Consider the following 72089-nt stretch of genomic DNA (forward strand, 5'->3'; position numbering starts at 1 on the left):
AAGAGTGAGAGATAAAGATATATAGAGGAAGGGAGAGAAGGAAAGATATAGATCTAGATATAAATAGTGAGATAGAGTTATAGAGATAGAGATATAAGAAGATATAGAGGGGTGGGGAGAGAGAGAGAGAGAGAGAGAGAGAGAGAGAGAGAGTAAATTTTTACCACAACATCCTTATATTGGAATGTATTGCATTCACTATACTAATCAAATCAATTGACAACACAAATTGGTGGTACATGTTTAAGGAGAGATGTGCAAGATGATTACTATGTCTAAAGTTGTTGGATCATTATTCATTGGTTATTTTTGCTATTATATTTTTTACGTACTTTTTTTCACTAATTGTTTTCTACTTGTCAAGACATTGATATATTTGTCAATGTTATGTCTGTACCACTCTTTTTGCAAACAAATCATAGTTAATAGGAGAATACAAGTAAGCATATTTGATTGATGTTGAAAAAGATTAAGTTTATTGATCTTGATAAGGCCATTTCTTTTAGTGCTCGACATAAAATATATAAACGAAATTTGAAATCCACTACTTATCTATGTGGAACACATGATAGTTCAACCGAGATAGGCTTCCTTGCAAGAATTAAGTGACAATGCCACCCAAATTTCATTGCAATCATGTGAAAAGGTCTTAATTCAATATCAAACATTGTCAAATAGACATCCAAAATGATGGATAGATAATGTGGTGTAAAGTCTATCTGCTTTCAAATTAGAAGAGACAAAGAGAGATGAAGGGAATAAGAATGATTAAATTAAAATTTTAATAACATTTATTTATTATTTGTAATTTCATTAAAAAACATATATTATTAAAATTAATTTCACACTTCAATCTTAATTCAAAATTCAAATATAACAAAATTTAATAATATTAAAAAAATTATTAATAAAAATAATAATAATAAAGATTTATTTTATTAAATTAGTATTTTTTAAATTAAATTAAATTGAAAATTTAGATCTAAATTAAAAATTAAAATTAAATAAATTAAATACAAAATTAAAATATATCAAAATCTAAATATTAATAAATAATAATTTAAACAATAATTATAAATAATAAATTTATTACATTGATAAATAAAAAGTAAAACTAATTTTTGAAGTTAATAATAAATAAAAAAATAAAATTATATAAAATTCAAATCATACATGAAAACTAAATTAACATTATAATAAAAAGGTGAAAAACTATTCAACGTGCTTGTTAGTAATTTGTAAATAGGGGGAATCACACTTTGGATTTGACTTTGTTTTGATGACGGGAAGAAATGCATTTTTCCTTTGATCCATTACGCTTCTGCTTGAAAAATGCGAATAGACATCAAAGTAAAAGAACTGGCGAAAAAAGATCCTATGACTGTAGACAACATTCACACGCATGTAGGTAATGCATATTTCAAGGAAACGTAAACGAGAAGATAGACGGTCAGGCACAGCAAGTTGCCAGCAGCAAACCAAAAATATGACAAGATATTACTGTTAGGCATAGCAAGTTGCCAGCGGTGAACCAAAAATATGACAAGATCCAATGGTCCAAAATACTGTGATCGTCTTGCATCCTTATGTTATGTTATGGACCCTTAGATTGTAAAATCAATTCTTTCATTTCAAATAAAGAAACGCCTTCGACATAATTAATTAAATTAAAAATCAAAATACATCTAATATCAAGACCACTTAACATTTCTAGGGCTAGTAATACACTCTTGTACTATCATAACTATTCTATTTCTAATTGTTGTCATGTAATGGTTGGTGCTCATGATTCCCTTGAATCAAACAGAAGTTTAATAGATGATAGTCCAACATCATTGGATCTCTTTGTTTTGGCTCAACATACTCCTTCAATTGAACATCATATTTCAAACAAATCATTAGAAATAGATTCAACAAGGCAATGGACTTTCCCTTTAACTATTTTCAATAGATAAACAATTATGAAAATTTTGTTCAATGAAATGTCATTAAACACGTGCAACTTGGATTCAATGCAATATAAAAATACAAAAATATAACGATGAATTCTTGATGCAATGCAAGACAAGGTTCATTATACATAAGAGAACACCTCCAAACATAACCCATCCAAATTTTTGATATTTACTAAAGAAATAGAGTTGAGTTCCTTGAATGTTGATGGATAATATTTTATAATATTATATATTCCGAAGACATTGATCTTTTCTTTAATTATTATTTTTAAATAGATTATTTTATTATATTTAAAGACACTCCTTTTTAACTTTTACAATCTCCCTATGAATCTTTGTGTTCTATACCTAATTTAGAACCCCTTTTAACTTTATGTTCCTTATCAAACAAGGCATTTACTATAAAGAAATTTAGTTTTCTTTCTTAAATTCAACTACTTCGATGTTCATAAATACCATATTTATTTTGTGGGGTCATTCTAAAAAAGAAAATTATTGTGAAGAGAGCGGATTGTCAATTATAATATCTTCTAGATATTTAGGAATTTGTGGCTTCACAAGACTTGTTATTTATATTATTCTATTAATTTTTTTAATTTTACACTATAAAAGGTGCTAATGTTGGCAACATCTGCACTTTTACATGCACAATCATATTTTGAGACCTTTTTATTGAAAGGTTCTTAAGGTGCAAATGGAGTAATTTATTGGAATGGAGATATCCTAATTTATATGTATGAACATAATGTTAATATAATATAGAGAAAATTTAATTGTATTAATATTTGTCTAGTTTCTTTTTATAAAAATTCATTTTATATAAAATCTAAACATATTTTACAAGAAAATTTAATTATTTTACAAAGTAGATACTATTATATTTCTATATTTCTTTAGAGTTTATATTTTTCTTGAGTTTAATTTTAAAATAGTTTCCAATGTGATTCATAATATTATAATATATTTTATTAAAATAAAAATATCTATTTTATATATTATATGATTGTTTTTAAGATATTAACTTTATAGATATCATTTTTTACGATATTAAATCTCTAATTTTTTTATCATTAATTTATTACATAATTTCTGATTCCATTAATAATTATATAATTTTTTATATAAAAACAAGATTTCAATAATAATATTATCAAGAGAGAATTTCTGGATTCGATTGTGTGAAAGATTTTTGCATCAACGTTTCGGATCACACTCCGTGATCCATCATCAGGATGAAGAGAGTCAAATGATGGATCACAGAGTGTGATCCGAAACGTTGATGCAAAAATCTTTCACACAATTGAATCCAGAAATTCTCTCTTGATTATATGATGGATTGTGGAAATCTTTTAGAACTGAATAATAATATTATTATATGTTATATAAAAAACAAAGATTTCAATTCTACATAATCAAATTGTTTTTATAAGAAAATTTATTTTTAATTAAACAATGTACTTTTTAAACTTCATTTTGTAATTTATTTAATCAAATGCAACCAATAATCTTTCCAGTGTAATTATTTTATCCTATTGAAATGCAATCAATATCATTCAGTCGATACACTTCCATAATAAAATCCAAATCACAACCCTAAATCCAAACTTTTTTTAATCTTTCCCATATGCAATTTTTTTCAAACAATATACTTACACTATAAAATCCAAAAAAACAAAAAAACACCTCCAATGCCAATTCTCCTTATTACATATACATAATCAATGCATCAAACCAAAAGGCTGCAGAAAATGCTACCATCGCAGTAAAATAGAATATGTAACCCCATTTTGTCACATAATCATACACCCCGTTCATGATCTGTGAAAAACATAAAGCTCTTTAAATATCTTAAGATTATTAGTACTTGTCGTTAGGCTAGTACTATTGCAATCGGTTGCACCCATTTTTCATTAACTCATTATTATTCAATTATTTCTCCACCAATTATATCAAAGAATTTTTTCTTTTGATGTTTATTTTTTATTTTTTAAATAGTTAGATGCATGATTTTTAAGTTTTCAATTTATAGAAATTGTTTTTCTTCAATCTAATTGGCTCAAATAATTTGCATCTTATTACCGGATTTCTCGGATCCACTTTCTAAATGAGTTTTTTTAGGCAAATTTTTAGGTCATTAGAATAATATTTAGTATGTTTTAGTTTTCTTTTCAAATTATTTTGAATTATGTAAATCTTTAAATTTTTTAGATCTTTATTTTTGTTATCCTCATGCAATTTGATAATATAAAAATTTCATAAATTTGATATATGCTACTACCATGACAAATAAATTTTTCCTTTATTATTGAAACTATAAAACTAATTATAATACCAATTGAATAATTAAAAAAATAGAATCTCTAGCATTCAATAAGATTACACATATTTATAGATATTATAGTTAAGATTAAATGAATTAACTTAAAAAATAATTTAAAACTAAGTCAAGTTACATAATCTATACATAATATTTTGCCTATCAGTAATGCTCATTGAACCCAAACCTTACACAAAACCAAACTAAATATTAATCCCGACCCATAACCAAATTTAACCCTAATCCAAAACAAAATTAACCCACAACCAAATTTAACAATAACCCTAACCCTAACCTTATACAAAATTGATTCCCAACGTTAAATATAATTAAACATAATTAAACAATAAACCTAATTCAATTGGAACCATTATTAAAGTAGGATTAATGTGTTAATACCAAGCCTAACTCTAATTTTATATGAAATCCTAACCATAACAATAAAATGAATTGAGCTGTAACTATAAATGAAATTGAACACTAGATCTAACCTAAACCAAATTGAAACTTAACCAAAATTGTAGCTTTTAACCCTAACCATAGTTGAATTCTAATTCTAATTACTTAATAATGTTATTTAAACTCCAACCCTTAATCTTTAATGCAAATTTTATTAGGGTTCAATTTGGTTTAGTTTAATTTAATTTATCTAGATTTTCTTTAGTGTTCAATTCGATTTATTAAAATTTTATTTTAAGGACTATAAATGTTTCTTTATTTAATTTCTTCTGAATTATGCCTGTGGATGCTACTAGCACACACACACACGCACGTATATATATATATATATATATATATATATATATATATATATATATATATATATATATATATATATATATATATATATATATATATATGTATATATATACATATATATATGTGTATATATACATATGTATATGTATATATATACATATGTATATGTGTATATATACATATGTATATATGTATATATACATATGTATATATGTATATATACATATGTATATATGTATATATACATATGTATATATGTATATATACATATGTATATATGTATATATACATATGTATATATGTATATATACATATGTATATATATATATGTCTGTGTGTGTGTGTATACATATATATACATACTTATATGTATATATCTATATATGTATATGTATATATACATATCTATGTACACACACACACATGTATTAATTTATGTATATATGTCCCAAATTGTTTTATTTAATATTGTGCAATTTAAAGATGTAATGTGATTTTAAAATTTAAAATAGATTAGATCATTCATAATCTAGTATGAGGAAATATAATATGCTTTTTACTCCTGCAAATGATATGAAATTCAATATTCTTTTGGGTTTGTCAATGCTGATAAAATTTTGAGTGCAAGTAATGCAGGATGAGGTGAAGGAGGTCGAAGGCGAGAACACAAATCAAGTAGAATTGCTTTTAACTGAACAACTTCGATAGAAAAGGGAATCTTTCACACACCACATTAGGATTTATAATTTGCATCTTGAAAATGTGGATGATTTAAATGACCTTATTTGAGTGTTTGTTCAAATTGAAATGATGAATTTGGAATAAGTAGTAGATTGATTTAAATAATTATACATGTGTATTGATTGTATGATGTGAGTGGCGATTGAATTGAATTTAAGTTGCATGAGTAATGGTGAAATATTAAGCTTTATGGTTAAAATAGATAAAATGTGTAGATGATTCGAAAATGAATATCAACCCTAGATTTTTATGTCCTTCTTGTTCAGGTATGTAAATGTATGAAAAGAGTACTTACGAGTTTAAATTTTGTAAATTGAATAATAGTCTAATATATATATATATATATATATATATATATATATATATATATGAGAAATTTATTCAATCATATACATATATCAATAACCAATTATCGTGAAATTTGAATTCGTCAAATGTTTTGTCTATTCATACGAAATTTGTCTAATAATAATTTGATCATCTATTTGTAAATATTGAATATGTATGTATTAAATTAAATTAGGAAATGAAAATCCAATATATATATTTCTTTATCAAAGAAAAGGTTTATTAAAGAATATATTAAAAACAAAGTTTAATGTTTAATGAAAAGTCATTTATAAATTATAAAACATACCATATTATAAATATAATATTAAACATAATAATATAAGATGGCGGGTTGAAAAAGGTGGTCAACCGTTTGAAGCAAATGGAAGAGCCGCCTTGGTCGGTGTGTAAACAGACTCCTCCACCCACAATAGCCGCTTTGGTCGGTTTGATAACAGTCTCCCTCCATCCACGGTGGCCGCTATCAAAGCATTAACGCAGGTCAAATGCGGTGGGAGGCAAAAAGGTAAGATGTTTAAGGTAGGTGTAGCTTAAGGGAGATACTAGCGACTACCACTACTCCCATTTGAAACATAAACAACATGTAAAACACTCCCACGACTTGGCATGCAACATCACTCTGCGGTGGATAAGCTGAAGTCGACAGATTTCATGCAACAATCAAGCTCCAACTGAAACGGTTGGAAGCTTTAAACAATAAGACTCGAACTTGCCACAAAACAAGGATGGTATTTAATCCATAAGACTGCGTGGAGAATATAGTTACAACCACATGACAATAGAAATAATGGAATAGTAAATAAGACCCAGAGGATAGTAGCAAACATAGCCAAGATTAGAATAAATAGACGTATGCACACACTCATTCATTTCATTCTTTCTCACACGAGATTAGAAGAGTGATAATTTCTTGAAGGGAGAGTAAGAATAGTTCGATAGAGAGTTAGAATAGTTTGATAGAAAGGAAGAATAGTTTGATAGAGAAGAAGAATAGTTTGATAGAGAGGAAGAATAGTTGGATAATATCGTAGAGATTGAGCGATAGAAAGATAGTTCGATAGAGACAAGATTAGTTGGAGAGAAAGAGAGACTTGCGATCAAGGTGTGGAATCATTGATGAAGAACGACAAGGTCAAAAGCTTACAATCCACTCTAAGTTTCCAAGAGGTCAGAATCCTTTGTTTATGTTTTATTTTATTTGTTAAATTTGGTATAAAATGTGTAGAAATGGAAGTTTAGATAATAGATATGTACGTCCAAATGGGTATCAATTATTAATATCGTATTTGAAATGCTTTATAAACCATTGTGGAATAGAAGAAAAGAATTCAGAGAAAAGATGTTGTTAATATCGTATTTTGCACAAAAATAATTAGTTTAAATTCTATTTTTAGAATGTGTTTGCGTACTTTTGTTTACATATGAGATTAATTTCATACATGTTTAACACCTTCTATTATATGTACTTTATTTTGGTCAAAAGATTGATTTTTAAGATTATTGCTTATAAAAGTTTAGCGTTTTTATGAAAGATTGTCTTCGAAAGATATATTAGAAAAGTAATGGTTAGTAAGCAACAAAAATGATATCTCTATTTTTGTTTTAAAAGAAAGATTGTATTTTCAAAAGAATTTGTGTTTGAGGGAATCAAGCTAGGGTTAAGCTTGAGTTGGAAAAATTTACCTTTCGGGACGGGTGCCGAATGTGGATGCTTTAGGGAGAATAGTTGCTTTTTTCCAACTATTATTTTGCTGTGCATGGCATATACTCGGTCGAGTTATTGTTTGAATTATCCATAGAAAAAGATGGAAATTCCTTATTTATACTCTTTACCACATCCTAGTATGATAGCGAAAGCTTGTTTCTTAGAATGAACTAGGAAAAATGAAAATGCATATATTATCTAGGCATGCACTAGATTTCCTCTTGCTTTTGAATTCTTTGGTTAAACCAATTCGTGCAGGGTCGGGTATTCTTGATTGACCAAGAATTCCAGGGAAGCGTAAGCTTCAAGGTTGGGCAGAAAAAGCGCCTGATTCTTGTTCTCGTCTGCGTTTGAAAGACAGAAGGAAGCAATGCAGACTAAAGATCGACGGATGCATCTTTTTGTATGTTCTTAAGGCAATTTGGAAGCCTAAGTAGAAAATAAGAACTTCTTTATATTGGATATTGTATTATTCATGTGCGTTATTATGATACATTCGATGTTTGCTTATATCTTGTATAAAATATGCTTAGAGATTGAAATTTTAAGTTTATTTATGAATAAAGCGTAGTTTAGGGTTAGAATTGACGTCTTTACATTTTGGTATCAGAGCCAGGTTTATAGCACTAGGACCTATATGAGTCAGTTCACTAAGATAAATCTGGATATTAATAGCTTTATGTTTTACAGAAATGGTTCATACCAAGCAGACAGCCCGAAAGTCGGTAGCAGGATATGCCCATTACCTGAGGGTTAAAAAGGATCCTCAATCACCTGTTAAGCCGGTTTTGGATGATGCTCCTTTTGAAGCAAAACCAGTCCCAGAAAAGAGTATTGTAATAGGAAAGGACCCTACAGAATGCAATATTGAGAAGAATATCCCTGAAAAAGAAAAAGAGGCTGAGTTGGAATATTCACCTATCAGGCCAATAGTGATCAGTTCTGAGGAATCTGAGGGCTATACCCCTCTAAGTGAGACTGAATCGGAAGGATATACCCCATTAAGTCCAAATGACTCGGAAGAATCCACTCCCCTGACTCCTCTCGATGAGTGATGTAACGTGTTACAACACTTCAATAAAATGTCTTTCCTTCTATTACCGAATAAGGATGTAATCCCTTCTACTATAAAATAAAGATGTCTTCTATTGTATTTTGAGTTAAAAATTGTGTATTCCTTAATGATATCTATATATACTTTGAACCTAACTTATATAGTAAATGGGAAAGAAGTAGAATGGAATTATTTGATATTGTTATATTTTAAATTTATATTGTTTTTCTTAATTATTCAATAGGAGTATTAAACTCTCTAGTTGCTTATAAGGCTATAATTTAGGGAATATTATAAAAGTTACAAAAGACTTAACATAGCAAATATGTCTCTTATCGCTAAGAATTATCAATATCTCCCTGTTACAGAATTAATATCTAGAAATGGCCTCAAGAACCACAAGGGCGGGGTCAAGTAATGGGAACGAAAGGTTCGATCAAATTCTTGATCTGCTCAATCAACAAAGTGCAAGGATGAATGATCTCGAACAAGAGGTTCGAAGGGTCGGAGAAGTCCGACAGGAAGCCCCAAGGGTTGAGGAGCAACCCGACAACCAAGCCAGAATAGAAGAAGAGCTGGCAAAGGATTTGAAAAGGATAGCCTTGCCAAAGTTTGATGGAAAAACAATTGGCGATGGTGCAGAGGCTTGGGTAATTGAAATGGAGAAATATTTTGGTCTCCGCAACAAGTCAAATGAAACCAAGGCAGTTTGGGTTGCTTATCAGTTGTCTAGTGAAGCTGCTACTTGGTGGGACAATGAAAAGTCAGAAAGGAAACTACAACCAAGAGAGATCACTTGGGATTTGTTTTTACAATCCTTCAGGAAAAGGTGGCTTCCACAATAATTCTTCGACAAAAAGATGACAGAATTTCAAAACCTTACTCAAGGTAGTATGTCGGTAACACAGTACTGGGAGAAATTTACTAATCTCCTTAAGTATGTTCCGCAATACCAGATGGATGAAAGGTTCCGCATTCGGAAGTTCATTTTGGGATTAAGAACCCATATAGGAGTGGAGGTGGACATCCATAATCCATTAACCATGGTGGAGGTATTTGAAAAGGTGACTAAGCAAGAGCAGAAGTTATAGCAGTTGGGGAACCTCCGAAAGAATGAGAACAATCAACTGAATTCTGGGAATATAAATTTCCAAAGGAATCACAATAGCAACAATCGACAGATAAGAAATCTTAAGAGGGGACCCAACACCCAGGAAAAAGGAAGAGCAAATCAGTATGGAAATAAGAAAGCAAACTATAACACCAATGCTCGACAAAACATGGACAGAGGAAGGTCAGGTGGCCATCCTGGTCCTAGGGATGGGTGTTATAATTGTGGAGGGAGTCATTACGCCTCCAATTGTCCACAACGTACCTCAACATAGAGAGGATCATATCAGCAAGGAGCCCCTCAACATCAGATTCACGCTGCTGTCGACAATCGTCAAGCTGATTTCCAAGCCACACCTATCCAGATCACGGGTAAGCTTTTTGGACAATCAGTTTCTATTTTAATAGATACGGGAGCTATTGAATGTTTTATTGATCCACAAGTAGTTTCTAGAATATTTGTTAAACCTGGTTATATTTCAAATTCATGGATGGTTCAGTATGGAAATCGAGCAGAAAAGAGGGTAGATACTTGTCTATTTTGCAGTGAATTAGAACTTCCTAGTTTCCAAACCCAAGTTAACCTTTATGTTGCACCACTAGGATCATATGATGTGATCTTAGGTATTAATTGGTTGACTGAACATAAAGCCATAGTGAACTGTGAAGATAAGGTCATTAGTTGCATGGATGATTTTGGGAATTCTGTTGAAATTTTCGGATCTCAAAGTCCTCTTGAATTGAGATACATTTCGGCAATGCAACTCAAGAAGGCCCAAAGAAAAGGATGTTCCATCATTTCCGTCATGGTTAATGATTTGAATAATGTAGAGAAAAGTCCTACAGATTATCCTGTCCTTGCAGAGTTTCTAGATGTCTTTCTAGAAGATCTTACCAAGTTACCACCTAAGAGAGAGTTCGATTTTTCTATAGAACTCTTACCTGGAACAGAGCCGCAATCTAAGGCTCCATATAGAATGACAATTACAGAACTGTATGAGCTTAAGGCTCAATTGCAAGAATTGCTTAGGTAAGGTTTTATTAGACCAAGCGTATCCCTGTGGGGTGCACCAGTGATCTTTGTAAAGAAGAAAGATGGTACTTTGAGGTTATGCATTGATTATAGGATGTTGAATAAAGTAACCATTAAAAACAAATATCCTCTACCAAGGATAGATGAATTATTTGATCAAATGAAAGGTGCATCTGTATTCTCCAAGATCGATCTTCGATCCAGATATCATCAGTTAAGGATTAAGGATGAAGATATTCCTAAAACTGCATTTCGAACAAGGTATGGGCACTATGAATTCACAGTTGTACCATTTGGTTTAACTAATGCCCCAACAGCATTCATGAACCTCATGAATAGTATTTTCAGAGAATACTTGGATGACTTTGTTTTAATCTTCATTGATGACATATTGATCTATTCTAAGAATGAAGAAGAACATAAGAAGCACCTGAGGATAGTTTTGCAACGATTGAGAGATCGTAAACTTTATGGGAAATTCTCTAAGTGTGCCTTCTTTCAGGAAAAGGTGCAATACTTAGGTCATGTCATATCCGCCGAAGGAATTTCAGTTGATCCTGCAAAGATAGAAGCAATAGTAGATTGGCCTATGCCTCAGAATGTTTCAGAAGTTCGAAGTTTTATGGGACTTGCAGGATATTATAGAAAATATGTGGAAGGATTTTCCAGGATAGCGGCACCAATTACCTCACTTCAGAAAAAGGAGAAAATGTTTGAATGGACTGAGAAATGCGAGGAATCATTTCAACTCCTGAAGCAGAAATTGACAACAGCACCAGTATTAACAATACCAAATCCCAACGAACATTTTGTAGTAATTACAGATGCCTCGGGTGAAGGTGTGGGAGCAGTATTGATGCAAGAAGGAAAGGTGGTTGCATATGAATCGTGAAAGCTAAAGAAATATGAGATGAATTATGCTCCGCATGATTTAGAACTACTAGCTATTGTGCATGCATTACAAATGTGGAGGCATTACCTTTTAGGGAAGCCTTTTGAGCTTAAAACAGATCATTTAGGATTAAAGTATATTTTTACACAACCTAACCTAAATGCAAGACAAAGAAGGTGGCTTGAATTTCTAAGTGAGTATGACTTTGGTATTGAATATATCCAAGGGAAGGAAAATACAGTAGTTGATGCTCTCAGCAGAAGAAGACACCTATCTACAATGGTTACAACAAGGACGAATTTGAAGAAACAAGTGTTGCATAATCTTTTCGAAGATGAACATTATATAAGAGTTAAACAAGCCTTGGAAAGAGACTCTTCAGACCATCGCTATGATGGATATGAGGTAGAACCAGAGGGTATTTTGAGATATCAAGGAAGGATGTGTATACCAGAAGGAGGAGAGTTGACGAAGTTGATCTTACATGAGATGCACAATACACCTTATTCAGGACACCCTAGAATAACAAAGATGGTAGTTGATTTGAAAACATTGTATTTTTGGCCTAAACTCTGGAAAGAAGTGGTTGAGTATGTAGCACAATGTCTGGAATGTCAAAGAGTAAAAGTTGAACATGTTCATCCAGCAGGACTTCTATTTCAACATGTTATACTAGAATACAAGTGGCAGGTAATCAGTATGGATTTCATCCAAGGATTACTGATGAGTAAAAATAAGCATGACACTATCTTAGTAGTGGTGGACAAGTTGACTAAAGTTTCACATTTCATACCTGGTAATCTAAAAGATGGATCATTTGTTCTTGCCAAGAAATTTGTGCAAGAAATTTTTCGATTACATGGAGTTCCAGAAACTATTATATCTGATAGGGATACCAGGATGACTTCCAGATTTTGGACAACATTGAATGCAGCATTGGGAACAAGGCTAAATTTTAGCTCAGCATATCATCCTCAAACTGACGGCCAAACAGAAAGGGTTAATCAGGTAGTGGAGGATCTTTTGAGAATGTATTGCATGGATTAGCAGTACAAATGGGAGGAGTACTTGCCCTTACTTGAATTTGCTTATAACAACTCCTTTCATGCATCATTAGGTATGGCACCTTTTGAAGCACTCTATGGGCGAAAATGTCACACACCTATCAGTTGGGATAGACTAGAGGATAGGATCATTATTGGTCCAAATTTACTTAAGGAAATGGATGAATAGATGGTGTTGATTAAGAGTAGATTGAAGGAAGCAGCTGACCGACAGAAGAGTTATGTAGACCAAAATAGAACTTTTAGACAATTCGTTGCAGGAGATAAAGTCTTTTTGAGAGTCAAACCTCATAAGAGCTCTATCTCGTTTGAAAAATCATCAAAATTGGCTCCAAGATATGTGGGACCCTTTGATGTACTGGAGGTTATCAATCCAGTTGCTTATAGATTAGCTTTACCCCTTGCTCTAGCTCGAATCCATAATGTGTTTCATGTGTCTTTATTGAAACCTTACAATGCCGATGCATCTCATATTCTTGATTGGCAATCCTTACAGGTTCAGGATCCAGGGGTGGTGCTAGTGGAGCCCATCCGAATCCTTGATCAGCGTAGTGTGAAGCTACGTAGCAGAGATTTCATTCAGTATAAGATTCAGTGGGACCAATATTCTGAGGATAGTGCTACATGGGAGGATGCTGAGACGATTGACCGTCATTTTCCTCATTTGCTTTCTTACGAAATAACTGCTATTTAATTTTGGATATTTTGAAACAATTATTATTATTTTATGATGTAAACTTGGATAGCCTGTGTGCTCTTGGTATTATTATTTGAATTTGAGGTAAGATTGATATTTTGTGAGATATTACGTTTTGTGATTATTAATGAGTGGCAAGACATCGAGATGATGTCTCTTCCAAGAGGGGAAGGATGTCACGAATCGTTTTATTTAATATTGTGCAATTTAAAGATGTAATGTGATTTTAAAATTTAAAATAGATTAGATCATTCATAATCTAGTATGAGGAAATATAATATGATTTTTACTCCTGCAAATGATATGAAATTCAATATTATTTTGGGTTTGTCAATGCTGATAAAATTTTGAGTGCAAGTAATGCAAGATGAGGTGAAGGAGGTCGAAGGCGAGAACACGAATCAGGTAGAATTGCTTTTAATTGAACGACTTCGATAGAAAAGGGAATCTTTCACACACCACATTAGGATTTATAATTTGCATCTTGAAAATGTGGATGATTTAAATGACCTTATTTGAGTGTTTGTTCAAATTGAAATGATGAATTTGGAATGATTAGTAGATTGATTTAAATAATTATACATGTGTATTGATCGTATGATGTGAGTGGCGATTGAATTGAATTTAAGTTGCATGAGTAATGGTGAAATATTAAGCTTTATGGTTAAAAGAGATAAAATGTGTAGATGATTCGAAAATGAATATCGACCCTAGGTTTTTATGTCCTCCTTGTTCAGGTATGTAAATGTATGAAAAGAGTACTTACGAGTTTAAATTTTGTAAATTGAATAATAGTCTAATATATATATATGAGAAATTTATTCAATCATATACATATATCAATAACCGGTTATCGTGAAATTTGACTTTGTCAAATGTTTTGTCTATTCATACGAAATTTGTCTAATAATAATTTGATCATCTATTTGTAAATATTGAATATGTATGTATGAAATTAAATTAGGAAATGAAAATCCGATATATATATTTCTTTATCAAAGAAAAGGTTTATTAAAGAATATATTAAAAACAAAGTTTAATGTTTAATGAAAAGTCATTTATAAATTATAAAACATACCATATTATAAATATAATATTAAACATAATAATATAAGGTGGCGGGTTGAAAAGGGTGGTCGACCGTTTGAAGCAAATGGAAGAGCCACCTTGGTCGGTGTGTAAACAGACTCCTCCACCCACAGTAGCCGCTTTGGTCGGTTTGATAACAGTCTCCCTCCATCCATGGTGGCCGCTATCAAAGCATTAATGCAGGTCAAATGCGGTGGGAGGCAATAAGGTAAGATGTTTAAGGTAGGCGTAGCTTAAGGGAGATACTACCGACTACCACTACTCCCATTTGAAACGTAAACAATGTGTAAAACACTCCCATGACTTGGAATGCAACATCACTCTGCGGTTGATAAGCTGAAGTCGACAGATTCCATGCAGCAATCAAGCTCCAACTGAAACGGTTGGAAGCTTTAAACAATAAGACTCGAACTTGCCACAAAACAAGGATGGTATTTAATCCATAAGACTGCGTGGAGAATATAGTTACAACCACATGACAATAGAAATAATGGAACAGTAAATAAGACCCAGAGGATAGCAACAAACATAGCCAAGATTAGAATAAATAGACGTATGCACACACTCATTCATTTCATTCTTTCTCACACGAGATTAGAAGAGCAATAATTTCTTGAAGGGAGAGTAAGAATAGTTTGATAGAAAGGAAGAATAGTTTGATAGAGACAAAGAATAGTTGGATAATATCGTAGAGATTGAGCGATAGAAAGATAGTTGGATAGAGATAAGATTAGTTGGAGAGAAAGAGAGACTTGCGATCAAGGCGTGGAATCATTGACAAAGAACGACAAGGTCAAAAGCTTACAATCCACTCTAAGTTTCCAAGAGGATAGAATCCTTTGTTTATGTTTTATTTTATTTGTTAAATTTGGCATAAAATGTGTAGAAATGGAAGTTTAGATGATAGATATGTACGTCCAAATGGGTATCAATTATTAATATCGTATTTGAAATGCTTTATAAACCATTGTGGAATAGAAGAAAAGAATTTAGAGAAAAGATGTTGTTAATATCGTATTTCGCACAAAAATAATTAGTTTAAATTCTATTTTTAGAATGTGTTTGCGTACTTTTGTTTACATATGAGATTAATTTCATACATGTTTAACACCTATTATATGTTTATTTTGGTCAAAAGATTGATTTTTAAGATTATTGCTTATAAAAGTTTATCGCTTTTACGAAAGATTGTCTTCGAAAGATATATTAGACAAGTAATGGTTAGCAAGCAACAAAAATGATATCTCTATTTTTGTTTTAAAAGAAAGATTGTATTCTCAAAAGAATTTGTGTTTGAGGGAATCAAGCTAGAGTTAAGCTTGAGGTGGAAAAATTTACCTTTCGGGATGGGTGCCGAATGTGGATGCTTTAGGGAGAATAGTTGCTTTTTCCAACTATTATTTTGTTGTGCATGGCATATACTCGACCGAGTTATTGTTTGAATTATCCATAGAAAAAGATGGAAATTCCTTATTTATACTCTCTATCACATCCTAGTATGATAGCGAATGCTTGTTTCTTAGAATGAACTAGGAAAAATGAAAATGCATATATTATCTAGGCATGCACCAGATTCCCTCTTGCTTTCGAATTCTTTGGTTAAACCAATTCGTGCAGGGTCGGGTATTCTTGATTGACCAAGAATTCCAGGGAAGCGTAAGCTTCAAGGTTGGGCGGAAAAAGTGCCTGATTCTTGTTCTCATCTGCGTTCGAAAGACAGAAGGAAGTGACTCAAACTAAAGATCGATGGATGCATCTTTTTGTATATTCTTAAGGCAATTTGGAAGCCTAAGTAGAAAATAAGAACTTCTTTATATTGGATATTGTATTATTTATGTGCATTATTATGATATATTCGATGTTTGCTTATATCTTGTATAAAATATGCTTAGAAATTGAAATTTTAAGTTTATTTATGAATAAAGCGTAGTTTAGGGTTAGATCCTAGATTGACGTCTTTACAATATACACACACACACACACACACACACACACACATATATATATATATATATGTATATGTATCAATTTATGTATATGTATATATATATATATGTATATGTATATGTATATGTATATATATATATATATATATATATATATATATATATGTATATATATATATATATATGTATATGCATATGTATCTATATATATATGTATGTGTACATATATATGTATACATACATACATATATACATACATATATATATATGTATGTATATATGTATGTATGTATACATATATATATATATATATATATATATATATATATATATATATATATATATATATATATATATATATATATATATAAGTATACATACATATATGTATGTATACATATATGTATATATACATATATGTATGTATACATATGTATATACATAGATATATGTATATGTATATTTATATGTATATATATGTATCATATATATACACATGCATACATATATGCACATATACATATATATACATATTTATATACATATACACATACATACATACATACATACATACATACATACATACATACATGCATACATACATACATACATACATATCTGTGTGTGTGTGTGTGTATAGAGTAGCATGTCTAGTGTCCAATGTGTCAAAGTTGTGGTTCGGTGTTCAGCTTTGAGCTCTCTCTTCCAGTTCAATGGAGGTTGGTTGTATACTCCTCAAGTTAACCAATGGAGCTCAAGTAGCTTCAATGGAGTATACTAGAGTAGTAGTATACCCGAGTTAACCTTAGTAGGTTCACCACATAACTTGATCTCTCCCTTGATCGATCAATGATACCCTTGGGGTTGTATCGAAGGTTGGTGGGAGGGTCGGGTGTTGAGGTAGCTAGGCTCAAACGAGTACTATATCCACCCAAAAATGTTTCTACCCAAGCAAAAAAGAGGCCCCTACTATTCTATGGGCCACTCCGCCATAGAATAGTAGGGGCTCACAGCCAACTACCTATATTACGTACATAATACTAGAGTCCCACCCCCTACTTGAGCCATTATAAGCCAAGGTGGGGGGCCCTACCTATATAAATGAACTGGGGTGAATTCCCTCTCTAATAGTAGGGTTCACTGCCCATAGAATTGTAGGGGCTTAACATAAGTGGGTCGAGTAACTGATGAAAATGCTTTCTCCACAAAGAAGGTTGAATGTCGAGCCGAGCTGGATGGATATTGAAATGAATCAATTGAAGGCGCCCACATTGGTGTGGGTGGGAAGAAGTGGTTGTGTGGGAGGGCGAATATGAATAGGAGAAGATGCCTTTGCCTCAGGTGCCTCCCCCATTTCTCCTGCCTCTGTTGCCTTTGTCTCTACTGCTACCATTGCTTCTACGACCTATGCTACCTCCGCCTTGGCTATCTCTACTGCTACTCTAGCTGTCTTTGGTTCTGCTAGGTCAATTCAATCAACGGGTTTCGGGTAAGATACAATTGGGACTCAACCCGATAAACGAGGTAAATGGGTTCTCTGGCCTTTGGATATGTGGGCGGCTGAAAGATTTGTATTTGGATCTATCTCTGCTAATGGTGATGCTCGATTCTTACATTGGTAATTGGGGCAACATGGTGGGTTTGCTCTTTATGGAACAACATTTACCTTTGGTCTAGTGTCTCGCTTTCTCCGGTCCCCTTAGGTCGAATCGGAGCGTAACACGTGTGATAACATATTCGGAGTGAGTGTAGCTTACGTATTATGTTGGATTTATTTTACCCCCGCTCTTCCTATAATTCTTATGATTATGGTCCCACGTTATGTGTTATATATATATATATATATATATATATATATATATATATATATATATATATATATATATATATATATATATATATATATATATATATAAGCTTTCTTTATATATATTCATAATACAAATTGAATGTTAATTTAAAAAATGGATTCTCTAATATTCAATAAGATTACACATATTTACAAATATTATAGTTAAGATTAAGTTAAGTAATTTAAAAAATACAAAGATTATCAAATACATTGATTATTTAATTATAGTTAGGTTTAATTATAGTTGGTGTTAGGACTATAATTCAATTAGGGTTAAATTTATGTTCAATTAGTTGAGTGTTAGAGTTTAATTAGGAGTAGGGTTCAATTAGGATTAGGACTATGATTCAATTAGTGTTTAATTAAAATTATAAAATAAATTTTTGAGTTAGGGTTAAATTATGATTATAGTTCAAATTTGGATTCAAAGCGGTTAAGTTTACAATTCAATAAAATTTCTTAGACAAATTTTTAAGTACAATAAAATAATATTTAGAATGTTTAAATTTTCTTTTCAAATTATTTATAGTTCGTATCTTTTAAAGCTTTTTATATATAAATAAACATATATATGATATAAAAAATATGCATTAATAATATTATGTTAGTTATCTTCATATAATTTAATAATATAAAAATTGGATAATAAAATAATATTATCAATAATATAGTATATTATATATAAAAATAAAAATTTATATTTAATAATATTATACTATAATTATAATAAATTAATAACAATATAATAATGAAAATACAATAATAATATTGTGGAGATGTTTTGATTATGACTACTTGGATGAATACTAAAAATGTTGGTATGTACTAGTTTGATTGATTACCTATTCATTGATTATAATTAATACAATATAAATTAATAATCCCTTCTATTTACTAATTGTTTGAAAAAAATAATATTCAATTACTATTACAAATCTACACGACAAGTACTTGTCACTACGTGGCACTTGTTCATTTATACTGGATGAGAGTCATTCTAAAAAAGGAGCTTTTATCATAAAGACCAACTTTATACCCAATAATTTTTTTTTAGTTATCTTAACAATGAAAGAAAATTAATGAGAAAACCAATCCTAACAAGTGCACTATATGGATACTTGACACAATATTTAATTAGAGACCATGAGATAATTTTTCCTTCATAAACTTAAGCATCCCCAATTTTCACTAGAAATATATATAAATACAAATATTATTTTCTGCAAAGCTAAGATGGCCCAAAAATATAGATTCTAGACCAAATCCCAAGCTATAAAAAAACCCTCTAATATGTCAGTGTCTGTCTACACTAATATTAACTACAATCAAATGAAACCATTATCAACTTGGTCATTCAAAATCTCTATTTGGTGAGAGATCATAAATATGATTGTCAGAAAATAAAAATGATGACAAATCTACATTTATTATACCTAAAAATCTTATCGTATCCTCCCATACGACCACTAGCTCTTCAAAATAGACGAAAATGAGTACAACTGAGTCTCAATTATCGCCATACTTTGCAAAGAAACAACACCACTATCATCTCTATTTGATACATCAAACCATAAAATAAACCCATACGGAAATGGAAATAAACGACCAAGCCTACCTTTTTTTTTTGTCAAAATTAGTGTAAGAGTCAGTGTGGGAGATGTTGTGGCAACATGATCTGCAACACTTGAAGCAGCCTAAATACACAAATAGGAAAAAATAGTTAGTTTTAAAAGGGGAGAAAAGCCATAGACAAGAAAATCATCACGTAAATACAATGGTGACCTATAATGAAATGACAAATAAAACCACTAGTAGTACACAAACAAATGTTGTTCTCTTTGTCTCCATGATAGCAAGAAATGTTTATGCTACTTATAGCCAAAACTAAGGACAATCCATTACTTGATTGGATGGAATCATAGTCATTTTTGACACCATGTTGTCCTTCCTAAGCTTCAAATTCTCTAATGCATGTATCACTCCACTTTCACTTTACTCTACTAGGCTACTCACATTTCAAATTTAAGGAGATGTTTGAGGCAGTGCATTTGAAGGAAACACCCAACACATTTATTCACAAGTTGACATAGTTGGCAAATTTTATGTTTCATTCACAAGTTGGCATAGTTGGCAAATTTGGAGCCCTACTATTGGACCCCTTTGTGCCAACTATAGCAACTGCTGGTGGTACCACTGGTGCTGTTGGGAGTGCCCTCCTAGCCGATCTATCTAGACTCGAGCTCCTCATCCGTCATCACTGACCCAGTCTCTCGTCCTCTGCCTCCGACGAGCCCTCGTACTCATTCTCTCCCAACGCCCCCGCATCTCCTCCTGCTGCGTCTGGTGGGAAGATCGGTGCTAGGGCAAATCTCTCCCACCACTTCGTGAAGTCAGTAGTGACTCCGACATCATCTATATCCAGTTGTGGATCGATGTCATCATCGTCACTACCCTCGAAGCTGTCCTACACATCCCCGATGGTGGGAAGAGGCCAGTGTCGAGGTCTTAGAGCACTCCTGACTGATCTGCATAGGTAGGAGCGATGAGTGGAACTGTCTACACTTGCCCAAACTCCCTCATGCATCGGTTCTAGTAGTAGGGCATGACCACATAGTTCTACCACCCAAGTAAGAATCGATCTCTCTGCAATTGTGGTAGTTGTAGTTGCTCTGTGACAAAGACCCCCATCTCCCAGTACGGCTGCCAGACGACGTCACTGATCCCAAGTTGTTCGAATGAGATGCGCCAGAAGGTTAGGTCTCTTGTGCACCATGCTTCGCACTGTAGAGGATAGGCATGTGCCCGCAACATGTCCAAGGGCATCGATGTCGTAAATCCTTTAGGTCGAGTGCACATGATGTGCTCGAAGGCCCATACTTGTAGTAGGGTGCACACAGTTAAACTATGATACTCATGGTGCGCGTACCGTGAAGCTCATAGTATAAATGAGCTAACATGTTGCGGCCCCACGCGTATATAGTCTGGCTCTCCTCCATCTCTCTAATAAGTGGCATGTTTCTAGCTCTAATCCTCAGCCATCTGTCAGGACCCGTAGTGCTATAGTCGCTATCATGATGCGCCAGACAAGGGGAATGATGAATCAACCCTAGCCTAGTGTCACAGATACACATGCCCTGTGTTGTCTACTCGCTGACCTAAGGCCCACTCCCACTAGGCAATGAGCTCTCGTTGTGACAGGATCATCTTGGTGACTCGCTCCCCTTTGATGGGAAGCCGCAAAATCTAGTAGACATCTACTAATGTCACATTCATCTCCCCCGTGGGTAGGTGAAATGACATGGTATCAACATCCCAATGCTCCATCAGTGCCTGTAGCATGGGGACATGAAACTAGAACTCAGGGAGCATATACGTCCACCATAAGCCGACCCTGCATAGTAGTCGTCGCTCGACCTATGTGAGATCCTCTAATCTATCTCGAAGCATCTGCAATAGATGCCCCGCAGTGTGCTCCTACATCTTGGGCAATCTCTGCACATGCGAACAACAGAAAAATATTCCATCAGTTTCCTTCATCATCATTTTCAGTGGATGCTAGCGTGCCCAGAAGAAGACATCCCATCTTCTGGACATCAGCGTCTAGAAGGGATGACAACGCATCCTCTGGATGCCAACACTCATTTGGGATAAATGCGCACTAGCAAGACGACAAATCGTCCTCTGGATGCTTGCATTGCGGTCCTTTGAAAAATCCTAAAAACATGCATAAAATGACAAAAATGAGTATGACTCAAAGCATACCTGGTCAGGCTCCTCACCCTTCTCGATTGCGGTGCGAAGCTCCTCGGTCATACTCACCCTAAGCTCTTGTGTGTGAGGCATTTTCGCTCTGGCTCTATATAATTCTGAGCTCGAATGCCTGCAGTGAATAGTAAAAATGACCCTTCCATGGGCCCACTTTTGAGTATATAGGCTAAATTTTTGTCCAAAATGGCTTCTGCCTTCTTTGGGACAATTCTGGCTCGTTTTCCTTCCTGCTTTCCCCCACTTTGCTGGAGGCAAAACATGAGGGGGCATATACTCGCCTACATTTGATTTTTCACTTCTTTCTGGACTAACGCTTCTTAACCATTCTTCTCGCTTGAGTAGCTTCCTCTGTTTTTCGTGCTAACACATTTGTTTGTTTTGTAGCATGTTCTTTGTCTTTTCAGATGATAAATTTTCTTCACAGAAACTTGGGGGGATCGTTTGTGATCGCGGACCTGACCTCTGCAACTCCCGCAGCGTCTCCGAAGTGCATTTATTACTCTAGCCACGTTTATTGGGCGACGTGAGCTTGGAAAATATGTCTTCTAAACTACTTTAGTGGGACTGATCCCTGAGGCTGATCAATCCACTAAAGTGGGGGCTAAATATATAGTGTACTAAATTATACCTGGTGCATTTATGACACTTGTGCATGACGCCTAAGGCACTTATGACGACCTTATGATCGAAATTATAACATTTTGCCATCATAGGACCTTCATTCTAAGGATCATTGTTTAGCCCTGTTAGCCCTTTGGAACCTATTCCCGATGGACGATAGCGTGACGCGGGGATGTTCGGGTGTCGTGCTAATGTCTCAAAAAACCGTTAGATTTCAAAAGTGTCAGTGACTCAAATGCACGCCGATGCATGTCCTTTGGCCCGCATCGTGCCGTAATGGCTCTCCGAGCTTGTTTCGAATTAAAAACCCTTTCCAACTCATTTGGAGGGGTTCCCACTTTGGGTTCTTGGTTCTTGATCTTGGTTGTCTCTTAAGCTCTCTCAAGCTCTCTCAAAAGCTCTCTTTGGCAAGCTCTTGGCTCATGCAACATCAACATAAAAAACAAGCTATCAATACCAACATCAAGCTTCCCGACCTTGTGGTGGCTTTTTACCAATTCGTCTATCAAGTGGGCTTCGTCATGCTCTCAGTGCCAAATATCAAGGAGGGTTTGATTTCCAAACTTACTCTCTCTATTTCACTTTTATGCAATGAGTCCTTTTTATTAATTTACCAATTTGTTCCAAGTTATCTATTTTCCAATCTATACCAATCTGGCTATCCATGGCGGTGGAAACACCTAAGCGGGGGTCTGAATGAGGCAGGCCCCTATATAACCCCAAAATTTTCCCTTTTTTCTGTGTGTGCAGGTACAGGTTTGACCCAGCATTTGGACTCTGAAACGTATTGCTTTCTGGATGTACATACGACAGTGCAACGCACTAGTGTCCTAAACTCAAGAGCTTCCCAAGTTCACTATTTGCTCTATCTTTTTTGCTTCATATTTCCGTTTAAGCGGTTCACAGATTATTTCACCCATATTTTGTACATTCTATACTTATTCATTCGTGTTTGGTTAGCTCGTTAGATAGATAGTAGTTTAGTTGTTTATGTTTCTATTATGTGTTCAGATTGTAAGAACCAGACATCTTTGTCTAGGATTATTTGCTTTAAATATGTCACCTCTATTTTCCCTCATATTTTAAGTACAATTTTGTATGAAATTATATATTTCAATAGAACCCTTAATTTAAATCTAATAAGATAAAAATGTGATCTAGAATGTTGATATAAAAAATTCACACAATAAAAATGCTGAAATAAACAAGAGTTGTGATCCTTTTCTCAAAAAATGAGATTTGTTCTATGTTTAAAATCTTTTATCAAAATAAGAAATTTGTTCTATGCTTAAAACCTTTTGTCAAAACAAAAAAATTGTTTTATGTTTAAGAAATTTAATTATATAAAAAAAAAATCAATTAAAATGTAACAAATAGTTGTTTTGGTAGATCAAATTAGAAAACTAGACTCAGAAGAAAGAACAACAATGAATTTAAGAACAGAAAAAATGATTTACCAATTTATTCATCCAATAAAATTACACGTGTTTCGTATAAAACAGCTAATTTGACAGCTAACTGAAACAGCAAACTGCGCCAAAGACAACAAACTGAACTAATCTAATAACGATCATGACACATCCACATGTTTCTGTTGGAGCATTGATTCCAACAGAGCACTCTTCAATGTAATCTAGATGAAGAGTGATGGTGTTGAAAATTGATTGTGCCGCAGCATAAGATAAACAGCCTACAATTTTAATGAGAACTCTTTCAAGTTTCGAATTTCTGAAGAAGGCATTATTACATTGGGAGAGAAACGAATTCAATATTCGAGGAATGGATAATCTGTGTATCCAACGACAGGATCGGAAGTATAAAATGTTTCTCTGTGATATTTATTCAGAGGCGCATTCAACTCAAATCTTTTTGGCAGATCTGGATTTGCCAAAAACAGTCGCCCATAAACCACTAAATCTGCTTTGCCACTGGAAATAGCTTCGTTGCCATCATCCCGATCATACCCCCCTGCAGCCAAAAATGTCCCCTTGAATGCTTTCCTGAGGGGAATAAGGCTCTTTTCACTCGCTATTGTGGTCTGCGAATTAACAACCCTGGGCTCAACGAAATGTGCATATAAAATGTTGTATTTATTCAGAGCCTCCGCCATGTAAAGCCCCAGCGCCTCCGGATTTGAATCATACGCTTCTGAATGAGCAGAAAATGGAGAAAGTCGAATTCCCACATGCTCTGCTCCGATTTCATCCACCACTGCTTCCACAACTTCAAGAGCAAATCTGCAACGATTCTCCAATGTTCCTCCATAGCGATCGGTTCGATCGTTCACGCTGTCTTTCATGAACTGGTCGAGAAGGTACCCATGAGCCCCATGGATTTCAACACCGTCGAACCCTGTTCAGAAAAGTACTAATTTCAGCAACAGAAGGAACATTCTTTTATTCAAATCACCATTGCCACAGACAAGAATAAAAACATACCTGCATCAATAGCATTTCTGGCAGCATTGCGAAAATCTGCAACAATTTTGGGAATTTCCTCTGTTTTCAAAGGCCGAGGGGGAGAGAAGTCTGCCACATCTTTTCGATTCGGTAAGGGGATCTTTCCAGATATTGGCTTGCTTGTGGACGAAATTGTAGATTGGCCATTAGGCTGATAATCTGCATTGCAATACATATTATACATATAATGTTTGATTTGCATGACAACCACCAAATTGAAAAAAACAGGGGAAAGCATGGAAATACTGACCCACATGAGAAACTCTTCCGGTATGCCATATTTGACAGAAGAAAATCCCCCCTTTCTCATGCACACCCTTCACAATGGGCTTCCAGGCTTCAACCTGCTCCTGCGTCCATATTCCAGGCGTATCTACATACCTGTAATTTGAAGAGAATTTCATATAAGTAAACATTCAGAAGTTTGGAGACAGGAAAAATTAAAATGAAGGTAAGTGGAGTCCTGACCCACCCTTGAGCAGTATCAGAGACCCCTGTTGCCTCTGCGATCAACAAGCCCCCGCGGGTTGTTCTCTGAGAGTAGTATAAAATTGCATGCGGTTGAGGAATGTTGTTGTAGGATCTTTGCCTGGTTAGAGGAGCCAAAACCACTCTGGAAGAGAAAATAAAAAGAGGTTTTGTTAGGGACCAAAAAAAACAATTTTGCTGATGCATCAGAAGTAAAAAAACCACATTTGATTTGAGGAAGAGATACCTGTGAGCCAAATTGTAAGGACCCATTTGGTAGGGTGTTAAAAGCGGAGCTGAGGTGGGCTTAGTTGCAGACATGGTGCTTGTAGAAGTCGAGGCTAAAATGTTTAGGATCTGAAATTTGGGTGAGAAGGCATTGAAATTATTCGGTATATAAAGGGAAGCCCAGGCGTGGTGTGGAATATAAGTCAAAGCATGCAAACGTCAGTACATACGTTTGCATGGTGTAAACAGTAGCAAGGTCGTCACGTCAACGTATGCAAACGTGTGTCCCTATGTTTGAATACTGGTGAAGTGTTAACCGACAATTTTGTGTGAATCGAATATATTGTATTTAGTCATTTCACGTACTTTTCACGTGGTCGGAAAGTTAGTTCGATTGCAGCCCACTCCAAAAATTTGTCACAAGTTTTCAAATTGTGAGAGTCCAACAATGAAAGGTCCATGCTGTTCATTGCCGTTCATACAGTAGGTAGTAGGTAGTTGTGCATCTTAATTTTGTATTTTTCAAAATTCTATGTAAAATTTTTAAATTATTTACATTTTTTTACAGAGTTTACTTGGTGAGTCTTCTGTTTACAACTAAGGTTTCACGGTCACATCATCAAGTATGGTGTCACATCAACACACTTTTTGTCAAGTGTCCAAAATAACTCCCAAAAAAGGTGAGACCAATAGTCATGCAAAAGAGGCCCCTATACTTGTGCAATTGATGTGGCGTCACATGATTGGTTGCTTTTTACAATTAATGCTACATTTCATAGCAATAACAACTTTAAAGTCACAACTATTGGTATAATGTATTGTAATTATTAATATATAAACACACAAAAATTGATATTTTATGTTTCAAACAATAATTTCTATTTGAACTATTATTGGAGCAAAAAGGATCAACGGTTACAATTTAATTTAGTTTAGTGTTAGAGTTATGGTTAAATTTGGTTTAGGATAAGGGTTCAATTTGGTTTAGTCTTTACTTTGGTTTATGGCTAGGTTTTCATTTGGTTTGAGTTAAGGTTCAATTTGGTTTAGCATTCGATTAGGTTTAATGTTATAGTTAGGGTTTAATTAAATTCACTATTAGGGGTTGCTATCATTTTTTAGGGTTCGGGCTATGATTCAATTTTATTTATTATCAAAATTAAGGTAGAAATTGGTTTAAGAGTAGGGTTAAATATGGTTTTGTGTTTAATTAGGTCAGCATTAGGTTTACAATTCAATTTGGTTTAAGGTTTCCCTTCAATTTGTAATTTGGTTTACAGTTAGGATTATCATTCAATAGGGGTTAGTATTCAATTTGGTTTAAGTTTTAATAAGGTTTAAGATTACGATTTAATATGGTTCAACTTTGGTGTCAGAATTAAAATTTGTTTAGGGTTTCTTAGGAAAAAAAAATAGTTTTAGGGTTCAATTTAATTTAAGATTATTATTCAACTATATAGATTACAAAAAAATTATAGGTTATATTATTAAAAATTTTAGGACCATAAATATTTAATTGTCATTACACATTTACTTCAAAATTCTAATAACAATTTTTATGTATTTATTTAATTTCTTAAATATTTATTACAAGAATTATTAAAAAATATTAAATAAATTCTTAATAAATTTGTATTATTTACTTATTTCCTAATGATTTATGTAAGAGGGATTTCATTCTCCCTTACACCTATAAATGATTAAAGCAAATTCCTATCTAAGAACATTGTATGCTTATGTTAATAATTACAAACACTTTTAGTTGAAATTGTATTGAAAAAAATATCAATATTTTAAATCACAATTTTATAGATTTTTTCCTTATGCTTTTTATGACCTATCCAATATCATTAACACGTGAAACACTTAATTTTTTTTAAATTTATATCATTCATCAAGAAAATGGTGTAGCTTCCAAAGATTTCCAAATGCATTGAAAACCTTTACAACTAGCTTACATATATTTGATTTTAATCTCTCTCTCTCTCTCTCTCTCTCTCTCTCTCTCACACACACACACACACACACACACACACACACACACACACACAAACAAATATACACACACACACACACAAACAAATATATATATATATATGGAACGGGTGGATCCACACCGAGAAACAGGCTATCGAACTGCTGGAAGGGATGCTGCTACGTATGAAACTACTGCCCTACTATTCTAAAGGGGTGCTGCAGTCAAGCCTTGGTGCTTGCAAATATATATATATATGGAACGGGTGGATCCACACCAAGAAACAGGCTATCGACTGCTGGAAGGGATGCTGCTACGTATGAAACTACTGCCCTACTATTCTAAAGGGGTGCTGCAGTCAAGCCTTGGTGCTTGCCCCTCCGCTTCCGGTTCGATTTGGGCTTTTTCGCGCCATATTTCGATTTGCCCCTTCTCTGACCTGGAATTCCCAACGAATCCTTGACTCCCCGAATACGATGAGATTTCACACCCGGTAGATCTTTCACTCTACCTCCCCTGATCAACACCATAGGATGTTCCTGTGGATTATGACCTTCGCCCGGAATGATTGGTATATATATATATATATATAAAATACGTCGAGAGATATCCTTCTGAGGCACCTATTAGAGTTTAGGGTACATGATAAAAATAGGCACCTCGAGAAGGATATCTCTCAACGTATTATATATATATATATATATATATATATATATATATATATATATATATATATATATATATATATATATATATATATATATATATATATATATCTGTGTGTGTGTGTGTGTGTGTGATTAAAATCAAATATATGTAAGCTACTAGCAGTCGCGGTGCAACATGGGAAATATTAAAAAATTCAAAATAGAACTATATAATATTATATTATTAATGTTTGTTGCAATAATATGTAATAATATTATTGGAATTATTATTGTTATATAGTTCTATTTTGAATTTAATATTATTATGCAAAGAAATATGAAATTTTATATATCTTGCAAGATTAAAGAAATATACTAAAATGTAAGATATATTAAATTTTATTTAATTATAATATAAAATTTTATTAAATGGTTAGTTAAACGGTTAGTATTATGGTTATGGATAGGCTTAAGGTTAAGGTTAGTATTATGGTCAAGGTTAAGGTTTACATCATTGTTAGGGATACGGTTAGGGTTTATATCATGGTTAGGGTTAGGAGTTAGGATTACTGTTAGGATCATGGTTAGGGTTAGGGTTATGGTGAGGGTTTAGTGTTATAGTTAGGGGTAGGGGTTGCATCATGGTTGGGGTTAGGGTTAGGGTTGGGATTATGGTTAAGGTTAGGATTACAGTTATTGTTAGAATTATGGCTAGTGTTAGGGTTTACATCATGGTTAGGGTTATGGTTAAGGGTTAGTGTTAGTGTTAGGATTAATGTTAGGGTTTACATCATGGTTAGGGTTAGGGTTATGGTTAGAATTTATATCATGATTAGGGTTAAATTGTTAGGATTATGGATAGGGTAAGGGGTTATGATTATGCTTAGGGTTAGGGCTTGAATCATGGTTAGTGTTAGGGTTATGGTTTGGGATAGTATTTACAGTTAGGATTAGGATAATGGTAGAGCTTACATAATATTTAGGCTTAGGGTTAGGATTTACATCATAGTCAGGGTTAAGGCTTGGGTTAGGGTTAGTATTTACATCATGGTTAGCGTCAGGATTTACCACATGGTGAAGGTTGGGGTGAGGGTTAGGTTTTAAGTTTAGGGTTGGGGATTATTGTTAGGGTTAGGGTTTAGTAAATTCATGGACTTCTTCTCGCATGTCTATGATTCAATCTGAGATCGATAACATGTAGGAACGAAATTGAAAATCAGATTACATATATATATCAAATCTAACCTACAAATTCTGGTGGATAACGCCAAATCCTTCTCAGCAATGATGTGATGATTGTAATCCTCCTCAACAATGATGCGATGGCTATAATCAAATCTAAGCTACAAATTCTGATGAATGATTGTAATCCTCCTCAGCAATGATGCGATGACTGTAATTGCAAAACAAAGATATCTCAGAGACATAATGGTTTCTTTTAAAGGCAATAAAATTCCTCCCTTCCTTCTTTCTTCCAATCATTGCATGTATTTGTTGCATGTAGCTACTATGTTTGACGTTACATTTTCAATTATAACAATCGCAACATATATTTGGAGGCATAGACAAGGCGTGTGAACAATTTTACATTATGGTCCATGCAACTTTAGTTGGTTCTTGGTCTTCCATCATAGTAATGCTTGGTCTTCCATCATGTTTCTGTTTTCTTTAGTGTTTACACAGAATATTCCACTTTTATTCTATCCTTCACTTCCCCTGTTGTGACTGTAGGAATGCCTCTCGGCGTAATAAAAGGTATGGTCAGGGCATTGGGACCCCCTTAATCTTATAGAAAAATAAAAAGATTTAGGAAAAAAACAAAATGAATTAATAAAGTGAACTATTAGGGTTCACAAAATTAATCTTACTCTTAGTAAAATATTTTCAAGGAAGGAATAAGATGAGTAAAATAAAATAAAAAGATAGTAATGTGTTTATATTACTGTAGAATTGACTATGAGTATAATTGTCTAAGCTTTCACATTTGCACAAAATCAACCAGAACTTTTCCAATTATATTATCCAACAAAAATCTTCTCTCTTACACTTTGATGAAAGTGTGAAACCAACACAACCTACAATAATTTTTAAAGAACTTTTGCCATATTTTAAAAAATATTCAACAAAACAAAACACTAAAAATATAAAACTATAATTGTATGAGTTAAAAAATATGACAAACTAAAATAAAAAAAACCTTCATAGTGATCATGAACAATTTAAAAACTGAAAATAAGAAAAATTGAAACCCAACAATATTTTTCCATATGCAAAACTTGTCATAAAAATATTATGTAACATAATTGCATGAACCATACAATTTGTTCTACAACAACTATAATGAAATTGAATATCAAAACGAATGGGTATTTATCAATATAATCGTTCACCATAAAAAATTGGAACATTATTTTCATATATGAATCAAAGACGCTTAAATGGCCCCAAATGAAGAGTTCTCATAATTTAAAGCTAGAAAAATAAGTTCTAAATAATACTGCAAATTCTTAGCATGAAAAAGATCATGGACATAATTTTTAATAAATGTTAATACAAGGCTTATTGAAGTGCATAATTGCTTAATCACATTTTTTTTTATAACGAACAATGCTTGAGTACAAACTGCAAAGAAGACATTGAATGATACAACGTTAGCAAAAGAAATTATTACACAAAGAAAAATGTTTGAAATCTGTAAATCAAACAGATAATTGAGGAATGGAAGGAATCAAACACTTTAAGCAAACTAATATTTTCCTAAAGAAATATTAAACCAACACTCTAATGTAGTTATTTTTCAAAACGGATTTGACCAATTGTATATTTCAATGTTCTACTAAAATCTTACAGAATATTTGTCTAAATATTGAATATTTATAATCATAATTATTATTAAATCTTACAGAATATTTGTCTAAATATTGAATATTTGTCTAAATATTGAATATTTATAATTACATAATGCAATTTTATTATTAAACTATATAAGAATTGTTTATTGAGTTATTTAATTTAGGTAAAAAATATTTTAAACATTAATTAGTTATATCATTTTAAAAAATTGAATAGTTTTTAAACATATAAATATTAATATGTATTTAAATAGTATAAAAAATGTTTTAATTATTAAACGACGATGATCATAATTATTATCTAATCTAATAGTTAATAATAACTATAGTTTAATTATTATAGAAAATCAAGAATAAAACTAATTAGTTCAATTATAAATAATAATTTTAACTAGTAATTATTTAGTTAAAAAATTTAAATATTTATAAATCAAAAAATAGTTTATTTTAGTTTAAAAAATTTATTTAATTATTAAAGGATGATGATCATAATTATTATCTAATCTAATAATTAATAATAACTATAGTTTAATTATTATAGAAAATCAAGAATAAAACTAATTGGTTCGATTATAATAATCTTAACTAGTAATTTTTTAGTTAAAATTTTTAAATAATTATAAATCAAAAAATAGTTTATTTTAGTTTAATTTATAGTTTAATTGATTTAAATACTTATAATGATAAATTATAATTATTTAAAATTTAAAATTTAAAATTATATCTTATATAAATTTATTTATATAAAAATATAATATTTTAACTTATTAATTATTATTTTAAAATACAAAATTATTACATTTATATTTATAATTATGTAACTATATTTAATATGATTATATTCACTTCATACCTAATAATAAAATTTATTATGTTTTTAACTTTTCCCACTTTTTTGTATTAGTATAAGTTGCACATTTTAATTTATTTGTATTTTAAAACGAAATAATTTGCCTAAACATTTGCTTTAAAATTAATTTATAAGAAAATTTAAACATGATAAATTTATTTTAACATACCTAAAAAATTGGCTAAAAAATTCATTCATATAATGAATCCCCAAAATCTAAGATAAATAATTTATATAATTTAGAAACTTAAAAATCATACATCTTAACTTATAAAAATTAAAATATATATATCAAAAAAAAAATTCATAATTTTAATTTATGGAGAAACATTTAATAATAAGAAGTTAATAAGAGAATAGATTTTTTCAGCCCTGGTAATAAATATTGTAATGCTATTAAGGGTCTCTTAGTTTTCATATTAAACAATATAATGCAAATTGTAGAAGGTTTGGTAACCGTTTTCCATAAGAATGTTGATTGGCTACATAACTCATTCGGATTTGTTATCATGAAAGGGAGACATGTTTGCACATTTTGGAGTTGTGCACAATGAATCTACAACGAATGGCCAGATGGTTAGAGGAAAGCGAATTTTAAGAGAGCAAACCGTATTCTACATTGTTTGAGCTGGACGATTTTGTTGGGCGATGAAGAAAATTTGAATGGCTATGATTTAATTTATTTACCAAGATTTCAGCAGGAGTTTTTATTGACATAGGTTAACTGAGGTGTATAGGGGTGGCCGTGATTGTGGGTTTACACTTCTAGGCGTAAAGAAAAAATCTCAACCAAACCCAAATCACACATAGTGTACTGACCTCTATTGATGTAATTAATAATATTTCTGTTAGAACTTTTCCACAAATAATAGCTTATCGGCTAGCTACCTTCTAACTAAATATGCATTCTTGAAAATTCTCATTTTTTATTACTTTTAGTATCTAATTATTAAAAAAAACTATGATTATATAATTTTGACTTTAATTTTGATTAGTAATCATATCTTCCATGCATCATCATTTCGATAATGTTGGAATTGAACCTAATAGTAAAAACAATACACTCCTTTAGTTTACATTTTTTTACTTTCTCTTTTCGTTTGTAGTTGAATGTCTAACGAATGTCTTTTTTTTTTTCAAGGGTTCAAAATGCAAATGTCTATGATACCATATTAAAATGGAACATACGAAATAATGAAAACTAAACCGTGATTATACAATAATAATACCAAATAATAATTAATTAATATTTAAAAAATTACAATGTATTATTTAAATGCGTATACATTCTTGAACAACTTTCTTGAAAACTTTCGAGGACTCGCATAAAACTAACAAAACATTTTAATACTACCACCAAATCAAAACCTAGGAAAAACCAGGTTCTAAGATTCGAGGAATAGATAATCTGTGTACCCGACGACAGGATCGGAAGTATAAAATGTTTCTCTATCATATTTATTGAGTGGTGCGTTCAACTCAAATCTTTTTGGCAAATCTGGATTTGCCAAAAACAGTCGCCCATAAACCACTAAATCTGCTTTGCCACTGGAAACAGCTTTGTTCCCATCATCTCGATCATAACCTCCTGCAGCCAAAAATGTCCCCTTGAATGCTTTCCTCATCGGAATTAGGCTCTTATCACTCGCTATTGTTCTCTCCAAATTAAGCAACCGGGGCTCAACAAAATGCGCATATAAAATGTTGTATTTATTCAGAGCCTCTGCCATGTAAAGTCCCAGCGCCTCCGGATTTGAGTCCTGGGGATCATAAAAGGGAGAAAGCCGAATTCCCACATGCTCTGCTCCAATTTCATCTACCACTGCTTCCACAACTTCAACTACAAATCTGCAACGATTCTCCAATGTTCCTCCATAGCGATCGGTTCGATCGTTTACACTGTCCTTCATGAACTGGTCGGGAAGGAACCCATGGGCCCCATGGATTTCAACACCGTCGAACCCTGTTCAAAAGGGTACTGATTATATCAACAAAACGAACATTCTCTTCTTCAAATCACCATATATAGCCACAGATAAGAATAAAAACATACCCGCATCTATTGCATTTCTGGCAGCATTTCGAAAATCTGCGACAATATTGGGAATTTCCTCTGTTTTCAAAGGCCGAGGAGTTGAGAAGTCTGCCACATCCTTTCGATTTGGTAAAGGGACTTTTCCAGATATTGGTTTGCTCGAGGACGAAACTGGAGATTGGCCATTAGGCTGATAATCTGCATTGCAATACATATTATACATCTAATGTTTCTTTGTTTTGCAGGACAATCAACCAAATTGAAGAAAACAGGGGAAAGCATGTAAATACTGACCTACATGAGAATGTCTTCCCATATGCCATATTTGACAGAAGAAAATTCCCCCTTTGTCATGAACAGCCTTCACAATGGGCTTCCACGCATCAACCTGCTCCTTTGTCCATATTCCAGGCGAATCCACAAGCCTGCCATTAAAAGAGAATTATATATCAGTAATCATTCAGAAGTTTGGAATAAGGAAAAATTGAAAAGAAGGTGAGTGGAGTCCCGACCCACCCCTGAGCAGTATCAGAAACCCCTGTTGCCTCAGCGATCAACAAGCCCCCGCGGGTTGTTCGCTGAGAGTAGTACAAAATTGCATGCGGTTGAGGAATGTTGTTGTAGGATCTTTGCCTGGTTAGAGGAGCCAAAACCACTCTGAAACCACCCCCCCAAATAAAAAATTGTTAGGTAAAAAGATCAAATTTGTTGGTGCAACACAAGTGAAAAATCAATTTTGATTTGAAGAAGAAATACCTGTGAGCCAAATTGAAGGGACCCATTTGGTAGGGCGTTAAAAGTGGCGCTAAGGTGGGCTTAGTTTCAGACATGGTACTGTGCTTGTACAAGTCGAGGCTAGAGGCGAGGATCTGAAATTGGGCGAGAAGGCATTCAAATTATCAGATATTTTTAAGGCCCAGGCGTGGTGTTGAAACTTAAGTCAAAGGAAAAAACGTCAGTCCCTACGTTTGCACAGAAGTTAAGCAAAAGAAACTTCGAAAGAAGATTCAAAGTTATGGACTCCACAATTATGTTCAAATGAATGGATGCCAATGTCTGCCCTTACGTTCGCATTTAAGGAAAACTTCGAAACGTTTTGTGAATTCAAGACATTGTAGTTATTTCACGGTCGAAAAGTTTGAGTTCGATTCCAATTCATATAAAAAATTGATGAATTTTCAAAATCGTGAAGTTTCTCAACTTTAAAGATTTACTCGCAGATATCATACGTCTGATACCAGCCAGTCAAGGGTCGGTAACGAATCCAGCTATAATCTCCAATTAATGAGATAATTTCACCTATATTACATTCAATTATAAGTCATATCTAATTATAATTTTAACCATTATTTAGTTACACTATCACATTTAATTATAATCTTTAATATTGAAGTTAGTTATACTCTCATATTTAATTATAACTTTTAATATTGAAATCAGCTATACTATCACATTCAATTATAATCTCCCATTGATGACATAATTATGTCGTGTCCACAATTTAAATTTAAAATAAATCAAAGTCATCAACTCAAAGTCAAGCTAACATGTATGTGAGAACTTTCAATCTCTACCCTTTGTTCAAATAAGGAAGATCTTAATCCCCCATTTTCCTTAAATCCATATTTTACCCATTTGAACATCTCCCAAATTGCCACTTGTAAGTTTCTCATTCCCACATGCATGATAATGAATCTCAACCATCTAATCCAAGATCAAATCTTAGCTCTCCATCCCACCTATATCAAATCTATAAATATAATCCATCTTCAAGCATTTCTATCATAAAAAACTCTTAAAAATATATATTGTCTAATTGAGTATTCACAAGCAACCTAAGGCATAATTGAAACATCTACATACACCATTGTGTAGCAATCAAAACAAACCATAGAAGGTACACTATTTTATTGAGTTGTATTTGTACTATCCATAATTCATTTATGCTTTGATTGAGAATAGGGGTCATACATATCCACATTGCACCACTTGCACCTAGTACACTAGTTCAAATTTTTACTCCTTCGTTTTGACACACCTAGTTTTTTAATTTAAATAGAAGGTAATTTTTTTAAATAACACCCATTTTTATTTAAAATTTACTTACTTTTTAAATCAAGTAGTTTAATTCTTTTTCATTTTTTTAATAATGTAGTTCATTTTATATAATTTAATTCTCTATATAGTTAGCTTTATTTTACTTTTTTATAATTTAGTTTGAAAACTTACTTGTGTAGTTTTTTTATGAATAAATTTTTATATTATCATTTATAAAATAATGTTACATATATTGACAATAAATGGTGGATGACAAAAGTTAACACACTTAAAGTCCATATAGGGCTAAAGCCCAAAGCATTAAAATATAAACAATGGTATTAAGTAGTGAGAGTAATAGTCGGGGAGGGGGGTGGAGAAATATCTCATTCATTTGATTTATCCCATACATCAATGGGGTCTAGAGTGTCCATAGTAGGGCCTCACCCATCATTATCCTTATCTAAATCTTTTTTTTTTTGTAGTGCAAGTAGGGAAAAATATAGAATCTAGCCAAGGGAACATGCTAGAACCAAACAAGCTTGAACTTCCATGGGCAAGCCACCAAAAGGCTTGTCCTATAGGTGCAAGAGAATTGTAGCACTAAAGAGTAGGTTGTGGCTAGCCCCATTGTCCATGATCTTATCTTGTAGTTAGGGAAGAAGCTTGTGAGTGAGTCTCCTAGTTAGCTCAAGTAGAGAGGCTACATGCACAATAGCACCTATTGTAATGGTGAAAAAAAGGGTTTCCACCATTGTATGTAGTAAAACCTCTAATTTTTCTTAGGTACCACTACATTAGGGAAAGATAGGAATTTGATAGATCTAAACCTAGTAGATCTATATTTTGATCAAATTTCAGGGGGTCTTGAATGTGACTCTTCTTTCCCTTAAGTTGAATTGAATTATTGAAGATGCAAAATTAGGGTAAATGTGCCGAAATGAAGGTAAAAATGTGGAAACAATGAGCTATAGTCGTCAGATTGAGCCACGAACCTAGATTTTAGCAATGCAAGCAGATTTGAACTTGCTCCCTGAAAGAGCTCCCAAAATGTCAGGATCATGGTGTCAGTCGCCCTAGTCTTCCAAACTTTTCATACTCCAAAGGGGGATTGATTCTTCACTGTAAATAATGCTTATCCTAAAGATCGCAACTCTATACATATTTCCTACACATAGAAAGAAGGGTAAATAGGTTGGGAATAGGGGTTTGCCTAAGTCAAACTTTGGTTTAGGAATTATCCTTGAATGGAATGTTGCAAATAGTAAAATAAATAATGGAAAGATATACCTCAAATCTACAATTGTTGATAATGATGCTTTGCTTCTTGAATGTAATCACACATGTTGTATGAAATGGTATGGACATTACGAAACCCTAATCACACACACATGCTTGCATATGAATGATGTAATTTTCTCCACAATGGTTGAATGAAGAATATGAGCCTTCAAGATCTCTAGAAATGCTTGAACACTTGAATGCTTTAGATCTAATAATTATGATGCTTAGAGTCTTAGATTCAAAATGAGTTGAGAAGGATGCCTTATATAGGGATTTCATAGTTAAAATCACCTTTAGGCCGACCTAGAATTGATATAATTTTGCACAAATCAAGATTTAAACATTATAACTGATAGTCCTAAAAAATAACTGCATAAGAATTTACATTTTTAAGCCTAAATATTGATCATTTTGGTTTTATTGTGTCCTCTATCAAAGTTCAAGGTACAGGGTTTAGGGTTTGTGAATATCCAATATCATTAACACTCCCTTACATGAAACATTTAATTTAATTTTTCTTTTAAATTATATCATTCACCAAGAAAATGGTGTAGCTTCCAAAGATTTCCAAATACATTGAAAACCTTTACCATGAAAGGCATGGTCTGGGCATTGGGACCATTGCAGAAGGTTTTGGTAACCATTTTCGTAAGAATGTCAATCGGTGATTCAATTACATAACTAATTCGGATTTGTTATCATGAAAGGGAGACACGTTTTCACATTTTGGAGTTGTGCACAATAAATCTATAATGAATAGTCAGATGGTTAGAAGAAAGTGAATTTTAAGAGAGTAAATTGTATTCTGCACTTTTTGAGTGGACGATTCTCTTGGGTGATGAAGAAAATTTGAATGGCTATGGTTTAATTTATTTACGAAGATTTTATTGGGAGTTTTAATTGACACAGATAACTGAGGTGCATAGGGGTGGTTGTGACTATAGGTTTACGCCTTTCAGCGTAAAGAAAAAATCTCAACCAAACTTAAATCACCCATAGTGTATTGACCTCTATTGATGTAATTAATAACACTCACACCTTTTCTAATAGCATGTTTTTTTTGGCGATGGCAAAAATTCTCAACATGAGACATCACATTTCGATGCAAAATTTCCACAAATAATAGCTTACAGGCTAGCTAACTAGTAGCTAAATATGCACTCTTGAAAATTTTCATTTATATTACTTTTAGCATCTAATTATTAAAAAAAACTCTATGATTATATAATTTTAACTTTAATTTTGATTATTAATCACACCTTCCATACATCATCATTTCTATAATGTTAAAATTGAATCTAACAATAAAAATAATAAAAATAATATACACTCCTTTAGTTTACATTTTTTCTTTCTCCTTTCGTTATTTGTAGTTGAATCTCTTCATTTTTTTCTAAAGGTTCAAAATGCAAATACCATATTAAAATGGAACATACAAAATAATGAAAACTAAACCATAATTATACAATAATAATAGCAAATAATAATTAATTAATATTAAAAAAAATTACAATGTATTATTTAAATGCGTATAACATTCTTGAACAACTTCCTTGAAAACTTTCAAGGACTCACATAAAACTAACAAAACGTTTTAATACTACTACCGAATCAAAACCAGGTTCTAAGATTCGAGGAATGGATAATCTGTGTACCCGACGACAGGATCGGAAGTATAAAATGTTTCTCTATCATATTTATTGAGTGGTGCATTCAACTCAAATCTTTTTGGCAAATCTGGATTTGCCAAAAACAGTCGCCCATAAACCACTAAATCTGCTTTGCCACTGGAAACAGCTTTGTTCCCGTCATCTCGATCATAACCCCCTGCAGCCAAAAATGTTCCCTTGAATGCTTTCCTGATCGGAATTAGGCTCTTTTCACTCGCTATCGTTCCCCCCAAATTATCCATCCTGGGCTCAACTAAATGCGCATATAAAATATTGTATTTATTCAGAGCCTCTGCCATGTAAACTCCCAGCGCCTCCGGATTTGAGTCATGGGGATCAAGGAAGGGAGAAAGCCGAATTCCCACATGCTCTGCTCCAATTTCATCCACCACTGCTTCAACAATTTCAAGTGTAAATCTGCAACGATTCTCCAATGTTCCTCCATAGCGATCGGTTCGATCGTTTACGCTGTCCTTCATGAACTGGTCGGGAAGGAACCCATGGGCCCCATGGATTTCAACACCGTCAAACCCTGTTCAAAAGGGTACTGATTATATCAACAAAATGAACATTCTCTTCTTCAAATCACCATATGTAGCCACAGATAAGAATAAAAACATACCCGCATCAATAGCATTTCTGGCAGCATTTCGAAAATCTGCGACAATATTGGGAATTTCCTCTGTTTTCAAAGGCCGAGGAGTTGAGAAGTCTGCCACATCCTTTCGATTCGGTAAAGAGATTTTTCCAGATATTGGTTTGCTTGAGGACGAAACTGGAGATTGGCCATTGGGCTGATAATCTGCATTGCAATACATATTATACATATACTGTTTCTTTGTTTTGCAGGACAATCAACCAAATTGAAGAAAACAGGGGAAAGCATGGAAATACTGACCCACATGAGAATATCTTCCGGTATGCCATATTTGACAGAAGAAAATTCCCCCCTTCTCATGCACACCCTTCACAATGGGCTTCCACGCTTCAACCTGCTCCCGTGTCCATATTCCAGGCGAATCCACAAACCTGCCATTTTAAGACAATTATATATCAGTAATCATTCAAAAGTTGCAAATGAGGAAAAATTGAAATGAAGGTAAGTGGAGTCCTGACCCACCCTTGAGCAGTATCAGAAATCCCCGTTGCCTCAGCGATCAACAAGCCGCCGGGGGTTGTTCGCTGAGAGTAGTACAAAATTGCATGCGGTTGAGGAATGTTGTTGTAGGATCTTTGCCTGGTCAGAGGAGCCAAAACCACTCTGAAACACCACCCCCCCCAAAAAAAAATTGTTAGGTAAAAAGATCAAATTTGTTGGTGCAAAAAAAGGGAAAAATCAATTTTGATTTGAAGAAGAAATACCTGTGAGCTAAATTGAAAGGACCTATTTGGTGGGGCGTTAAAAGTGGCGCTAAGGTGGGCTTAGTTTCAGACATGGTACTGTGCTTGTACAAGTCGAGGCTAGAGGCGAGGATCTGAAATTGGTTGAGAAGGCATTCAAATTATCAGATATTTATAAGGCCCAGGCGTGGTGTTGAATCTCAAGTCAAAGGAAAAAACGTCAGTCCCTACGTTTGCACAGAGATCAAGCAAAAAACACTTCGAAAGAAGATTCAAAATCATTTTAAAGTCAATGGATGGAAACTTCTATACGTTTTGTGAATTCAAGACATTGTAGTTATTTCACGGTCGAAAAGTTTGAGTTCGATTCCAATTCATATAAAAAATTGATGAATTTTCAAAATCGTGAAGTCTCTCAACTTAAAAGATTTACTCGCAATATCATACGTCTGATACCAGTCAAGGGTAGGTAACGAATCCACCTATAATCTCCAATTAATGAGATAATTTCATCTATATTACATTCAATTGTAAGTCATATCTAATTATAATCTTAACCATTATTTAGTTACACTATCACATTCAATTATAGTCTTTAATATTGAAGTTAGTTATACTGTCATATTTAATTATAACTTTTAATATTGCAATTAGATATACTATCACATCCAATTATAATATCCTATTAATGAGATAATTATGTCGTATTCACAATTTAAAATAAATCAAAGTCATCAATTCAAAGTCAAGCTAACATGTATGTGAGATCAATCACCATGTCATAATCACACATTGCATTATTTGTCTCACGTTTGTGAGAACTTTCAATCTCTACCCTTTGTTCAAATTAAGAAGATCTTAATCCCCCAATCCCATTTTCCTTAAATCCATATTTTACCCATTTGAACATCTCCCAAATTGTCATTTGTAAGCTTCTCATTCCCACATGCATGATAATGAATCTTAACCATCTAATACAAGATCAAATCTTAGCTCTCCATCCCACCTCTATCAAATCTATAAATATAATCCATCTTCAAGCATTTTTATCATAAAAACTCTTAAAAATATATATTGTCATATTGAGTATTCACAAGCAACCTAAGGCATAATTGAAACATCTACATACACCATTGTGTCCATAGAAGGTACTATTTTATTGAGTTGTATTTGTACTATCCATAATTCATTTATGCTCTGATTGAGAATAGGGGTCATACATTTCCATATTGCAACACTTGCACCTAGTACACTAGTTCAAATTTTTACTCCTTCATTTTGACACCTAGTTTTTTAATTTAAATAGAAGGTAATTTTTTTAAATAACACCTATTTTTATTTAAAATTTACTTACTTTTAAAATCAAGTAGTTTTAATTCTTTTTAATTTTTTTAATAATGTAGTTCATTTTATATAATTTAATTCTCTATATAGTTAGCTTTATTTTACTTTTTTATAATTTAGTTTGAAAACTTACTTGTGTAGTTTTTTTATGAATAAATTTTTATATTATCATTTATAAAATAATGTTACATATATTGACAATAAATGGTGGATGACAAAAATTAACACTTAAAGTCCATTTATGGCTAAAGCCCAAATCATAAAATATAAACAATGGTATTAAGTAGTGAGAGTAATAGTTGGGGAGGGGGGAGGAGAAAGATCTCATTCATTTGATTTATCCCATACATCAATGGGGTCTAGAGTGTCCATAGTAGGGCCTCGCCCATCATCATCATCCTTATCTAAATCTTCTTTTTTTGTAGTGCAAGTAGGGAAAATATAGAATCTAGCCAAGGGAACATGCTAGAACCAAACAAGCTTGAACTTCCATGGGTAAGCCACAAAAAGGCTTGTCATGTAGGTGGAAGAGAAGTGTAGCACTAAAGAGTAGATTGTGGCTAGCCCCATTGTCCATGATCTTATCTTGTAGTTAGGGAAGAAGCTTGTGAGTGAGTCTCCTAGTTAGCTCAAGTAGAGAAGCCACATGCACAATAGTACCTATTGTAATGGTGAAAAAAAGGGTTTCCACCATTGTATGTAGTAAAACCTCTAATTTTTCTTAGGTACCACTACATTAGGGAAAGATAGGAATTTGATAGATCTAAACCTAGTAGATCTATATTTTGATCAAATTTCAGGGGGTCTTGAATGTGACTCTTCTTTCCCTTAAGTTGAATTGAATTATTGAAGATGCAAAATTAGGGTAAATGTGCCGAAATGAAGGTAAAAATGTGGAAACAACAAGCTACATTTTTCAGATTGACCACGAACCTAGATTTGAGCAATGTAAGCAGATTTGAACTTACTCCCCAAAAGAACTCCCAAAATGTCAGGATAGTGGTGTTGGTCACCCTGGTCTTCCAAACTTTTTGTACTCCAAAAGGGGATTCATTCTTCACTATAAATAATGCTTATCCTAAAGATCGCAACTCTATACCTATTTCCTACACATAGAAAGAAGGGTTGGCAATAGGGGTTTGCCTAAGTCAAACCTCGACTTAGGAATTAATGTCGAATGGAATGTTGCAAACACTAAAATAAATAATGGAAAGATATACATCGGATCCACAATTGTTGATAATGATGCTTTGCTTCTTGAATGTAATCACACATGTTGTATGAAATGGCGTGGACATGACAAAACCCTAATCACACACACATGCTTGCATATGCATGATGTAATTTGTTCTGCAATGGTTGAATTAAGAATATGCAGCCTTTAAGATCTCTAGAAATGCTTGATGATGAATGCTTGAACACTTGAATGCTTTAGATCTAATAATTATGATGCTTGGAGTCTTAGATTCAAAATGAGTTGAGAAGGATGCCTTATATAGGGATTTCATAATTAAGATCACCTTTAGGTCGACCTAGAATTGATATAATTTTGTACAAAGCAAGATTTAAACATTATAACGCCAGCAAAACATGATCCCAAAATTTGGGGAGAAAAAGTTAAGACCATGGTGTTGTGCCATGGTTTGACTGATTTTTTTTCAAATTTTTAGGGATGCAAGGTATCATGATTACAAAGTCAACCCTAGCTCGGTGAGACAATTCAAGGTTTTGAGATATGCAAAATATTTTTTGGGAGTTGAAATTAGGGTAGGATTAAGGAAAAATCAAAATAAAATGATAAAGGGCACACCTAGAAATAAGGGCCCAAATACGAGTGTGATGATGTAAAAAAGTGAAATAAGACCCATGATATTGAATTAAATATTAATTAATTGCAATGGAGGTCCTATAATGCATAGAGGATGGGGACATACTAAAATAGGTGCTAGGAGAGTGTGAAATCGGACACACTAATAAAGGATGTGCAATTGACGACACTACATTTAGCCCCCACTTTAGTGGAGTATGAGCTTACGATCATACTCTTAGTAAAGTAGAAAGATGAGATGAGAGAGAGGAGAAAATAGGAGCGCAATCACAAGGAGATAAGACTTCACTAATTTTGAGAAACCAAGCCCCCAATCATAGGATCTTAACTTGCACAATCATATGCAAGGACACATAACACAAAAGGTTAGTACTAAAAACAAGACCTCAAGTCAACTAGCTAAAGAGACCTCGATAATAAAAATATCTCAACCACTAATATCATTCTTGAAAATTGCCATCTCAAGAGCACAAGTGATCACATAAAAGAGCAAAGCACGCATCATCCCTGAACTACAAATAGCAAACTTATGAGCTCATGAGAAGAGAAGAGAGGAGCATGAATACACCTTAGATGTGTTTTTCTAGATGATCCATGAGAAAAATGATGAGAGAGGACATATATACTCACCCCTAGATGTGTTTTTCTAGGTGATCCATGTTGGGGAGGAGGGTAGGAATAGTCTAGCTATGTTTTGTTAGTTCCAATCATCCTCGTGTGTGTGTACAAGTGATGTCTGGTTTCAAGTATATAACACCTCATATAAGAGTTTGTTTCTTCTACTTTCTAGTGTGCATCAACCTGTTTAAGACATGTAATGTAAATGCAAATGCCAAGGGATGAATCTGTAAATGTCAAGGGGCAAATGACAGATACATGCCTGGTTTCGAGGACATCCCACATGTAAGAGTTTGTTTTCTCTAGTTTTGGTGATGTGTAACCCTGCTTAAGACATATATCAATGTTGCATCTTGTTTCAGTCATGAAACATCTCACTTTAAGAGTTTGTTTTCTTTGGTTCTGAGGATGAACACCCATTTAAGACATGCAAAGATATGGAATAATATGGTACAAAAGGAGCGATATTGGTGCCCACCCCCTTAAGATGTCAAGATAGCCCTATGTTGATGTCTTAAGAAATCTTAGAGACAAGGATACCTAACCTTCAATGCTAAGGAGATATCCTTTAGACACCAATGTTCATAAATCCAAGCTAAAGAGGGAATACTCTTATAAGCAAGGATAAGATAGTTGAAAAAGAGATATCTTGCAACAAGTGTAAAGGGGATCCTTGGAGGAGAAGAGATCCGTGCTCAAAAGACATCTACCTCTAAGAGGATTTTTAAGAATAACATCTTCTACCAAAAGAACGGAAGAAGAACAAGAATTCATACCTTCCTCCTATTGCTAGGTGAAAGAAATTCTTGATGAAGGATGACACACTTTTGACCCAATGTGAGGGGTAAATTTATGATAGATGTATATTACCAAGTGAAAAAGAGGTTGTCATCAATGATACACACCTCTTGCATAAGAGGGAATCCTTGAACAAACAACAACTTCACACAAGGAATGACTTCAAATCATAAACAAACACCACTCAATAAAAAAAAGTGGATCCTTAGAAAGGATAAGAGAGAGATCATTACCCCCCAAGTGTAGGGACAATGAGAATAATTACACAACCTCTAAGGATAGGTTAAACATAAGCAAATTGTACAATATACTTACACAAATGAACATTGAATGCAAGAAAAGACATTAATATATGTTAATTACAACTGTAAAGAAGAGGTAATATTCAGAGAGAAAGAAAGAATTAGAAAAAGGATCACAAAATCCCTTAAGGAGAGATTAACCATAAGAGATATACAATTCCATTCAAGAAAGGACATCAAAGTATGAAAACTGCAACCCCTAAAGGAAATAGTGAAACCATGAAAGAAGATAGGACAATATTATGATGACGGTCTGATGACAGCTAGACAACCATCAAATTTAACACAGTATTTTGCTGACGTCAGCACTACATCAACCATTTTTTGAAAAAATTTCAGCCCCCTCTCATTGAGCTTTTTGGTTTTGCAGGCCAACTTTGGAGGCCCATAACTTGCTCATTTTAGCTCCTTTTTTGGTGTAATTTTTTTTTTATTTGGGCTAATTTTTCATTCTCTTCGCAGTGGTGGTGATTTTTTTTTGATTTTGGTGGACATGTTTTTCACCATTTTTAGTTTTTCATGACTATAGCTATCCAATCCTCAATTTTACAACTTTAGAGGCTTCGCTCGGGCTCATACGACCTCCTTTTTCAAGTACCATTTTTTTTTAAAGTGCATAATTTTTTCGTCTACTTTCACATGGTGCTATCAAATTTTCACCATTTTGAGTAGAAATTGTACTTTCAGTATTTAGCCATTCTTGGCGTATTTGCTACTTGTATTTTGCTTGGATCTCAGTTTAGATCACTTGCAGTATTTTTTGGAGTCTCTTATAGCCTATTTAACACTTAAGGGGAGGTGTTGATGTAATTATTTATTCATATAGGATATAATTACACCTTACTTAAGTTGACTTAGGGTAATTCATTTCATAGTAGTTTGGAAATGAGACACTTAAAGAAGTGTGCACATAGGGATAATGTATGTAGGAGAAATTCCAACTTCGGTGGGTGATCCACCTCTTGTAGAATATTTTATTATTTCTCCTACCTACCCCTACCTATCCTTGTTTCTCATTGAGCCATATGTCATGATTGTGTACTCACATATCCATATTGCCTTGCCTTTATGAGCAGGCTCATCTACATTGTATGTAATTTTTGATGATCCAGTTGATCAGTATTTTGCATCTTGATTATAATATAGTTTATTCTCATCAAATCTATTTGTCTCTCTTTTGTGCTATTCAATGTGGTCTTGATCTTGGCCATTTTCAACAAATTCTTACTATAGGGTTTCTACTGTGTTGAAACATGTAAAACTAAAGGATGTAATTTTGTAGCAAACTGATTATATTCGCATAGGGGCTTGAAGTTAATTGATTTTATGGTAAAAATAAAGAAAGGCCATCTAGGTAATTATTTTCACTTGCAACAAAGAATTGTTTCATAAAGTGTAGTAGTGTAATAATTTCACACAAATGTGAAATTGTTTTCATAAACATTTTGAGCAAATGGATGAGGTACGATATTTTCATATTTTTATGGGATGGAAATGTCTGCTTAGATTTTACCAAAAGGGGATATAGTTTGTAAAATATTCCAATGTTATGTGGTGAAATGTTTATCATAAAATTAATGAGAAAGGGAGAAAAGAGATGAATATTTCACTAGGGAGACAAGATTATTTAATATAAGTAATGGTGGGGTGAATATTTTACAAAGAAAGAGCAAGATATTTTTTCACAATCAGGGATGGAAAATATTTGTGGGCAAAAGGAATAACATTGCAAGTAAAGGAAATTTTATAAACTATTTTATTGAAAGGACCAATCCTACCCATGATGGCATTAAGCAAGAAAAGTAATTTCTCACATGCATGGGATGGAATCTCTGTCAATAAGAGATAAAGGGGCGCTGCAGCATGTGTGTATCCACTCAGAAAGTGTCTAGAAAATGATAGGGCATTTTTAGCCACTACAAAAGGGAACTTGTATTTTTTATTGAAGATAAAATATGGGCTACAAATAGGGATAAAGGAATGATACAAAAGGGAGCTTTCAGACAAAGACAAAGAGCATAAATTAGAAAAAGATAAATTTATTTGTCACAATGAACTTGTGTGAGGGAGGCAAAATGAGATGAATTTTTTAGTTGCAAGCATGGGAGAAAAAATGTGTGAAAGTGTTGGAGTTATTTTGAGAGTATCAGGTGTCTCAAGCAAGCTCTAGGATGCAGATCAAAGAGGGAAGAGAAAAGAAAAATTTCAAACTCAGATTTAAAAATCAACAAGGAGAAAGCCATGTCTTATGTTTTCACTTACACTTGATAGAATTACTTTGCATTTACATTTTAGATTATATGATCATGGATTTTTTTATGGATATTGATAATACATGGTTAGATTAGATAATTTTAATTATAAAATATTATGAGAATCCAGTTAGCTGATGAGTATATTTACTCATATTAATTATGTAATAAATAGAGGTTGTGCACCTCTTCCTTAGTTTTTTATTATATTTTGGTGTGGATTTTAATTATGTTATAGTGATTCTATATATAATCTAATTTAGGATTATTGAACATGGTGGAATTTTAAAATGAATTTATGAAATGATAATATATGATAAATGTCAGTTGTGTGTGTAATTGTGTTATTAAATTTAAGTCATGATTGTTATTGATTAGTGATATTCACATGTAAATTGTGATTTCCTATTTAATAAATGATATCTTATAATATCATTGTTATTTCTTTGGCTATTCTAAAGTATATTAGTTTTGTTTGTAAGTGCCTAGGCATTTTCCATAGCTAATGGAATAAATTGGAGTTACCCTAGAAGTTCTTATTGTGTTTTTCTAGTGACACCTTGACCTTATTCCACGAGGTGACTATGATATCATTTTCTATCGCTATTTGTTATAAAGTAAAATTTGTGGTTCAATTTATAATAATTATTATTTATAACTTGTCCTAAGGATAATATGAAAGGAGATAGGCATTCCTTGAAAATTTTGGTTATGTGGATTCAATTTGAGCTAGAAATTTTGATAAAATAAGATCCACCAATACATATTTTCTTTATTTGGTGGTGTAATGAATTGGATGAGTAGGTGATATACTATGGTCACTTTTTCAACTACTAAAAAATAAGTATACATCAAATACTCACATATATATAAATAATTAAATTAGTTGAAATTAATATATTTAGGTATTGTGATAAATGAGTGAATAATTACATTTTAATGTGACATTTAGAATGCAATCTAGATTTAGCAAAAACATGATTTTTCATGCAAACATCAAACACATAGATGCACAATATCTTTCTATTATATAAATGGTCAAGGATGAAATGATAAATTTAGATAAATTAAAAAGTTTGACAAACATTGCATATGCTTTGACAAAGCCTATGAGAAAAAAGAAAATCAAATGGTGTTTGGAGTCTATGGGTCTCTCAACTTATAGCAATCAGATTCCAATGATGGTATGTCTCCCCTTATCTCTTGTAAAGTATTTGACAAGTTAAAGAATGTCTAAAAAATTGTTTCGACCTTTTAAAATTATTGGATTTATTATTTAAATTATATAGCATTTAAAAAAATTTATTATATTATATTTTATTTAAATTAGTTTCACATGGAAGTGGGACATGATATTTGAAGACAAAATTACTTTCCATATATATTTGTACCTTTCCCCACACACGCACACACACACTATTGTAAGATGTTATTTAAACTATCTATTTAAGCATATGTTTGTGAGATCATATGATTTCATTATAGCAAATCCTTATATCACATAGGAGCTTGTAAGAGGGAAGTTACTTTGGAATCTTGACCAACATTATGATAGGTGCGCGCACACACAAACATGCACTATTGTAAGATGTTATTTAAACTATCTATTTAAGCATATGTTTGTGAGATCATATGATTTCATTATAGAAAATCCTTTATATCACATAGGAGCGTGTAAGAGGGAAGTTACTTTGAAATCTTGACCAACATTATGACAGGTGCAGACACTTATTATGAAGCCCTATTTTTTATTAGTGGGAGTTCCAAATTGGGTACCCATGTTGGGTGAATGCTTATGAAATATTCTGACAGTTACAAGAGGCAATAATTATTTACTATTTTTAGCTAGGAATCTCAAGGTTATATTTTGGTTTTATAGCGCTAGTAGGTTCAACATATTATTTGTAAAACTATTTATGGTTTTTTTATTACTTATTTTCTTATACATCAAGTGTTTGGAGTTGCAATATGATATTCTATGAATGTGTTGGCATTGGAATGATGTTGAAATTACACCAAAAATGATATTGATGAAAATATTAAATAAATACTTACTTTGCAAAAGTATGGTATAATCTCTTGTTTGATTTTATAACATATTGAACAAGTCTTATAGTGTGTGATTATTATCCTAAAAAGGTTTTTTCTAGATAATTTTGGAGTTATGTGTTGCATTATTTTTTATATTTATATGTGTTTCTACAATCTTTTGTAATTTATCTTCAGTTAGATTGAAAAAAATATACACTATTTCTCTTTAGATTATCTTAGGAAGTCCTTTCTATTACCTTTACTTTCTTAGAAAATATCACTTTTAGGTTGTCCAAGTTAAAAAATGCATCTGTGTTGACCATTTTCTTTATAAAAGTATGTCACAATTTTGGGCTTTCACCCAACATTATTTATCTTAAAAGAAAAGCATATTTCATAAAATAAGGTATAAGACTTGATCTTTTACCACTTATTGCCCACTTAAAAATTATACCAACCAATCAGATTATTGCTTTTAATTTAGAGACTAATTCACTTTTTCATAAACTTCTTTGAAAGATGAGATAAACTAAAAAACAAACAAACAAATCTTCAAAGATAACTCCCAAGAAAATGTATTTGATAAAATCATATGTTTTTCCAAAATAATTCAAACTTTTTCCAAAATCAATTATAATATTTGTAAAGTGTTATGTAAAATTATTCACCTTCTAAATTAATAGGGTCACTTAATATTTAATTGATCAATAATGAAAGAAAAATTTAAGTAATCGGTATTGCATCCATTCAAGTCCATATACGCATGCATCATTATTTAGTTCATAATTTATTAATATTTCAATAATGAATATTCTTCAATATTATGTTAGGTAAATCTCAATAATGTTAAACAAAGTACTATTGTGAAACTTGAACAGAGTACTATTGTGAAACTATTTTTTTTTGTAGGTTTCTTTAGTTGTTCTGGAGTCCATGATGATGCTTCAAAGGTGTAAGATAGTAAGAAGTTTAGAAAGACCAAAAATATTTACCTTCTATTTTTAGCAAGTGGGTCTAAATGGACACCCATGGACAAAAAAACTTATCTCATAAAAAAAATTGTAAAATGAAGTGATTGATAAAATAATCATATGAATATCTTACATTTTTCGAAATATATTAAAATTTTCACTACAAGAAATAATAATTAATATGAAATAAACAAAAAAAAATACAATATATTATGTAAATACTTATAAAACATTACAGATAATAATAAAAACATACCCGCATCTATTGCATTTCTGGCAGCTTTTCGAAAATCTGCGACAATATTGGGAATTTTCTCTGTTTTTCAAAGGCCAAGGAGCAGAAAAGTCTGCCACATCCTTTCGATTTGGTAGACCGATCTTCCCAAATATTGGTTTGCATGTAGACAAAACTGGAGATTGGCGATTAGGCTGATAATCTGCATTGGAATGAATCCAAAACATTTGCATATATTCCAAGACTAGTTGTGATTTGTATCTTTTGTTTCTGGATTCAAACATTTAAAATTTGTGATCTCTTATTGTAGATTCAAACGTATAATTTTTTTATTTTATTTGTGATTCATCATTAGAATGGGCGAGTTGTAAGAAAAGAATTCTGGATTCAAACATATAATTTTTTTTTTTTCATTTGTGATCCATCATTAGAATGGAAAAGCTGTAAGAAAAGAATACTTCAAAAAACAGGGGAATGTTGAGTGTGTGAAGCGAAACAGACTTCCTCTTTCTCCCGCCAATCGATGATCGTTCAAGTTCTTCTTTGGAAGCTCTTTAAAGAGCTGAATGGTTATTATTTTTAAGTAGTTTTTTTTAAGCTTAAGAAGCTGCCGTGATGTACATTAAAACAAAGATTATAATAAAAGGAATTCTCCTACTTCAAGTGTGGATGTAGGCAAATTGCTGAACCACGATAAATTGGTGTTCACTTCTTGATTGTTCGATTCTAGTTTTATCTGCATATTTATATTTTTTCGTTCTTCCAATCTTTTCAATTGGTATCAGAGCAATGTTGGATTGTTGATTGGGATTTCGGTGGTTGAAATTCTGATATCATGGAAGAAGCAAAGATAGAGAAATTCTCTGGGCAAAATTTCTATTTGTGGAAAGTATAGATAGATTCTTTGATGATAAAGAAAGGCCTCTCACTCACTCTTGAGGGAAAATTGAAGAATCCAACTATGATGAAGGATGAAGATTGGGAAATCCTTGACAAAAAGGCAAGGGCGACAATGTTTCTTTCACTGTCCAATAATGTCCTCTTCAATGTCACGGCTGAAACAACAACGAAAGGGGTATGGGACACACTTATAGCCACGTATGCAATGACATTGGCTGCAAATAAGGTGTTCATCATGAAGAAGTTGTATAAACTCAAGATGAAGGAAGGAAGCATCATGGCAAACCACATCAATGAATTTAACACTTTGATCAGCTAAGCAATTTTAGTGGGAATGACACAAGATGATGAGAACAAAGTCGTTCTCTTGTTATGCTCTTTACCAAGCAACTGCGATGGAGTTGTAACAACGGTTAGCACTTCGGTATTTGGCAAGAACAAGATGGTTTTTGATGATGTAGCAACTACTCTTCTCAATGAAGATATGAGAAGAAAGAACCAAGAATCCTCATCCGGTGAAGCCTCAACGGTTGTAAGAACTGACAATAGAGGAAGGAACTATAATAGAGGTAGAAATAATCATTATAGAAGATTCAAATCAGCTAGGAGATCGAAGTCTAGAGGCAAAAATGGAGAATGTTGGTTTTGTGGTAAGGCTGGCCACTCAAAGAAAAATTGTTAGTCCTACAAGAAGGCACAAGAGAAGGTGCGGGACAACAAAGCTAATACCGCTTATGACAAAGACAATAGTGTTCTAGTTCTTTCCATTGCTGACACCACTTCAAATTCATGGGTGATTGATTCCAAATCATCCTATCATGCTACTTCATGTACGAAGGCATTCATAAACTACCAAGAAGGTCAATTTGGAAATGTCTTTCTAGGTGACAATAAAGCTTGTGAAATTGTTGGCAAAGGTGATGTTTTATCACCGCTGGAAGGAGGAAAAACATGGTTGTTAAAATATGTTAGACATGTCCCAAATTTGAAAAGATTTAATATCTGTTGGTCAACTTTTTGCACAAGGATATGATGTCAATTTTCTTCCAGATACTTGAAAGGTAACCATGTTGATTGCCAAGGGTAATAAATTAGGTAGCCTCTATGTATTTGAGAGTCGCGGTGAAGTGGAAGCTGCCATGGTGGTTGAGGACAAAAAAGCGGGCCTTTGGCATCAAAGGCTTGGACACATGAGCAAGAAAGGACTCAATATTATGCTCACAAGGGATCAACTTTCAGGTCTCAAAGTTGTGCATTTAAATTTTTGTGAACATTGCCTTTATGACAAACAAAACTGGGTTAGCTTCTTGATGCGTGGACGTGACAAGAGGACAACACCATTGAAATTGGTACATTTGAACGTCTTTGGTCCTACCGAGGTAACCTCTTTGGGAGATGCAAACTACTTTGTTACTTTTCTTGATGATTGTACAAGGAAAGTTTGGATTTATATGCTTTCTAGAAAATCAAAAGTGTTTTCAAAATTCAAAATCTTTATATGTCTTTTTTGTTCATTTCATCAAACCCATGACCATAATGCTGATTATTGCCCTAATTTTAAAAAATCTATTCAAGATGGCATAGAAAGTGGCAAAATTAGAATTGTGGATAATGAAACTTCCTCTCCTAACAAACCCTCTTCTTCATGGGAAGATGATATTTACCATCCTGACAGATTAGCTGCAAGAATCTATTGGAGGTTGAAATATGACAAGAACATTTCCTTTCCTCCTCAAAATAAAAACAAAAATCTTAAGCAAGTGAAAGGTATTGAATATTGCATTTTTCATGATTTATATTCACATTCTATTAGAAAATGTTATGCACTTAAGAAATTTGTTCAACTACAATATGATCTTGCACACATTTGTCTCACAACAGATCTAGCTATATTTCTTGGTAAAAACATTGTGCCTTAGCACTTCTTTTCCCTTCATGTTTCTCTTCACCCTATGGAATAATTAGCCCATGTAATGGGGGCTCTTTATCATTAGTGGTGGTAGTATTTTACTTTAACACACTTTGGGGCAGCAACATGAAGTCCATGTTTCTTCTTATTTCTTACACTTATCTATATCTTGGTGCATTATTCGTTATTAGATCTATTTTCTTGCATAGGGCTATTCCTATGTGAGCATATAATTGTTCTTTGGTTTTCCTCTTTGCTTGGACAGGGGCATCTTCAATGAGTACTGCACTTCTTCTTGTAAGCTAGGAAATCGGAAATCATCAAAGCAAATAGTATTAATAATCTAGCTCAATCACGAAAGCACAAATGCAATGATCAATCCTAACACACTCAATAAAGACATGAAAAGAAAAACATTCAAAGCTAAAAACTAAGCAAACCAGATGTAGATCTGAATGTCTCCTTCATGCGGCTCCATTGTCCTTCTTTCTTCTCCAAATAGCCTTTGTTTGTGGATCTCACCTACCAGTGCATGATCATGATATGAAAACAAGTAGACAAGATGATTGCTCAAGAATACTCGAAGCGTGATTGATTCGACAAAGTGATTATTTAAACAAGTGATTATTCGATTGGGATTGAAGAAATTCATCCAATTTATAGACAAATTGGAGAAATGATCAAATTAGCATGATTCAATTCAAATGGAAATTGTAAATCAAAAAATGTCAATTATGACAAATTATGCACTTTCTATGCAAAATTTGATTGATTGATAATTCATGACAAAATTATGACAACTTTCTATGTCAAAATTGATTGATTGTCAATTATGACAAATTATGACAAATTGAAATGTCATTCCCATGAAATTAGGAGAAAAATAGGAGGAAATTGAAATTAGTAATTAGAAAATTAGAAAATTAGAAAAAGATGAAAATTAGGAATTAGAAAATTTAGAAATTGATGAAAATCAATTAATAATTTGTCATTTATTAATTAATTCACAAAAAGAGGAATTAAGAGAAATTAGGTGAATTAATTAATAATTTGTCATTTATTAATTAATTCACAAAAAGAGGAATAATTAGCCAATTAAATGAACATTTAATTGCGATGAGAAGACTTAGGATAAATAAATAATTTATCCTAAAGGGAGAAATGACAAACAAGGTTAAATGATTAAATCACGAAACCCTAGAAGATGAATTAGGTCTTGATGAAAGATAATTGACTCGATCATGATTTTGATTAACAAAGGACCAATGTAATAAATGATTTGATTGATAAATGCGCCAATTGATGAGGAACAATGACAAATTGATCCAAATTGACATAATTGAGACAGACAACGTTCGATGGCAAATTAATCGCAAAATGACAAAATTGACAAGAGGACAAGTATCGATGACAAAATAGATTGCAAGACGACAGGATTGAAAATGACCATGATCAATGACAAATCGATCGCAAAACGACAAGATTGATAAGAGGACAAAACCCTAATTAGGATTGACGATGTCCAAAATGATGACAAATGAGCACGCACATTGATGCGATAGGATAAGATCGATCAAAATCATGACTGGAGAGTGTTGTCGACAAGACCAAATTTGAGAGCGAGACGAATGAAGAATGTAGAAGAATGACTCGATGCTCACAAATGATAAAGACCAAGTGCGTGACATAGGAGAAATGTTAATGCGACACAAAAACCTAAAATGAGGCAATGCGCAAATGTTAAAGTATGATTCCGCAAGTGTTGACCATTTTTAGGTGTCTACACTTCTCTTTCCTTCATTCTTTTAAAAATTGTATATAGGAATTTGGGAAAACATTAAAGCAATAGATATTAAACTAGCTCAATCACAAAAACTAGATTGCAATGATAAGAAATCCTAATACAATCAATAAAGGCATGAAGATGAAATACTAAAATAAAATGCAAACCAAAGCATGTATCTCCTTCATTGTTCCTCCATTGTTCTTCTTTCACCTTCAAATTTGATGTGGATCTCACCTACAAGTGAAAAATGCAAGTAGAAAGCAAGTTGTTGATGAAATTTGCAGTATAAGGTTACTCGAAAATGTGATTGATCCCTTCATTGAAGAAAATCATCCAATTTATAGACAAATTGGAGAGATGACAAGATTAGCATGAAGAGATTTGAAAGGAAATTTCAAATCAAGAATGACAAATATGACAAATTATGACAAAATTGACATTTTCTATGCAAGATTGATTGATTGACAACAATTATGACAAATTATGACAATATTAAAATGCCATTCCCATGACAAAAGGGAGGAGAGAAAATAGCCTCCATGATTGCAACAAATGGAAGCATAAACATAGGAGAAAATTAGGGGAAAAATTAGAAAAAATGAAGAAAATAGGAGAAATAGAAATTAGGAATTAGGAGAAATTAGCAAATTAGCAAATTGAGGAAAAAGATGAAATAGAAATTAGGTGAATTAATTAATAGGTTTTTATCCATTAATTAATTCATAAAAAAGATCTAGGACTAAATAAATAGATTTATTTAACCCACCAAGAAGAAGAAAAGGATTAAATGAACAAATCATAAAACCCTAGAAATGAGAGGATAAGTAATTAGGTCAAGACAACAAGAAATTAATGTAGGTTCGATCATGATTCTGATTAACAAAGGACCAATGCTGATAAATGATTGAGATTGGCTAACAAAAATCAATGACAAATTGACCAAGATTGACAAGGAGATCAAATTGATAGGCACCAATTGACGAGGAACAATGACTAATTGATCCAAATTGACATGATTGAAAAGGACAAGGATCGATGACAAATCGATTGCAAAATGACAAGATTGACAAGGACAAGGATCGATGATGAATCGATCGCAAAATGACGAGATTGACAAGGACAAGGATCGATGACGAATCGATCGCAAAAATGACGAGATTGACAAGGAAAAGGATTGATGACGAATCGATCGCAAAAATGACGAGATTGACAAGGACAAGAATCGATGACGAATCGATCGCAAAAATGATGAGATTGACAAGGACAAGGATCGATAACGAATCGATCACAAAAATGACGAGCTTGACAAGAGGACAAGGATCGACCAAAATCATGACTGGAGATTGTTATCGACAAGACCAAATTCAAAAGCGAGAAAAATGAGGAATGTAGAAGAAGGACTCGATGCTCGCAAATGATAAAGACCAAGTGCGCAACATAGAAGAAATGTTAATGCAATGCAAAAACCCTAAAATAAGGCAATGCGTGAATGTTAAAGTATGACTCCGCAAGCGTTGACCATTTTTAGACGTCTACATTTTGCCCCTCTTTGAGACAATGCAATTCTAAGCGTTGTTTCAAAGAACAATAATGAAAATGCCCCAGACAATAACAATGACATATGCATGCCCCCTCGAGGAATTGGCCGGAAAAAAAATCCAGAAAAGAGGCCAATTGATCGATAAGAATGACAGAAGATGATAGGTTCAAACGGATTAAAAATCGGAGGTCGGATGCACAGATGACAAGTAGTGGAAGGTGCAAAAGACCGCGACCAACATAAGATGGAGAGGATGCACGTCCATCTAGGTACTAACAAAGAGCTATATAGGAGACAAAGGGAATGAAAAGAGTTCATTTGCACTGGCCAAAGTGGAGGAATTATTGCTCTAGAAAAGGACCCTTGCATAGAGATGGTGAACATTCCAATGGCAGATCACCTAGGGAAACGTGTATGCACCTACAGACGACCGGACAACGCAGGAGCAACGGTATGTAGCTCAAAAACCCATATGTCAAATTTCATGAAGTTTGCTTGCTTGCGGGACATTGTGGGGCCCACAGAGGAAGGAAAAAGAGAGTTCTGCACCTGTGTGGGTGCATTCTGCACCTGTGTAAGGTACACAGGCGCAGGATAGGGTACACAGGCGCAGTTATGCACTTATGACCCGAATTTGACCGAAAACAGTGCGCGGATGATCCCGAAAAGAGGGATAAGGGTAGGATAGGTCAAAATAGATAAGAAAAACCCTGATTGGTGCATGAAACAAGGAAATGCAGCCCTTAGGAGAAAACCCTAAAAATGACAAATTTGTACCCCAATTGTGATGCAAAGTCGACAGTATCCATTGATTACGTGGAAGAACAGACCCGACTGCTTCATGTTGCCATATAGACTCAGGAGTACTGACAAAGATACACTAGTAGGACTTGGATTATACTACATCACATACATGCCTGAGATTAGGGAAAACATAGGATTGCTCACCGCATTGGCAGAGCGATGGCATTCAGAGACTTCCTCATTCCATCTGTCGTCTGGAGAGGTGACGGTGACACTAGAGGATGTGTGGCATATCCTCCACATTTTGATTCATGGGGAGATGGTAGTATATGACCCAATGACAGGGAGAGACTTGTTGTGTAGATTATTTGAGTGCGATGCAGATGACCTTGATATCGTAGAGAGGGAGATTCACTGGGAGACCATGGCAGTAGAGTACGATCAGCGATATGTGGTGATAGCAGGGGTTATAACATGCCTATTAGCAGGGGAAAAACGAGGACATGGATTCCCTGTTGGATGGGGAAGAGTGCTAGAGTGGATGGCGACAGAGGGGATTGTATACGCATGGGGACCATGTGTGCTTGCCATGCTATATTTTCAATTGCATCAGATAGCATATCAGAGGGTTCAGACTTTGAGCTGTGGGGTCACACTATTACAGGTATGGGCATTTGAGCACATAGCCATATGTCGACCGATTGCAGAGAGACAGGTAGTACCACATCGACCATATGTGTACTGTTATGGGGGTATGCTAAGATAGGGTCCATTCGGATACATATTGTATTGACGACATGAGCTAGACAGATTGAGAGATTTCACATGGAGGCCATATCATGATTGCCCTGGATGGTCAGATGATAGTGATGAGCTACCATATTGTAGACAGGAGAGATACTTGATTGGGCGACTAGTGAACCACTAGAGAGTGATTGAGATGTACCTGCCAGAGAGAGTCAGATGATAGTTTGGAGAGAGACAGGATGTACCGATAGGGACTTCACACTTTGCCTGATCTCACAGAGAGACGAGTTAGTGGGGGAGGATGATTCAACCACACATAGCATATACCGACTTCACATAGCTACAACGAAGACAGTGGGATTGGAGATCAGATGTTGTAGATGCTGGGACGACAGAGGAGTATGAGCGATGGTTTGCATGATGACGGCCAGTGCCATTGACAGATCCTGATATTCCGGTACCTAGGAGACAGGAGGACTTCCCACTTGTTGGAGAGGAGGAGGAAGATGATGAGGATGGAGATAATGAGGGGGAAGATGATGAGGACGAAGATGATGAGGACGAGGGAGAGAATGAGGAGAGTCCTAGGTGCATGCAGCGAGATGAGTCAGATCCGGCAGATCACGAGGCATTGCAGGATATACCCATAGGGCAGGAGACAGTGAGCATAGAGGAGATGCAGACATGTAGGGCCACCATAGCAAGTCAGCATGATTACATTGCCACATTAGAGAGACAGAATGCTATCTTGAGGACATAGCAGGATCAGTTCAGAGCAGAGATAGCCAGACTGACAGCGGCTCGAGAAACAGCGATAACCCAGGCACAGCAAGTAGAGCAGAGAGTGACCAAGTATATTGGGTCAATTAGGGATGCCAATGCATGTGAGATGGCATAGATGTTGGTAGAGACTGGAGATGAGATGCGCCAGTTGAGGACACTATATGAGAGTGCAGTTCCACCAGAGCAAAGAGCAGCGTCATATTGGTCACGGTCGAGGACAGAGAGCAGGCCACGCTCTCGGAGGTCAGTGAGCAGCATGGGGGTGAGTGGACCTATGAGACCACCACAACCAGGACTGGGGACAGGAGGGACATCATCTTTGAGACATGGCAGGAATGAGGAGGATAGAGGGAACACCCAGTGACAGAGGCACATACTCCTTATGGCAGAGACATATATAGTTTGACATTACATACTCAGCGTGCGGGCCATACTTAGGACAGACAGTCCAATTTTGTATTCCGATATTGTTTTGATATATGATATGATATCTAGCTATATGAGGGAATGCAATGTATTATGGCTGATGTATACTTTCCATGTATGGATGGCTTATGCACTGTTTATGTACCATTGTGGAACATGTATGAATATATTTTTATGTGCTTTTGATGCATTTATAATATGAAATGGATAAAATGCTTGATATGGGCTTGATATAATGCAAATGCACTAACCAATGAATGTAGGGTGCAGCTTATGGTTTTTTTTTTTTTTTTGGAGATCAGAGAACTAGACCGAATTGACTGCCCAAACTGATGGAAGAAATATTAGTAAGAAGAAATTAGACAGAGGACAGTTAGAGATGAAGAAAAGCTTGCTTTCACCAATGCACAAAAGTAAGTGAGAACCTTTATTTAATATAGCAAAGTGGATGCAGAGCATCATGGCATTGACGGCCAGAGCTGAAACACAACCCCTTTTGCAAGAGATAGACACATCGCACACAAGGAATGAGTGAAGCATCCTAGGGTGCATACATCAAGGGTCGAGGTATGTGCGGCGTTCACAAAGAGAACGAACTTATCACAAACACCCAATGATATAGTTGCCCCAGTCTGTGACAAACATTCCACAAACAACAAACACAACAAAAAAGGAAAGGGACCATGAACCATCCCAGTCACTCTAAATCACTTAGTGACATCCTCGAGCAACATAGGAACATGATCGAAGCCAAAGATAAATCAGTAAAAAGATAAGACACACAAATTCAACCAAGTCAAACAAACAGTCTGATCGTCATTGTCAAAGTGTAAAACAAGAATGAGCATGCTGTCTGGTTTCAGGGAATGCGGTACCCCGTCTAAGATAGGACACAGTCTAGTTTCGAGTATACCACACCCTGTATAAGACCCATGATAATAGTGACAAGGACAAATGATATTGATGTTGATTGATTGATATGACAATTTTGATCAGTTTGAATGTCTAGTTTGATTGAAAAGTTCATCTATTAATATGTGATTTCATGAAAGCACAATGTTTGATTTATTGTCATTGGATGTATGCTCAACGATCTGTCTACGCACGAAGGGGACCATTTATTGACAAAATGCAAAATGCCAAAGGAATTGTTTTTGGATTTTGATGTTTTGAAATTTTTTTGTTCATTTTTCAGGACTTTATTTGACTTTTTAGGGATTTTTTTCACGACATTATTTGATTTTTTTGGATTATTTCAGGACATTATTTGATATTTTTTTGGATTATTTCTGGACAGTATGTGATTCGAAAGCTCCAGTAATTGATCATGACAAGGGGCGCGTACCCAATGAACATTTGAAAGATATATATAGCGACTAGGACCAAAACATATGCACAAGGACTGGAAACCTGAGTATGCAAGACAATGATGTTGACCAATCATAGGCCTGGAACAGAACATTGGGTGAGGGCAAGGATAAGCATGATAAACCTGCAGAGGGAAAGTATAGCTAGGGGTCATGATAGATGACGGAGCAGTAATCTTTTACACATGGCGCCTGTTTGCCAGGTTTTCACCATGGTACTTGCCCAAAGTGCCTGTTTGCCAGGTTTTCACTAGAGGGCGAATTATTTCTCTTTACTTTTGTTTTTTGTTTTTTTCAATTTTTCACTTTTTTTTGATCTTTTTTTTTTTTGAGCTTTTTGATTTTTTTGTATTTTTTTAGGATCATATTTGAAGAACTACTAACAGAAAACTATGTCCAGTAATTTCGAAGGTGCATGCTATTTATAGGATCTGACAAAGGTTCACCTTCTGGTGTTGCAAGCTGATATGTCCCCAAGCCATAGGCTACAGTAATTATGAAAGGCCCAACCCAATTAGGCTCAAACTTTCCTTTGATGATGTCAGTAGATTGTGCATTCTTCCGGTTCGCCTTTAGGACCAAATCTCCCACTTCGAAGTGTCGCCCTTTGACCTTCTTATTATAAGAGAGACGAAGACGGTTTTGATATGCCTACAAATGTGTCAGGGCTATTTGACGTTTCTCATCTAACATCTCAAGTTGATGCAACCAAGAGACTCTGTGCATTTCATCATGAATCAAATGTTGCAGGGAAACACACAAAGAGGGAATTTCCACTTCCAAGGGTAAAATGGCTTCCACACCATACACCAAGGAATAAGGTGTTGCGCCAGTAGGTGTGTAGATGGAAGTGCGATAAGCCCATAGTGCTGGATTCAATTGTACATGCCAATCTCGACCAACGTCATTGACAACCTTTTTCAAGATCTTAATGATGGTTTTATTTGATGCTTCGGCTTGACCATTACTTTGTGGATAGTAAGGACTGGAGAAACGATGTTGGATGCAAAATTTCTCACAGAGTTCCTTGACATCTTTATTTTTGAATGGACGACCATTATCTATGACTATTGCAAGGGGAACCCCATATCTGCATATGATATAATTCAATAGAAACTTTGAAATTTGAGCACCAGTGATATAGGTCATAGGGATAGCCTCAATCCATTTTGTAAAGTATTCTGTGGCCGTGATGATGAATTTGTGTCCATTTGCAGATGTCAGTTGAATCTTGCCAATAAGATCCAATCCCCATTGAGAAAAGGGCCACGAAGATATGACAGGGTGAAGTTCTTGAGCTGGCGCATGAATGTAATTTCCGTGTATTTGACATTTGTAGCATTTCTTGACAAAATCATGAGCATCCTTTTCCATAGTGGGCCAATAATACCTAACACGAATCAACTTTTTAGCTAGACTCAAACCATTGAAATGGCCCCCACATATACCATCAATAACCTCGTGTAAAGCCGTTTGTGCCTTGTTAGAATCCAAACACCTGAGGAGGGTGTGGTCAAAGGAACGATGGTAAAGAGTGTCTGCGATGATGACATATTTGGCAATTTGGCGTATGAAGGCTCAACATTGGTTAGAGGAAAGGTTAGGTGGTAAGGTTTGGGATTTCAAATATTGATAGATGTCATTGTACCATGGGGAATTAGGACCAACAAGAATACACATCACATATGCTATCGAAATTTCAAAAGAAGGGACAAGCAATTGTTTGACCAAAAATTCACATTTGTCCATATTGTGGGGCATATTTAACATGGAAGCAATAGTTGCCATCACATCTGCTGACTTGTTTTGAATTCTTGGAACTTGACTGAAATGGATAGCCATAAATTTTGTCTTGAAGAAATCCACCATATGCTTGTAGGGAATAAGCTTTTCATCTTTTGTTTCATAGTCATCATTCACTTGATGGATGACTAACTGGGAATCTCCATAGATTTGCAAATGTGTGATGTTCCAGTGGATTGCTACTCGGAGTCCTATGACCAGAGCTTCGTATTCTACAATATTATTGGTGCAATGGAAAGTTATTCTGTAGGATTTGGTAATAGCATCACCTTGAGGGGTGACAAACAATATACCTGCTCCGGACCCAAATTTGGTATCGGATCCATCAAAATATAATTTCCATTCATTAGAAGATGTGACAACAAAGACTGATTCATTTGGAAAATCCGTCAACATTGGATGATCATCATGAATAGGTGCCTCTGCAAGTTGATCCGCTATGATTTGTCCTTTTATTGCCTTTCTCTCAATGTACTCAATATCAAACTCACTGAGGATCATAACCCACTTTGCTAGGTGACCTGTCAAAGCTGCCCTGCTAAGCATGTATTTCAAGGGATCAATTTTTGCAACTAGCAATGTCTGATGATTTAACATATAGTGTCGAAGCTTCTGTGTTGCAAATACCACTGCTAAACATGCCCGTTCAATAGTTGAATAATTCATCTCATAGCCTACTAGTGTCCAACTAATATAATAAATAGCCCGTTCTTTGCCTTTCTCATCCTGTTGGGCTAAGAGAACTCCCAGTGCCGTTTTAGTTGCAGAGATATACAATATGAATGGCTTCCCTTCTATAGGAGGCATTAGAATAGGTGGTGACAACAAATAATCCTTGAGAGTTTGAAATGCTGATTGACATTGCTCAGTCTATTTAAAAGTGACACCTTTATGCAATAAATGCTGGAAGGGATGGCATTTGTCTGCCAATTGAGCTATAAATCGGTGGATTGACTGTAACTTCTCTTGCAAACTTCTTAGTTGACGGAGATTGGAAGGAGGAGGCATATCCATTATTGCTTTAACTTTTTTGGGGTCTACTTCGATGCCTCTGTGAGAAACAATGTACCCTAATAATTTGCTAGTTGTGACACCAAAGACACATTTCTTTGGGTTGAGTCTGAGCTTGTAGGTTTCCATTCAATCAAAGATTGGGCTAAGGATGGCTAGATGACTATCTCTTGTGACGGATTTGCATAATAGGTCATCAACATAGTCTTCCATCAAAGTATGCATAAAATCATGGAAAATTGTTGTCATAGCTATTTGATATGTTGCTCTAGCATTTTTAAGGCCAAAGGGCATCACATTCCAGCAGTAGGTACCCCAAGCACATGTGAATGCAGTCTTATGTTGATCTTTAGGAGCAATGCGAATTTGATTATATCCGGAAAACCATCCATCAATGATAACATCTCATATCCAGCAGTCATGTCAACTATGATGTCTATATTCGGCATTGGAAAGTCATCTTTAGGGCATGCTTTATTAAGATCCCTAAAATCCGTATAGATTTTGATGCCCCCAGTTACTTTGCTAACTGGTACCAAATTTGAAATCCAATCTACATAATCAATTGGTCTGATAAAGCCCACATCTAATAATTTTTTGAGTTCTACTTTGACCAAGAGAGCCACCTGGGGATGCATCTTTCTGAGTTTTTGTTTGATGGGCTTGGCATCTGGTTTTAATGGCAAGTGATGAAGGACTAATTCAGGATCAAGGTCAGGCATATCTACATAAGACCATGCAAAATTGATCTTTTTCTTGAGAAAAAAATTGACAAAATCTATTCTTTCTTGTTTTGATAGAGAAGCAGCAAAATGAATGACCTTAGGGTTGTCAGGTGTACCCAAATTTATCTCTTCGGTCATTTCCACAAGCAATGTTGATTTATCCTGACTTGACGAGGGTATGTCCAATCTTCCACCTTTGGGTGCCTCAGAGAGGTTTTCACCCACAGGTACGTCTTTTATTTTTACTTTTTCATGATCAGAGAGTGCCTTACGGTTTTCACTCAAAGACCTATTCTTTTGATTTTTTACTTTTTCTTTTTCATTTTTATGACTAGAAGATGGAGTTGACTCCCCAAAATATGTTGTAGAATCTAAATCAATAGCAAACCCTGCCTTATGATCACCTTGTGGTATGCCTTCCCGTAGTCCAAGGAATGCTGCAATTGCTTCATCATTTTGAAAACAATCCAATTTAGGTGGTTCTTGTTGGTCCTGTTGGATAAGCTGTGGATAGACAAGGGGCATGTCATCATCGGTTTCAAGGAGAGTTAGGGCCGAGATGGTAAGGATAATGACGTCCATGGTATCACTGTCTGAACTGCTCGTATCTGATTCAGAGCTTGGGTCCCAGAATGACTCTATCCAAGCGTTAGGACACGTTTTGGGAGGGGGAGTTATTTCATGTTTGTCTTCCATGGGCAAATCATCAGGGTCAAGGAAAATATCTTCGAGGGCATAGGAGCTAGAAGAAAAGGAACTCCATTCCCATTCATTGGAATCAATTTTGGGTTGGATATCCTCAAGTGTTGTTTCATCATCAGAGTCATGCCCTTTTCCACATGTGGTCACTTTGGTAGACGAGGTTCCAATTCGTAATGGTACAAAACCTAACCCTAAAGTTGGATGTCGCATCTTAGGTATAATAGGTTCCAGTTGTCCTTTCTTGTCAGGGCCCAAACCACTGCAGCCATCATATCCCTTTTTCTGCATTATAGTAAACCCTTTTCCATACCGCTCCACTAGCAATTTGACAGGTGGTGTATCAGTTTGATCCTTATAAAGCCAATCTGTTACATCATCATCCAAAGTTTCCTTGTCAAGTTCACCCCATTTTGTAAATGTAGTGGGGGGCTGATATTGAATGACTGTCTTAGGTTCTTTTTGCAACAAATGTGGTTTGCCATGTGATTTGGGAGATATTGGTAAATTCCCAATGAGAAATGTTTGAGCCATTGAATACTCTCCACATCCTTGGTCTTGTATCTTCAATTTTCCTTTGATAGCATCTAACAACTTATTAGGATCCACATAATTATGTGAGTGGGCCTCTCTATTGACTAGGACTTGTTGCTGTGGGGAATCCTTTAGATTAGCACAAAATTGAAATGGATTACGGTCTCCTGGAATTGTTATCTCAGTCCCATTGTAAGGATATTTTAAACACTGATGATAAGTAGATGGAACTGCTTTCATTGCGTGGATCCACAGACGGCCAAGAATCATATTATAAGGGAGATTGAGGTCTAGGACCTACAGGGAAGTGTTTTCTATCACTGGACCCACTCTGATAGGTAGTGAAACTACCCCTTTAGATGGGCGCTCAACATCATCATATGCTTTGATTGTTATTCTTCTGGAAGAATCAATGTCATTTTCTGTATAACAAAGGCCAATGACCACTCTCAAGGTACAAATGTTAAGACCTGCTCCGCCATCTATCAAGACTTGTTGGATCTTGCAATTAGGGACAAAGACTTCAAGATGTAAAGGATCATTATGAGGGAGCTTATCAGGAGAAATATCGTTATCAGAAAAGGCAATGTGGTGGGAAATAGCTAGATGTCCAATTCGGGCTTGAAACTGGTCAACATCAATGTCTGTCGGGATAGTGGATTTAGTTAAAGCTTTATCTAGGACTGCACGATGCATAGGGGACATTTTCAACAACTCAAGAATTGATATTTGTGCAGGTGTCTTCCCCAGATGATCTAGGAGATTATACTGACTCGTAGGAGTTGATTTGGGAGGAATTGTAGGAGCTCCTTTCAGGACTATTTTGGATCGATGAGTGGTGACTGTGCAAGAAAGATCTTGTCCCTTTAATCTTATGGTGGAAACATACTCATTTGACACTCGAAAATAATTGATGACCTTGTTCTAACCATTATTTTCATAATTAAGATTCGCTATTTGGGTAGAGTTTGAAGAAGATGCTTTACCCTTGTCATGATCAAGCAAAGGAGTTTTGAAAATTGTATGATCAGTGTTAGAAGTCACGTTGGGAAGGTCTACCTCAATTACTCCTTGATCTAACAAGTCTTGAATCATATGTTTCAATTGAAAACACGATGCGGTTTTATGTCCTTTTGACCGATGGTATTCACAATATGCATTATCATTCCACCAATGCGGATTTACCAATGGTTCTTCCTTGATATTTGGTAACTTGATAAAATTTTCTTGTATTAATTGTTTCATTACTGACTCAATAGGCTCTCCCAATGGCGTAAATTGTTGAGGAGGCCCATCCCTTGATCTAAAAGGTTTTCGCTATTGGTTTTGTTGTTGACCTTGTTGTTGATTATACTGTTGGTGTTGCGGCTATTGAATAACATTGCTTGCTTGTGTTTGATTTTGGTGCATAGCCGACATATTAGGAGCACTCAATTGCTTTATTGTGAACATGGGTTGATTTGCATTCACCGCCCTTGCGTCGACAACTCCATCATTAGTGACATTCTTGTTTTTGTACCAAAATCTATTTTTGTCTCCTGAATTATTTGTGTTGTCACTGTCTTTGTTGAGCTTAATGAGTCCCTTAGCCACAAGAGCATTTTCAATGTTCATCCCTTTCTTAATGAGCTTCTCAATGGTACTAGGACTTTTTAGTTTAAGCTCGTACATCATTTCTGGGACCAAATTTTGAATAAACAAGTTCACTTGTTGTTCTTCAGGTATATCTAGGGAAGAATGACTATATAAGCTTCGCCATCTTTGTAAGAAAGTCACTAATGGTTCACCTTGCTTTTGCTTTGTGTTGCATAAATCTGACATGGCCACTTCGGTGTCAATGTTGAATGCGAAGTGGGATATAAACTTTTGAGCCAATTTCAGCCATGTCTTTATGTTCCCTGGCAAATGTGAATACCAATCCATGGCTTGTCCTATGAGACTTCGCGCGAATAAGCGCATCAAATATGTTTTCTCATAGCTCACTTCAGTACATGTTGCAAAAAATGCTCGTATATGGTCTTTCGGGTTGCCTGTCCCTTTATATTTCTCACAATGAGGTGCCTCAAAATGTTTAGGAAAGGGAGGCATGTACAAGCTCTTGTCAAATGGATTAGGACATAAATCTTGATCGGTGTATAATTTCTTTGCCTCTTTGGTTTGCAATGCTTCGATTTGTCATTGTAACTTCTCAAGCTGTTGCACAACTGTGTCAGATATCAAAGATTTTGGAAGTTCATCATTCATTCTTGGGTATACTCTTTGTCGATACATCGTGTTCTCCATTGGCTGTTGATGTTCTAAAATTGTTGTCTTTGGTGTCTCTGGCATATAAAGTTCTTGATACAGCTCTTGTTGATGTGGTTGTGCCATGCCTTGACATTGACCCTGTTGCGGTGTTTCTTGTGATGGGATCATCATTGGTAGCCTTGGTTGATATTGGAATCAGCATTTGCTGACGAATCAGCATTTGCTGACGAATCAGCATTTGCTGACGAATCAGCATTTGCTGACTTTGTGCCAATTGTTGTTGTCCTAATATAAATCCCATCATTTGCAAAAAAATTTGTTTGGGAGGTTTTTGTTGTTTCTCCTTTAGATGGGGTATGGCACTTGCATTGACTTGCTGTGTTGTTTGTCCAATCCATTGTGGTGGTTGCAAGTTTGAATTGACTTGTAATGATGCAGAAGACGTTGCAACTTGTTGTTGAATGCGATATTGTTGTTGTTGTGCATTGCGTGTTTGCGCATTCGATTGTGCTTTTTGCGTATTTCTCAATTGTTGCAACATTTGTTGTTGGTGAACATCACTATTTGTGGCCTTTTGTGTTGCCACTATCGGAGGATTTGTCACAATATTTTGCGTAATGGGCACTTGAGTATTTGCCAAACGTATTGAGCTCGACGGGACATATGAACTTTGTTGCATTGTAGAATTGTTTTGAACATTCGGAAGATCAGGCATTCCAGTCGTAAAGCTTTCTTGCATCTTAGATTTGGATCCAATTTTAGGCATGCGAGGAATCACTTCTTGTTGAGGTACACCTGTCGACATTTGTGTGGCCATCATTTGATCTTGTGTTAAAGGTGTTGCAGTAAACAATGGATTGTTTATTGTTTCAAATGTTGATTTTTGTGGAATAGTCACTGTCAAAGTTTGTGAAACACGCTTACTCAACAATGCGTGTTGAGGTTCTTGTTGTACATTTTCTTCATTTGGATGTGGAGAGAAACTTAATAGGTCACCGCCTTGTTGTTTTTGCACATTAGTTTGGTTATTTGAGGAGGTCACATTACTCATCATATCAAGATATTTTTGTGGAAACATCTTAAAGACCTTGTTCAAGAATTTATCCATCTTTTTTGTCAACTTCGGATCTTTAAGAAGCATATCAACATCATCAGAAGCATCAGAATCTGATGAAGAATCTGGTAAAATATTTGGATTTGTTTCTTGTTGAATGCCTTGATCTGAACCAAATCCTTGTGAAAGAGTTTGTTCCTCATGTAATGTTTGAGTTTGAATTTCATGTTGCATGTTCAGTTGATTCCAGTCAAAAGGTGCATTTTCCCTTGGCATTGGTGGAACACTTCCATATCTCAGCTTCATGGGTACAAACACTGGCTCATATAGTGGAGGTGGTCCAAGTTGAACCATTCCATATTGTGGTAATGATGTGTTTGACGAACCTTCAATGTGCAATGTTTGACTGGGTTGAAACTGTGAGTTTGATACGTTGTCCATGGGTTGATATATTGGTTCACCCATCTTCTTAGACTTTGACCTTGTTTCAATAGGCATGTCACTATGCAAATGCAATATTTTTAGGATCTTTTGATTTTAAAAGGATGATGTTTGATATGCAACTAAATGCAACCTAAATAAATGAAAATGCAATCTATGGCAAGAATGCAACCTATGTTTTTGTTGTTTTTCAAGATTTGGACAAACTTTTTGAAATGCAAACCTAAAGACTCAACCTTGGGAAGTTGGAGTGAAGCCAAGACCTTAAAGGACAAGGGACCAAATGACAATAGGACAAATTGATAATGTCTCACCTATATGCTTGGATACTAAGCTAGGTTTGACAAAAATGATATTAATGAAAGGACAAATTTTTAGACCAGGTCAAGACTCCCTAACAACAACTTAGGGTGTTATCCAAAGTTTTGATTTTCCAAGTTTGACAAATCAAATTTTTGAGACTAAATGCAAGAAGGCAATGATTATGACAATGACTTAGGATATGACATGAAAATGATCTAAGGATATGATATGACAAGATGAAGCCAAGACAAGATGACAATACAATGACAAGGATATGTGAAGACCAATGACTTGGAATATGCAAAATGCAACCTAGGCAAGACCCAATTTTAGCATGACAAGGATAATGCAAGAATGTCACCTAAATGGAAATCTAGCTTGGATATGACAATGAAATGCAAACTTAGGGAAAATGATCTTGGACCTTGGATATGAGAATCAATACAAAAAAAAAACCAGAATATAAGAACAGAATGAAAACAAAGTAATTTGTAAGTAAAAACACAAGTTTCACCTCTGTTTCTAGCCTTACACAGGTGTAGAATGTATCAACACAGGTATAGGATATCTTGACATAGGTGCAGATCCCTTCAACACAGGTGCAGGATGTCTTGACACAGGCACAGGATGTCTTGACACAGGCGCAAGATGTCTTGACACAGGCGCAGGAGTGTCCAGAAAGCTCTAAGTCGCCCTGTTTCTTGAGTTTCTCACCTGCAAATCAGCTCAAGAGCACTCAAATAATGGTTAAGGGGTTAAGATTCACATTGGGTTCACCAGAAAATGTATATAGGAATTTGGGAAAACATCAAAGCAATAGATATTAAACTAGCTCAATCACAAAAACTAGATTGCAATGATAAGAAATCCTAATACAATCAATAAAGGCATGAAGATGAAATACTAAAATAAAATGTAAACCAAAGCATGTATCTCCTTCATTGTTCCTCCATTGTTCTTCTTTCACCTTCAAATTTGATGTGGATCTCACCTACAAGTGAAAAATGCAAGTAGAAAGCAAGTTGTTGATGAAATTTGCAGTATAAGGTTACTCGAAAATGTGATTGATCCCTTCATTGAAGAAAATCATCCAATTTATAGACAAATTGGAGAGATGACAAGATTAGCATGAAGAGATTTGAAAGGAAATTTCAAATCAAGAATGACAAATATGACAAATTATGACAAAATTGACATTTTCTATGCAAGATTGATTGATTGACAACAATTATGACAAATTATGACAAGATTAAAATGCCATTCCCATGACAAAAGGGAAGAGAGAAAATAGCCTCCATGATTACAACAAATGGAAGCATAAACATAGGAGAAAATTAGGGGAAAAATTAGAAAAATTGAAGAAAATAGGAGAAATAGAAATTAGGAATTAGGAGAAATTAGAAAATTAGAAAATTGAGGAAAAAGATGAAATAGAAATTAGGTGAATTAATTAATAGGTTTTCATCCATTAATTAATTCATGAAAAAGACCTAGGACTAAATAAATAGATTTATTTAACCCACCAAGAAGAAGAAAAGGATTAAATGAACAAATCATAAAACCCTAGAAATGAGAGGATAAGTAATTAGGTCAAGACACCAAGAAATTAATGTAGGTTCGATCATGATTCTGATTAACAAAGGACCAATGCTGATAAATGATTGAGATTGGCTAACAAAAATCAATGACAAATTGACCAAGATTGAGAAGGAGATCAAATTAATAAGCGCAAATTGATGAGGAACAATGACTAATTGATCCAAATTGACATGATTGAAAAGGACAAGGATCGATGACAAATCGATCGCAAAATGACAAGATTGACAAGGACAAGGATCGATGACGAATCGATCACAAAATGATGAGATTGACAAGGACAAGGATCGATGAT

The 72089-nt window shown here is 34.1% G+C and overlaps 3 protein-coding genes across 3 annotated transcripts; all 3 read right to left on the minus strand.

The window, feature by feature from the left end:
* Positions 1–24441: 24441 nt before the first annotated feature.
* Positions 24442–26260, minus strand: LOC131874668 (putative 12-oxophytodienoate reductase 11). The gene is made up of 5 exons (XM_059218537.1): positions 26129–26260; positions 25886–26026; positions 25664–25794; positions 25393–25572; positions 24442–25306 (listed from the first exon to the last, which is right to left on the minus strand). Exons 1-5 carry the CDS (start codon positions 26200–26202, stop codon positions 24720–24722), a joined length of 1113 nt encoding a protein of 370 aa, XP_059074520.1. The 5' UTR covers positions 26203–26260; the 3' UTR covers positions 24442–24719.
* Positions 26261–33694: 7434 nt separating this feature from the next.
* LOC131066984 (putative 12-oxophytodienoate reductase 11) lies at positions 33695–35415 on the minus strand. Its single transcript, XM_058001887.2, has 5 exons — positions 35225–35415; positions 34985–35125; positions 34763–34893; positions 34487–34666; positions 33695–34396 (listed from the first exon to the last, which is right to left on the minus strand). The coding sequence occupies exons 1-5, from the start codon at positions 35296–35298 to the stop codon at positions 33819–33821; spliced, it is 1104 nt and encodes a 367-aa protein (XP_057857870.2). The 5' UTR covers positions 35299–35415; the 3' UTR covers positions 33695–33818.
* Positions 35416–39260: 3845 nt separating this feature from the next.
* LOC131066982 (putative 12-oxophytodienoate reductase 11) lies at positions 39261–41208 on the minus strand. The gene is made up of 5 exons (XM_058001886.2): positions 40822–41208; positions 40580–40720; positions 40358–40488; positions 40082–40261; positions 39261–39991 (listed from the first exon to the last, which is right to left on the minus strand). The coding sequence occupies exons 1-5, from the start codon at positions 40893–40895 to the stop codon at positions 39414–39416; spliced, it is 1104 nt and encodes a 367-aa protein (XP_057857869.2). The 5' UTR covers positions 40896–41208; the 3' UTR covers positions 39261–39413.
* Between the last annotated feature and the right edge of the window lie 30881 nt (positions 41209–72089).

This window comes from Cryptomeria japonica, chromosome 3 (genome assembly GCF_030272615.1).
Source record: "Cryptomeria japonica chromosome 3, Sugi_1.0, whole genome shotgun sequence".
Classification (NCBI taxonomy): Eukaryota; Viridiplantae; Streptophyta; class Pinopsida; order Cupressales; family Cupressaceae; genus Cryptomeria; species Cryptomeria japonica.

Excerpts from the sequence above, each read along its gene's own strand:
- LOC131066984 (XM_058001887.2), bottom strand. The coding sequence starts at position 35,298 with ATGTCTGAAACTAAGCCCACCTTAGCGCCACTTTTAACGCCCTACCAA. Across the intron at positions 35,126-35,224 it reads CCCTTCAATTTGGCTCACAG|AGTGGTTTTGGCTCCTCTAA; the intron begins GTATTTCTTCTT and ends GGGTGGTTTCAG. Across the intron at positions 34,397-34,486 it reads CAGAAATGCAATAGATGCGG|GGTTCGACGGTGTTGAAATC; the intron begins GTATGTTTTTAT and ends CCTTTTGAACAG.
- LOC131874668 (XM_059218537.1), bottom strand. The coding sequence starts at position 26,202 with ATGTCTGCAACTAAGCCCACCTCAGCTCCGCTTTTAACACCCTACCAA. Across the intron at positions 25,795-25,885 it reads GTCTCTGATACTGCTCAAGG|GTATGTAGATACGCCTGGAA; the intron begins GTGGGTCAGGAC and ends TTCAAATTACAG. Across the intron at positions 25,307-25,392 it reads CAGAAATGCTATTGATGCAG|GGTTCGACGGTGTTGAAATC; the intron begins GTATGTTTTTAT and ends TTTTCTGAACAG.
- LOC131066982 (XM_058001886.2), bottom strand. The coding sequence starts at position 40,895 with ATGTCTGAAACTAAGCCCACCTTAGCGCCACTTTTAACGCCCCACCAA. Across the intron at positions 40,721-40,821 it reads CCTTTCAATTTAGCTCACAG|AGTGGTTTTGGCTCCTCTGA; the intron begins GTATTTCTTCTT and ends GTGGTGTTTCAG. Across the intron at positions 40,489-40,579 it reads ATTTCTGATACTGCTCAAGG|GTTTGTGGATTCGCCTGGAA; the intron begins GTGGGTCAGGAC and ends TTAAAATGGCAG.